Source organism: Haemaphysalis longicornis, unplaced genomic scaffold (assembly GCF_048455015.1).
Source record: "Haemaphysalis longicornis isolate Haplotype H1 unplaced genomic scaffold, Haemaphysalis longicornis Haplotype H1 scaffold_13, whole genome shotgun sequence".
Taxonomy (NCBI): domain Eukaryota; kingdom Metazoa; phylum Arthropoda; class Arachnida; order Ixodida; family Ixodidae; genus Haemaphysalis; species Haemaphysalis longicornis.
Window position 1 is genome coordinate 9,045,707 of NW_027526233.1, and position 72,089 is coordinate 9,117,795.

Consider the following 72,089-nt stretch of genomic DNA (forward strand, 5'->3'; position numbering starts at 1 on the left):
CTCTTTTCACAGGAATAGATGCATGGTTAAGAGTAATATCAGGGTTCGCATTTTTCCCGCGCTTGAGGCAGAACACAACACAGGTATTTTTGCCAGGGTTTAGTTTAAAATTGTTAAGGTCCTTCCTGCCAGCGAGTTTCTTAACACCGAGCTGTACGTGAAGTGCACAAATTGACAGGTTTAAAACATTTAAAACATATTTGCACATCGTCTGCCTAAGCGGAACAGAAATTTGTTCAAGGCAATGCCTTTCGGGGGGAGTTCATATTAAATAAAAAAATGTGTAGCTTAGAACTCCACCTTGCGGCATACCATTTTCCTGCACATATAATTTGGAAAGTGCACTGCCAACCCTCACTAGAAGGGTCCTTTTGGATAAATAACTACATAGAGTGTTCATCATGTTGCCTGAGACACCAAATAACTTAAGGTCCCTGAGGATGCCAGGCGCCCGGCTGTATCATAAGCTTTTCTCATATGAGAAAAATACAGTATGGCAGAACTGGTTATGGACAAGATAATCTTTTATGTAATATTCCAGTGCAACAAGTTGATCATTGGTAGATCGCCCCACCCTGATGCCTGCATGGCAGCCCTCGAGGAGAATTTTGTATTCCAGAAAGTACACGAGCCTACGGTTTATCATCTTCTCGAGGAGCTTACACAGGCAGCTTGTCAGGGCAATGGGTCCATAGCTGGCGGGAGAGGAAGGGTCTTTCCCCTCCTTCAGATAGGCCACAACTATGCCCTCCCTCCAACACCTTCGAAGATGCCCGAAATCCATATGTGGTTGCATAGGTGTAGGAGTGTCTCAAGACTGTCTGCGTAGGGTGTTGTATCATGCTGTATGTAAGGCTGTCTCCCCTGCAGCTGAAGGCTAACAAGTTGCAAAAGAAACCTTTAGCTCATGAAGTGTGAATTCAGAGTTGTAAGCAGAATTCGACGTTTTTTTGTCTCGTAAGGGCTTCTTTTCTGTAGGTGTTTTGTTTTGCATGAAAGTGTTAGTCTAGTGTGCTGAGCTGGACACGTATTTTAAGTGATGTGCGATGAGTTAGCCTGGTCTTCCAGTGTGTCCCCTGTACTAGGGCCAGGCGGTGTCCCTAACTAGGGGCAGGCGGTGTGTCTGTTGTTCTTTTAGTTTTCGTATTCGTGCCTAGACTTTGTGTATGTGTGTGTGAATTGATGGAAGTGAGGAAGGTGCGCCAACTCTCCCTTTTCGCCTCACCTTTAAAAAGCATTTGCCTGTTTAAAAGCAATTAGATCATCTGACGTGGGGTGCCAGCGAAGGACACCCCACGCCTTATCCTGGGCCTCTCGCGCCCGCCTACAGTCCTCATTCCACCACGGCATTGTTTGGTTGCGCGGACACCGGAGGTGTGGGGAATGAACTTTTCGGAGGCATGAAGGTTGTGCGCAGTGATGAGTTGGGCTGCTTCCTCCGCGGGTAGGTGTTTTATGGTTGTGTGGTATAGTTTAGATGTTTGTGTGAATGTACTCCAGTTTTTTTTTATTCATTAAACCGGCTATAGGAAAATGAACTGAATGGCACTTTACCTATATATGTCATTGGCCCTACCATATGGGTCCGTGCCCACGCCCCCCTCTAGACAAGGAAAGAGAACTGTGGAACCACAAGTCAAGTCCAGGTATGAGATGTGTTGTGTCCTATGTTAAGGTATGTAGGCTGGTTCTTGTTGAAAAGGCATGCTCCAGATGTCGTTAAAACGTGTCTATCAGGCGACCTCGGGCATTCGTGCGAGAAGAGCCCCAAAGAGAATTGTGTGCATTAAGGTCGCCTGTCAGGAGCTGGTCAACCCGAGCCTCTAAGTCAGAACTGGAAAGTGCAAATCAGGAGGAATGTATATGGAGCCTACCGTTATCCACCTAATAAATTATATTATAATATGCGAATTGCTACAGACACAAGGGCAGTGTTCAAATTGACAGGGTCGCATGCTAATGATTCGCGGGTGATTATAGCCACACCACCTGAAGCGTGTGTGCAGCCATCTCTGTCCTTTCTGAATGCCATGTAAATATTCAAGAAATTTGTGTGATAGGATTTCAAATGTGTTTCCTGAAGACACATCACACTTGGCTGGCTCGAATGCAGTATTGACACATCCACTGGCGCAATGCGAGTCGCACCAGCCCGTGGCCCCCTAGTCTCGCAGCGGGATTGTGAGCACTCGGAGGCGAAGGGGGTGGCGTGAGCACGCGCTGAGATGTCTAGGAGAAAAAAAGAAGAGGAGGATCACGCGGGCGCAGTTGGGCAGTGCTTCGCAACGTGATCGCAACGTGATCGCAACGCTGAATCTTTTTGTCTTCTTTTGGGCACACGTTCGCCCCTAATAAACACCATTTGGTTAGTTGCATTTGTTTGTCCGTGGCAATTTGGGTGCAGGTACTGGGTAGACTCCTGTAAACCCTCTGCATGCACTGAGACGACAGTCCTACCCGACGACCGTATGCAGCCAACAAGTTGACGCCCGTCCATCAGCCGAGGAGACGCCGGCTTCGAGGTGCGACACTTGAGTTCGGGCTTCTACCCGCCGGAACAATTGAAGCTACAGCGCATACGCTCAGCTCGGCCACCATGACCACCGATAGAAGCTTGCCAGGTCACTTCGTACTTCATCAGCCATGAACGCCACAAGCTTTCCACGGCGATCTTTATGAAGACGCCGAAGACTGTTTGAGCCACTTCGAACGCGCAGCCCGCTTCAACCAGTGAAACGACACCACGAAGCTAACAAATGTCTATTTTAGTTTGGAGAACGGCGCTCGAAACACCGATCGAGAACACATACGGTAAGCTGAGCACGTGGCAGGGATTCTGCCATGAGTTCCTGTGAGCGTATGCCAGCATGGATCTTAGGAAAAGGGTCGAGAACCCGCTGTGAACTCGCGTGCAGCTACCGAACGAAAACGTCAGCTTCTACGTGGTGTAAATGACTTGCCTCCTCACGTGAGCGGACCCCAACATGGTAGAGAAAACAAAACTGCGCCACCTTATGCATGGCGTTAAAGAGCAATTCTTGGGCTGCCTCGTACGAAACCCCCCAGAGACCGTCCCCGAGTTCATCTCCGAGGCATCCGAGATATAAAATACCATGCGACAACTTTCCATCTTGTTCGAGCGTAAAGTTTAACTACAGCGTCGGCGAATTGTGTAGGTCACAATTATCTAGCAGTTCATCTGACGTCATCACTATCATGAGTGAAACATATTGAAACCATTCGTTGAGATGTTTCGCGCACATTAGTCTACTTACGATGTAACGTGCCATCAGCATCTCCGGGCATAAAGAAACGCGCATATGTGACATACGTGCGACCAAAACTCGAGTACGCAGCGTCCATCTCACATCCCTCACAAGCTTATCTCGCCGATGATTTGGAATCCGTTCAAAACCCCGCAGCTCGTTTCATTACGTAACAATATTCAAGACACATCAGCGTAACCGCACTAAAACAAACTTTGTCACTCGCATCGCTCGCTTCACGTCGCAGAACTTCTCGTGTCTGCCGCCTTCACACCTTTACTTCAGCAGATCAGGACACCCTCTACTCAACGCCCACTAAGAACGTCATCTCGTCTGTCCCTTAAAAAATGCCGGACGACGGCTTTGAGCAACTCATTTTCCCCCATGCCATAACACTTTGGAATGAACTACCAGATAATATTGTTTCTTGCACAGACCGCAAAATATTTCGCAAAAAACTAACCCGTTTTCACAATACAAAGGATACGTCCTAACACCACATTTCCCTCTTGCATTTATAGTTGTGTTCTTACTGTGCTCGCAACATTTACCGCCTGAAATGCATTTTCATGTTTTGTTATGCGTGTTGTATTTGATTTTTTTTTCTTTTTTAATTCTTGTATTCAGTGTGTACCTTCAAATTGTTACATTGCTAAGACACTTCCAACTTCGATGTACTGCCTTCTTCTGTACTCACTTATGTAGTGCCTTCGGGCCTTAAGGTTGAATAAATGAAATGAAATGAAATGACATGAATGGTCCTAACGCTGCCTTTGGTGATAGCGTGTGTCTTCGAGACGTGATGCGGTCCGTGGTCCGCGAGGAGCTACATAAAAATCTTGGAAAGGCATCATAGCCCACCACAGGGACCATCACGAGAATTGTACGCGAGGAGGTGCAGCAAGCCTTCAGAGCTTCGCCAGCTTTTGACGATGCCGCCTTCAGTGCTTCCCCGTCCTATAACGATGCGGCACCGGCGCCGCCCGAACCAGTGCAACTGGCGTACGCTCAGACTGGGAAGCGTCTACTTCCCTCCGCGGTGTTCCCGCAGCATCCTGTCCCGCGAGCTACACAGCTGGTTCGAGCGTCCCCCTACTTTCCTGAACGACGACACAAAACGGAAGTGTGGCGCACCCCAGACCTACGCCCGTTGTGTTACCACTGCGGCGAGGCCGGCCATGTCTATCGTCAGTGTCCGTACCGAGAGCTCGGTTTACGGGCTTCCGCAATCGACGGCCCACTCCTAGTCCTGCCCAACGACCGCGCGATATTTAGGACTACCTCAAACACCAGTGCGGACAACTACAGACATCCCGCCGTCCTTCCCGATCACCATCTCCACGTCGAAATGCAACGAACCATGCTGGTACTAACAGTGAACGATCACCAAGTCCCCGTCGGGAAAACTAGACGCAGCGACCTTTGGAGTTGGGGTCGCTGACGGCAGAGACGATCAAGAGCTTCCATCGCTATCAGTGTCGACGCATAGTGCGAAGACGACGACACGTGCCGACGGGAAAAACACGTCCTTAGATATTTATGTTGATATCGACGGTCGGGGCATGAACGCGTTAGTAGACACTGGCGCTCACTACTCCATTCTTATTGGTAATTTGGTGACGATTTTAAGCAAGGTGACGAGGCCATGGACAGGAGCGCAAATTCGCACAGCAGGAGGGCATATCGTCACACCGGTCGGCATGTGCACGGCCCGAATTAAGATTCATGGATCAACGTTCGTCGCTAGTTTTCTTGTTCTGCGGGAATGCTCTCAAGACCTAATTATGGGTATGGACTTCCTGCGGGAATAGGGTGCCATCATTGACTTCCGAAACGGCGGGTCGCTTTTACTAAGGAACTAGTGACAGGGGAGAACGACGGTGACCGCCGGCTAGTCCTTCGCATAACGGACAATGTCGTACCATACCCCCGCGGTCAAGCGTCTTTGTTGAGGTTTTGTGTGATGAAATGCCCGAAGGTGAAGCAGTCACTAAGGGCAATCTCTCGCTCCTCTTAACGCAGGGAGTGTGGATCGCAAAAGGTGTAGTGCAAGTGCAGCAAGGAAGAATCCGTGTGCTTCTGACGAATTTTAGCAACGAGCACCGCCATCTCTTTCGGGATACTGGCGTAGCCCACATTGAGAAAAAACATGGGTTGCCGAATGTTTCACGCTTTGAGAAATCGTGACGGTGAACAATGCAGAAAACCAAGACACGCATTTAACCGAAAATATCGACGTCAATCCTGACTTTTCGGAAGATCAGAAGAAACGACTAAGAGAACTGTTATGGGAGTTTCAAGACTGCTTCTCTCGCTCATACAAAGTTCGCCGAAGCAAAATGACAAAACACCGCGTAATTCCGCATCAAAACACGCAACCCATACGGGAGCACCCGTATCGCGTATCTAACAAAGAGCGAAAAGCTATTGCAAAGTGGAAACAATGCTTGTCGACGACGTTATTCAGTTATCGAACAGCCCATGGTCATCGCCAGTTGTCTTGTTAAAAAAAAAGCATAGGACTCTACGCTTTTGCGTCGACAATCGCAAGCTGAACCGTGTGATCCAAAAAGTCGTCTATACCCTACGACCCATAGATGACTCTTTAGAGAGACCTCGACGGGCCAAGTACTTTTCGTCCGATGACTTGAGAAGTGGCTACTCGCTGATCAATGCCGACGAAAGGGACCGGGAGAAAACCGCTTTCATCACGCCAGATGGACTCTAGGAGTTTAAGGTGCTCTGTTTCGGCCTCTGTTCTGTCCTAGCCACAGTTTAAAGAATGATGGACACTGTACTTACCGGTGTCAAGTGGCAGACATGCCTTGTGTATTTAGACGACTTCGTAGGTTTTTCCACCACGTTTGAGGACCACCTCTCCTGGCTGACACAAGTACTCGAGGCAGTTGTAGCGGCCTGCCTTTCCCTAAAACCCAAAAAATGCCACTTTGAATTTACAGAGCTTAAGTTCCTGGGACGTACTGTCAGCGCTGAAGGGATACGACCACACCCAGAAAAAAACAGCTGCCGCTGCCTCTTTTACCGCACCTAGAGATAAAAAGGCTGTCTGGCGTTTTCTTGGCCTCTGCACCTGGTACCGCCGGTTGATTAAAGGATGCTCTAAAGTTGCTGAGCCACTTACCCGGCTGACAAGAGACGACATTTCGTTTTGTTGGCGAGGTGAGCGGCTAGAAGCCTTCAACGAGTTGCGCCTACGCATGCAGCCATCTCCTCTGCCTGCTCATTTTGATGAAGACGCAGAGACTGAGCTTCACACAGACGCCAGCAACATCGGACTGGGTGCTGTGGTAGTGCATTAGCAGGAAGGAGCTGAAAGAGTAATAGCTTATGTGAGCCGTACCCTTTCGCGTGCGGAGTCAGACTACTTCACAACCGAAAATGAGCGCCTCGCAGTCGTGTGGGCAATTACAAAATTTCGCCCATATCTTTACGGCAAGCCAATAAAAGTGATCACAGACCATCATTCCCTTTGCTTGTTGAAAAATATCAGAGCTCCATCAGGCCGCCTTAGCCGTTGAGTTAACGACTGCAGGAGTTTGATTTGACAATCGTTTATAAATCTGTTCGCCAAAACCAAGACACTGACTGTCTGTCCCGGGCACCTTTCGAACAAGCCAGTGAGGACGCTGATCAAGACAGTGCTTCCAGGGTGCCATAAGCTCCTCCTAAATGGAAATGAGACAGCGAGTCGACACTGGGCTTCGCGCCGTTATCGACCACTTTGAAGGCAGACATGACACCTTACCGCGACACCTCCCGCGGGGAGCGCATTTGTTCTGCTTACAGAACGGCGTCTTTACAAGAAGAACACGAAAGACAGCGACATGCCCTATCTTGTTGTCGTGCCAAAAGACGTGCGCGATGAGGTCCGGTTTGCCTGCCACGATGAACCCACGTCGGATCATCTGGGAGTCACGAGAACTCTCGAGAGAGTCCGTCAGAAATATTATTGGCCAAAGTTTGCGGCCAGCATGAAGCGTTACCAGCAGACATGCCATCAACGTTAGCGCAGGAAAACTCCTCCCTAAAAACCTGCGGGTTTTTTGCATCCCATTACACCACCTGCCGCACTTTTCTATCACGTAGGCTTGGACCTACCAGGACCTTTCCCTCTGTCTTCATCGAAAAAAAAATGGATGGTTGTGGCAACAGACTATTTGAAACGTTACGCCGTGACAAAAGCTCTACCAAAAGATACTGCCAGCGATGTAGCGACTTTTTTTTTCTAGATAACGTTGGGCTACAATACGGCGCCCCATCATAGGTAATCACGGACAGGGGTACAGTCTTCATGGCGAAGCTGATGCAAGATGCCCTGTGAATAAATCACACGACCAACCGCAAAACCACAGCCTATCACGCCCAAACAAACGGGTTGATGGAAAGGCTAAACAACACTATTGCTAACATGATTTCAATGTATGTCGAGGTTCAGTATAAAACATGGGACGACGTTTTACCGTAGGGGATGTTCGCCTTTAATACTGCAACGCAGGAAACCACCCCTTCACTCCGTTTCGCCTAATTTACGGCCGCGAGGGTCGAACATTTGCTACAATAGATGCTACCGTGTGACAGTGATGTGGAAATAGATACGGAAGCTGAACTGTGCACCTAGCATTCAGAAGAAGAGGTAAACTATAGTCAGGTAATCACGTCTTGGTCTGGATTCAAATCCACCACCCAGACCTTTCAGGAAGGCTACTGCAGCGCTATTTTGGACCTTACAAGGTGCATCGACGCCTCAGCGATAAAACTACGAGGTTATTCCAGACGGGACTATGCGAACTAGGGCCAACTGCAAAGTGAAATAGTTCATGTGGTGCGAATGAAACCGTACTTTATGCGCTATTCCACCCGGCAGGCCGTGATGTGTACCTTACTACAGTGTGATTATTTTTCTGCTGAACAAGTCAATGCCAGTCGTTATTTCTTGGCGTAGGACGGCCACTTTTATGTTGTGTATGGTAATTGCTTCAAACTCGTTTAATTTCACTTTTCGGTCACGTTGTTCCCCCGCCGGTGTTTAGTAATGTGCTGTCACGTTAACGCCTTTTGTGAATTCGAGGCATCGAGCCGATGCCTCTTTTCTGAGAGGGGTGTATTGACAAATGCACTGGAGCAATGCGAGTCTCCCCAGACCGTGCTCTCCTAGTCTCGCAGCGGTATCGCGAGCTGTCTCGGGCGAAGGGGTTCGCTTGAGCACGCTCTGAGATGTCTAGGAGAGGAAAAAGAAGAGGAGGACCACGCTGGCGCAGTTGGGCAGCGCTTCGCAACGTGAACGCCACGCTGGTTCTTTTTGTTGTGATTTGGGCACAAGTTCGCCCCTAATAAACATCCTTTGGTTAATTGCATTCGTTTGTCCGTGCCAATATCTCATAGACATCATCGAGATTTGTAAGGAGGCTTCTACAGAACCCCTGAATAATATTTTCTCTTCCCATTATGAAAATTTAGAAGCTACTGGAGTCTGTGTGTATGTGTTCATGTGTCTTTCGGGGCTGTTGCTACAGGACTTGGCTTTTTGGGCCTTTCTAAAGGCTTGGACGTCAGAGGGCGCTGCTTGCGATGCGTTGCAGGCAGGAATGGCCCGTCATCAATTTCCGTGTCAGATGACAACGGGGTACCCGACAGACCGGGCCCCCGGACTTGGCTGTTTTCGGTGGCCCTTCGTTTGACCCCCCAACGCAGAGGGCGTTGGGGGCGCCAGGGAGGCACGGGCGCAGCGATGGCAGTGGGAGGCGCTGTGGGGCCTCCAGTGTCCATCCCCTCGGCACCCTCCAACGCACTGGAGGACGGGGAAGCAGGGACGGGTACGGCAACAGTCGCGACGGAAGTGGTTGCCACCACGACCGTTGCTGCCTCAGCAAGCGGTGTGGTGGCGTGTTGGGCTGCCTGAAGCAACCCAGCGGGAGGCGGCGGAGGGACAAGATCAGACTCGGTGAACTGGGTGCCTGTGGAAACAAGATGCCGCTTCCCCACCTCCCTGAGAGCTGCGTCAGCGCACTTCCCCAGAGGAAAAGAGGCGAACCTCTTTCGCGCATCTGTGAAGGAGATGTTCTCAGTTACCTTATTGTTTATTATCTTTTCCTCGATTTGAAATTTTTCCCATTTGCGGAAGTATGCTGCCCACGGACCCCCGCAGTTCACACAACTGAGGGTGTCGGTTGGGCAGTTGTCGCTCAGATGATCATGCGTCGCACATTTTGCGCAGGTCGATCAGCTACGGCGAGAGGTTGTACCGTGCCCGAACCGCTAGCACTTAAAACAGCGCAGCGGTTTCGGGATGCAGGGATGTATTGAGCAACCAGATGAAACCTGCATTTATATGTTGTGTGACAACTGTGCGGTCAAAGGTCAAGATGATGTGCTTGGTAGGAATCTCCTTGTCGTCTCACAGCAGCCCGCAAGGAGATCCGCATCCGTTTCGTTCAAACGATCTGTCTCGGATATCTGTCTCGGACCTCGATGTCGAGATCAGCCAGTCTAGTATAAGCTAGGAGCTTTGTGGACTGCTGCTTGTCATTTACCTCGATGAGGAGTTCACCAGTACTTTGTTTTTGGCCTTATATAATTTTCCTTTTAGGGCTTCAAGATATTTGGCGATCAAGACCACTAACTGCAATGCAACAGGGTGGGCTGGACTGAGTGACTCTATGAAAAGAAAGCGGGAGTAATTATCTGGTTCAGGAAATGTTAAGCATGGCAATGGGGGAAAAGATACTTCAGTGCGGCCCCTTTTCAGGGACCGCATGTTTGGGGGTAGGGGGTTTGAAAATACTATACGGCATAGTATAAAAGCAGGAAGACGGGGGTACATTCTTCGTCAGCCTTACACTGATAGCTGAAGAGGTCTCGGAGCTCTCTGCCTGGAGCCCATCCGCCAGAGCTTGACCTGGGCTTCGACCGCCACCATTTGAGGTTTCTACCCTAAAACTTAAAACACACCGTCACGGTGGATCACAACCTATTTACAGGGGCTCGGGGTCCGTGGAGTCGCCAATACCGTCACCAAGATTGCTCAAGGTGCCCCGTGCGAGTGTTCATTCGTTGTCGTTTTTGCCGTGTGCGTGTCGTCGCACAAGCTAATGTATCTTCCCAGTTATTTTGAGAATGCTGAGTTCAGCATCTCTCCATGCAAACAAGCTCAACAAACGTTCCGTTTGTTCCCAGCCCGCTGTCTTCTGGTTGCGTCCTCCTGTACGAAATGGCGGTTGTCGGGGAAGTTTTATTCGGAACATTTTGAGTACATATCATCTTTCAAGGTCCACCACCTAGACGTAAAACCCCAATCATTTAATCATATGCGACTCCGCAATTTATTAACAGCACAACTGTACTTAGAAGCTGGTGAAAGCACTAGGCAACCAGCCCGTATCGTTTCTCATCCATCATTGTCATCACCCACCCTCACGATTCGTCGCCAGCAGTGACCGTGACACAGAAGCTGAAGTGTATTCTGTCTGACGTAGCCCGGTCCACTCATTCCAGCATCTCTCTTCGCTACCAAGGAATGCACTTTCAATTGATGGAGTGTGCGGGTCCATCGGAAAACATGGAGCTATGCAACCAGCGGATGCCCACCACACTGTCCCACGAACCAGTCCAACAGCCTACTCCTGCCACCGGCGTCAGGCCCGGAAGTATGCGCCATCGTGATTCCGCTATGTTAGGTCGGACTAATGATCATGACGTGGAAGACTAGCTCTCTTCCTATGAGCGCATCAGTATGCACAAGTGTGGCGATGCCCTGAAAAAAACAACGTGGGCTTGTATTTCATGCAAGTGGCCGAACACTGGAACAACAACTATCGACGAGAAATGAATACAAGGGCTGCATCCAAGGAAAGGTTTATGAATGTTTTCGGCCGAACCACGGTGCACAAGCTCCGCGCAGAACAGCGCCTATGGGTAGGAACTCAGCAAAGTGGGGAATACTTTACGAGCTACATTGAAGATGTAGTAGACCTCTCCAAGCTCGTGTACTCCGGCATGTTGGAAACAGAAGGTAAAAAATCTCCCCAAGGGTATCCACGACGACGCATTTCAGAAACTACTTTCAAAGGATTCACTTTCAAGGCAGCCACGTCATCAGTCTTTGTCTAGGTTACGACGAGCTGCGTAAGAAAACAACATTGACTCGGCGTCCTCTCGTCCAGAATGAGCCGCTTGCGAGTTCAGCTTTTCATCTCTACAATCCACCTGCGTTTATCCGGATACAAAACATCGGCCGCGAAGTGACTGCTCCTCAACTTTGCCACGTCACTTCAAATACAACTCCGGAACCGGGCCCTGTGCCTCGGTCTACTCTTCTGCGTGTGGTTCAAAAACAGGTGTCTGCCGGTTCGGAATATATTCGCTGAAGTCGCGGGACGGCTTGCGCAGAGGAGAACCTCTTTCCGGAACCCGGATCCACCGAGACCACTTCCACAGGCTCGCGTTCAGACTGAATATACGAATTCCTGGCGTACTGCGTAGAACTGCCCGATTTGCTTTTTGTGTCACTACACAGGACATGTCGTACGTTATTGACGTCGATGCGTACTGTCTGGAACGGTCCTCCACCGGAATGCCGCTATCCTGACTACGGACCTACGTGCGCTTCCTTTCCGACGCTGCCCCAAACCGCTCCGGACCCGTCGTACGCAACCCAGTTTCACACCGCCAGCCTTTCACCGACAGTAGCTCCGAGTCGCCGCGCCGCCACTCGCAGTCGGCGATACGCCGTCGTTCCACCCCTGCCACAGAGAAAAACGGACAGCCGAAATTCGGGAGGTCAACAATTCCGCGCAATCCACTCTCTGCCGCAAATGTTATACACGTGTCCATCGAATAGTTCCTGACTCTTGTGCTAGTCGATACTGGAGCAGCAGTTTTCGTGATATTACCGATCTTTGCCGCAAAGTTTGTAAAGTCAAGACGCCTATCTCAGGTCCATCCTTACGAACCGCCAACTCCCAAACCAGTCTTACCTTGCCTGATTGTAGGTCTCGCGCTTGCATCCAGGGCGTAGTGCTTTCCAACTGCTCTGATGACATCGTTCTGGGATGGGAATGTTTGCTACGGCAAAACGCCTTGTTGGCTGTGAGCGTTCCGAAGTTGAATTTCCTGTCCTACTAGACGAGCCCACTGAGGATACCTCTGCTTCATCCCCCGCTAAACTGGTCACAGCCGCAGACACGAACATCCGCTGCAGTCCGCCGTTATTCTGCCCCTCTGTTGTACTTCTTTTGGGGATGCAGCTGCCGTTTTCATGCCATTCAAGGGCTTTTGCAGCCAGCGATGTACACCGCTGCCTTTCGCTGTGCTGAAGATTCATTCGGCCGCAACTGTCGTGAATTTTACCACCGCTCCGCAAACCCGTGCTCCTTGCTACGGGGATAATGCCTTTGCATTGTCGAGCCCATGGACTCTTGTCAGGTCATTGAAATCCCAGACAATACGCCTTATTGTGACATCGATGCTATTGCCCCTTCTACAACGACACAACTTTCCAACGACGTGTTTCCCGCTTCAATGAACGACGCTCTCCAGCTCGGGCAGAAATGTCAACTTCTGAAACTTCTGTGCCCTTTCGTTCACCATTTGACTGCGCACAACCCTCACTTCGCCGTACCTTTATCGTCACTCATTCCATCGACACGGGATCACATGCGCCGCTGCGGCAGCGACCATATATTGGGCCTCCGACCTAGGGTCTCCTAGACCATATAGGGGGTCTCCTGAGAACGCTTCGAAACCCCAGCGTCAAACAGCGGATTCCTCGCTTCGAGAACGAGAAGCCGCAAAACATTCCCCACTACTCAATAAAGAAGACATTTAATACTCTACTACACGTGTCTTTAACAACCAATTAACACGCTACTACTCCACGGATTTGCATCCCCTCAGGGTTCTTACGTGGGAAGATGGCGTAATGTTTTCTTTTGTATTTGCCTTCGATGTTTTTGCGTGCTGGCGTGCACGTTTCCCACTTGCGTCTGGGTCGTCGGCGTCGATCTAGTTCGGCTTTCTTGTGGTTGAACAGGCCATTCACTTTCACCAGCTTGTCCTTGCATGTTCCGAGATTTGCTACTGAGCCACTCGTTTGGAAGCAACGGCGCACGGATGAATGTCTTGCTCTCGTTGCACGCAGGATCACTTCTAGGTTGTTCCTCCATTGTCTTTATCGGTGTGTTACCCATGCGGGATGGCTTCTTGCGTTTGTCTGCGGGCGCATCCGAGTCTGAAGTGGTATTGTCATCGCTTCGGCGGAATGACACGATGCCGACTTCTTGATCGAACTCGGTCTTGCTGCTACATCCCACTGCCTGGTTCACCGTTGACGTTCCAAATTCAGGGGCTCTGTAATGCTCCGTCTTCTCTTCTACTGAAGGCGATGAAGCCACGGCTTCGAAGGCAGCCTTTATTGTGAATGGGAAGTCGGCAACGTCCTTTCTCTGAATGGGAGACCCCTGCTTGTGTAGAGATGGCGACAAAGTCCTCTTCGTGGTGAACGACGCCCTCAAAGTTGCTGAGAAATTCGCTCCTTTAGCGACACCTTCATTCGACTTGTCGTGTATGAGTATTCTTCGTCTTCTTCTAAGCGCTTTACGGAAATTTCGAGGTCCAGAAGGCACTGAATCTACCCGTTCAGCTTCCGAAGTTCCTCCTGACTTTGCTCTGCCATACGGCACAAATCAAAAAGCATACCTATATTGAATGGTGACGATAGCAAGACCCGAACAGTGGTGTTGGCTAGTTCCTTTATGTCTGTCCGGAGGATGACCCGCTAAATCATAAGCCGGTCCACGACCTGCCTTTCATCAAAACCAGGGAGCGCAGCGAAGCAAGGGTCGGGAGTGTCCGATGGGTGGGGCTCATCTCCGGGTTGTAGGCGGGGAATCTGCGTCCAGCACGCAGCCATGGCAGCCACCGTGCAAGAGTGAGGCCTCCGAATGTCAAGATGCGACGTACTCTTGGACCCGCACTAACTTGAAGGCACTGCGCCGTGATGTCCGCTGGTCCATCGTTCCCGGGTTTCGCAGCACCATAATATTATGAGACGGGACGCGGACCCGAGCCTACGGCTGTACAGAACGGAGGTTTATTCACTTGTTTCTCCTCTAGCCTCTAATGGCGATGATATTAGGTGGCCATCTTCCTCTTCTTTCGTAGTTAGGCAACATAAGCTTCACCGTGCACCAAGGCGTGGCAATGACTTCTTTTGTTTATGCGGCGATTACCTTTTGCGCACAATCTGCCCGACTTTATGCCTGCGGAAATAAAACATTACACCATAGAGAGATGCAACCTTTTTTAGGCCGTGAGTAAAGCCGTGTATAACGGACGCTACACCAATTTTCTTGCACTTTTTTTCAGCGGATGTGAGCTTGGTTCTAACACTTTCCTTAACGTTTTGAACTAACATTTCACATGCCACAGTGAGCATGCCCAGCGGGAGGACAGCGTCGTTTAGTTTCTGCTCCTGAGGGATGAAGCCAAGGCATCTCGTTGGACAGGAGGTCCGCCCTGCCGCATGCGCCTCTCTGTGGTGACGGCGTTGTTTTCCCTTTCCGCCACAGCATTGACCGTGGCGCTGATTATCGGAGAATTAGCGCTGCGGCGGCCGGATGCGGAACCTACTTCGAAGGGCTCTGATGTACCTGCTTTGACAAATGGCAGCCTTTGGTAACTTCGCAATTCTTTAAATTAGGCCATTGTTCCAGAGCGTCCCGGATTAATGAGCATTTTCAAATAAAAACCGCGCTGCATTTCTCATCCTCTTAGCACGACATTGAAAACCTCCCGAACTTGGGGGTTCACATCTGGAGTTTTCTGATCTAGGCGCGGGATGGTGTTATGTTTATGAGAGCCCCAACATACCGTTTTTGATGATATTTCACAAACAGCGGTATTACAAGAAAATAAACAACGAGAACCACAGACTTTTTATGTCATTTGTGGGATTCGAAAATAAAAAGAACTTAGATGCTGCGGAATATCGCCCACTACTTACTGAGTGGTTTAAAGCTGCGACTCGATTATTCCCTTTCTTCATTTATTCACGTTTTTTTAAATCCGCTAATGACCCCTTGGATTTGTTTTTGTAATATCTCAGTTGACTACCCGAGATTATTATGCAAGAAATTTATGAGAGTTAAATTGCTGCGAAAAATTACGGGCGAAAATTCGGCGACATTCAAGCAGACCTCGTGGTTGCTAAAACATTTACGTACAGTACGGACTCATCAAATGCATTCAGGAGGTTGTCGAACGGATTGTTTATAGCCTGGGGCATTGTATTTATGCCGGGCTCGCTTTGTGATCAGGTAGACCGCGATCGATTGAAAGTTTCTGTTTAGCCCGGGTAAAATTATTCTGACAGCCCAATAAACGTTCTTCGTTCTTTCGTTCTCTTCCCAAGAAGGTTGACCAGTTGGGGCTCACAATCAGAAACCTTTTCCACAGGGACGAGAAGGAGGGAAAGGGGGACGCGGAGGAAACTTTTATTCAACTGAAGAGTTGGTTATTGGGCGGGCTCGTAAGGAGGCTATTGCGACATCTTTAATATGTTCAACATAGATATGTTGGCATCAGCAGTCTCGTTTCCAATCAGGTTCGTAGCTTTGTTAAGCATACCTCACGTATTTCATGAATAGAGTGTGGGTTCCTCCCGTCGGACACTGCGAGGCGGGCAGAAACCGTATGACAAAAAGGCCCCAAACTTTTCTCTTGGAACTGGATATGCGGGGACATGAAAAAATTGTTCACAAATGTTCCTACCACTTTGTTCAGGTGGACAGCTAGCGAACGCGGCTAGCATAATCCGCTTTCGTGTAGGTAACATGAACTGACAAACCCCGCCTGTAGATGTAAGATTCCAACCGCACCGTGCATTTAGTGCAATAACTAACAAACTTCGATGGAAAAGTATGTTTCTCATCGCGATATTTTTGTTCTCAAACAGCCGCGGTGGCTCAGTGGCTAAGACGTTGTGCGGCTGAGCCCAAGGACGCGAGTTCTATTCCTGGCTGCAGTGGCCGCTTTTCTGATGGAGGCAAAAAGCTAAAATCCTAGTGTGTTCGACATTTCCCCACACGTTAAACATCCCCAGGTTGTCAAGATTCATCTGGAGCGCTCCACTAAGGTGCCTCTCATCCCCTATTTAGCATCAGCTTGTTAGTTCTTACATTCAATCAATGAATCAATCAATCAATTTGCTTCTAATTTGCATCCTCAATCACACTAATATGCTCAAATATGGAACTGCAGATCACATGCTTAGTTGTGAGTCGACTAAAAACGAAGCAGTAGCGCTCATTGCGACAAATACGAGACGTATTTATTGACATTCAGTTATGCATAGATCCCCCTGGCGAACACGTGGTCCATCTCACAACCAGGTTTGCCGAAAGCACTGCACGCCAAGCTTAGATATAATGTTTTAACAAACCCGGAACAATCTTGCGCCTTGCACAACTACTCCTGCGGAACACGCAAGTTTCCGCATTTAAATACTGCGAGCAGCTGAAAGCCAACATTAGCGGATCACGATTGAAAGTCTCCTGAACCTTAACCTTAATCTCAAAATTGGAAAATCAATTTTTATATACAGCAGGTAAGTCTTTTGGACTTCGAGAATTTTTCGAGTTTGCTTCTCAACTTGGTAATTGTTAATGTGAGGAGATAAAGTGTGTGTAAATTTCCATTTGCCAGAGTTTAAGAGTAAAGTACGTATATGCCAGCGACCGTCAATGTCATGATGTTGATTGTTTCTTTGGTCTTCTCGGTGGGAAACTCCACTCGAGCCCTGGTTATTGTGTTCTATGTATTAGTTTAACGTGAAAAAACCAAACCTGAAACCACGCAAGCGTCTCGTCGTCTATTGAAACAAAACACTGTCGCCGGTTTTGGGCTCAGCTATGTCATAAAGCACGTACCATCAGTTAAATTTCGCCTCTGCATCTTCTTGGCGAACTGATGAAGACGAAATAGTGATGTTCTTTTGATGCGCGAGACGAGAGGACGATGTCGAGTCGCTCTGATGACCGACAACCGATGCTTGGAGCGGGTGAGGGATGAGGACTGCCTTCCTTGCTGGATATTAGGTTTATTTACACTATTTAAATTACTCCAAGTTTACATCAGGTCAGAGTGACGGTTACATTGTCACTCTGACAGCAGCAGCCTGTTCGGCCGAGATTTTTACTGAACTAGATCCCCTCTCGACCAACCCTCGACAAAACCCAACACTCCGATTTTGATACTAAAACCCCGCCTCCAAAAAGAGGTCGTTCAAGAACGAGAGAAAAACATTCCAAAACAATTAATAAAAAGCATTGACTGCCCACAGGAACCAGCCAATCACACACCTGTCCCCACCTCCGGTCACGTGACCCAACCCTCTCTCTTATACACTCATAGTGCGCTTCCCACGCAGGCTATTACACCCGACAAGCAAATACAGGACGTCTGCGGCCTAAAGTGGACACACTATTACGTTCAGCGGGCGGTATCAAGCCGGCGGCTTGGAGCGGTCTTCGCGGGGCTAACATCCCCCGCGTCTGCTTTGCCCCCTCGTCTTCGCGCGCGTCGGGACAATGCGGGAGTCCCTGTTAATCCCCTCCCAGACTAAGGACGCTGCCGCCTGCCGTCTGTTCCCCGGGAAGAGGCGCTTCAGGCCCAAGCGATCGTCTCCGATGCGAACGACCCGTCAACGACCAGTGCCTCCGCCGGCGTCGCAGATTCTCCAAACTTGCACCGCGCGCCTTTTCGACACTAAGAGACCCGCCATCATTCAGCTTGCCGTCAGCTTGTCATGCCGAATGACCCAGCCAAGTTCGACGCGACAGAGGTACTCACGCTAATCACCCCCGTCTTTTGACAAACAAAAGGACGGCCACAAAACACACTCTCCGCAGCTCCGATCTTGGTGTCCGTGCGGCTGCATGAAAGGGACACGGGATAGCAGCTACCAGCGGAGGCGACGCCAATACATGAGCGACCGGCGGTTTTCATTAATTAAATGAGGAGCCGAACTTAACACCTCCGCACTGAGAATGTTGTCCGTACACTAGCTGTACGTACAACATTAAGTCTCACTGTACGTTATGTCTTACTACAGAGCAAGAACTAAACAAAACACACTCAAGCAGTTACAAGAGTCATACGCGAAACATCTCTGGTAATAATATTCTCTGCCGCCTTAGACATTACCACAATACTACGGCACACACCAACGCTACCAATACTAACAGCCGGCTAACTGCACCAACAACAGATACCACACGGCACACTTAGTGCCTTGGCCTAGCCGGGGCTTCCGCAACATCAAACGATAAACAAAAGTTCTCAACTACAGGACCCGTGAGAACAAACTCGTGGCACCCTCTACCATTAAAGGCAACCAACCCCACGAGGGGTGTAAATGTTCAAACTTGACAACAAAATGAATAACACCATCCACTCTTAAATGTTAAGCGCATGCAGGAACATTCTTTCACTCTAAGGAAAGAAACATACACCCAAACAAACCCAAACGCAAAAAAAATGAGGCTAGTCCTGTACCGATAACCAAACGTTTAAGAAAGTTCAGCGTCTCTTCACGCACTCGCGGACGCCGGTTCTTTCGGAATGCGACACAGATTGTACGTCCAGGTTGCGGTTCACTTGCTGTCCACAAGCGATGCACCGAAAATTCATTTTTCAGCACTTCAGACACTCGTTCGCACACGAGCGCCACAAGAGAGCCCTACTTGCACATTCCATGGGCCACCATGACCACATGCCAACGAGCGCAAATAAAGGAAGGCACTCGCCATTGTTCCCAGAGGTAAACTCCCTATCGTGCTGTAACATCGCCTCTACTCCTCAAGAAGACAGCGTTAAAACCGCCCACATTCGTTACTCGCAAATTACACGCCTTACGACGAGTTACAAATTACACGCCTTACAGGCACACACAACCAAAAAAAAACTAAATACAAGGGGGAGAATGACAATACAGGAAAAACTAACATAAAGTCTCATCTGAGTGATCCCTACACACCCAGAGAAAGACACACTAACAACAAAGTGCGTGCCAAAAAACACTGACCCCTTCTGTCTAGCACTGCACATTATTCAGCGCAAACACCCCTTTGCACGGCGGCACACACCGACCGCCGCCCGGAAGCTGATTCCGTTTCATGCGCCACCAGCTGATTCTACACAAATCCTGGTTTTGCTCGCGGTGTCCTGTGCTCCCGGGAGAAAAGGAACACCCTACCCAGTGGTTGCGCGTACGACGATGTCGCACCTGCGCCGCCCCATCTGCTCCCGCCTTCCGCGTTCTTGGGCCCGTCGGAATCGACCCACGCGGAAGACGCCGCGGACCACCTGCGCATTCATGCTTCGCACACGCAAGATCCACGATTAGGCGCGCCGTTCCGCTGCCCTTGCACGACCCCTGCGCTTCCTCTGCCTCATCTGAGATGACCATGCTTTCTGCAGCTTCGCTCGATCTCTGCATTAGCTCATCCACGAGGGGCTCCTCGCGGTCAGCCGCAGACTCTATGTCGGCGCATGGGGCGATGTTGTTCTGAATACTTCCTTGTGCTGCCTCGGTGACAGACATCTGTTCATTGTCCGCCTTCACAGAAAGAATTTCGGCAGCTAAGACAGCTGCCTCGTGAGATTCAACGATCTCATCTGTAGCAGTGGGAACGCTACCGTGTTGTTCAACAACTGGGGCGACTTCAGCCACCTCAACTGCATTCCCACTCTCCTTATCCCGTGCCGTCCGAAGCGCCCACGAGGGAACGAACACTGTGAAAACATTGGTGTCCTCTTCGAGTTTACCGATCCTGCGGAGCTTCGCTTTCTCGTAAGCGATCTGCGCTCTCCGCTGGGCTAATTGAGCGCTAAGCTCTTCAGCTGTCCATTCGGACCAGCTAAGCGAACCTCTGCTACCACCCAGCCTTGCTTTTTCGAAAGCGTGCTGCGCATTTTTGAGAGCTAATTCCGCTCTCAGCTCCTCAGTCTCGAGCACAATGACACTAACCTTCCGGCCGGTGCCGCAACATCCTGCTAGCATAGTGGCCATGGTGAACCCGGAGAAAACAAATCAGGGCCCACCTGTGCTCGCTCCGGGTTCGGCCGGGTCGCAGTGTCATTGGTGTGGCAGCTCGTGGACCCGATGCGCCCCTCTCGCCGCTAGGAAGGGGCCGTGCACGAGGCCTCCCACTGAGGTGTGGCCTTGAGCTGGAGGTCACGAGGCCTCCCGCTGAGGTGTCGCCCCGTTGCCGTTGAAGCGCGGCTTCCGCTGCACTGAGCCGGAGCTCATGAGGCCTCCCGCCGAGGTGTCGCCTCGTCAAACCGCGGGTTCCACCGCCCTGGGCCGGAGCCCACGAGGCCTCCCGCTGAGGTGTCGCCCCATTGCCATTGAATCGCGGCTGCGCCGCACTTAGCCGGAGCTCACAAGGCCTTCCGCTGAGATGCCGCCTCGTCGATTCTTGGAGTCTGGCTCGTAGTTGGTCGGAGCCAAACCTTGCGTTGCAGGAGTCCCTCTGGAATGCCCCACCAGCTTTAGCCCATGGTCGTGGTCATCCACGTACGTGAACACTTTTACTGTCAGGGGATGTAATACGGCTTATACTGTGAGATCAACTTTGCTACAGAAGAGGTCACTTAATATTTGGGCGACCCTAGACCCAATACAGATTGCAGTTTTTTGTGTACAAAAAGGAAATGAACAAAGGCGCTAGATAAAAGCCAACAACTCAACGAACGACTCAAATGGCAGACCACAGTGCTACGCAAGGCGAATTCCTCATTGCGCTTAGTAACGCAGTCTCTGGCAGCATAAATGAGGTGTTCATGCGGAAGCGAATACAAAAGATCTTCGACATCTACAGGATTTCCCACTCAATATAATCCAAACGCCAGTGAATATAATCCCAGCGCCAGTGACTATAATCCGGGTGCAAACCAATATAATCCAGGAGCCAACCAATATAATCCAGGACCCACGCAGTGCACAACACATAACAGCGCCTTGTAATTTAGTTGGCAACCAATAGCATCCGGGCGCAGTGTATTTTATCCAAGTTAGATGGACTTACGTGACCAGTTTAGATCAGCTTACGTGTCCAGTTTAACCAGACGACTTAAGCACTGCGCAATTAATCAGTCACGTAAATATCCAGAACTCTCGCCTTATTAATCCATCCATCGTAAGTAGCGCTTGAAACGGCACACAGAAGAAAAGACACACGGCGGCACTAACTCGCAACTGACTTTATTAGGCCTAAACATCAATATATACTCAGAAATAAAGAACACGTGCCCAGGTCAACCCCGAAAGTGCAGTCTGATAAACACAAAGGTCACAGGATTACGATTCGAAAAACACAAGGTTACACTGTACATAGTGAACAACCAACCCGCTAAACACCTTATTACTATTATCGCCTTATTACTATACTGTATTCGAGGATTGTGTCATGGGTGTGAATTATCGCCTTTAAATTGCATCGCTTACTCCAAATTTTAGGGGAAACTGCCACAATGACTAACTCTCGAAACCCAATACGGGCACGAACGTAGGACAGACAGGTGGCGCTGCTGGCGCCGTTCAACAGCGCCACCCGCGGAAGAAAATCGCAAAAATAGTCGGGACGTCCCCTGGAGAGTATGTGTGGAGAGCACGTGTTTTCATGTTGTTTAAACGGGAAACCTCTCGTTACCGTGATGATGTTAGTCATATGAAACTCACTTTTTTTGTCAGAAATTAGGTCCGGGCGACACGCGTTCGGTTTATTTGATTACCTCACATTGGTACCAAATTGATTATTCGTTAGTCATTGATTTGGATAAAAGTCAAATTGATGTAACCAGGGCTTGTGAGGTATCGAATTAATGGTCTCGATAAGAGGAATCACGTGAGAGAAATAAAAAAATTGATTCCCGGTTGTAGTCATGAGAGAGTCACGTGAGACCCATTATGGGGTGAAACTGAAATTGATTTAACAAGACTCTGGTGGGATTTAGTTGGTTCATGATCTAGAAACTCCAAGAGCGCGAACTGACAGGACGAAAGACGAGATACCCAAACGACGTAGACGGGCGCTGACTTCCAACTGTTTATTTCAGAGCGTCCAAGCATGCTTAACTCTCAAAAAAACACATACGAAACTTAAAACCACGAAGAAGTAAAAAAAAGTACATTTAATAGCGGAGGGAACTGGCTAAAGGACGCCTTGTAAAAATTTTATCTCTTTATCGAACAGTCACAATGACGGTGTGCTGATACATTTTTTTACCCGCTTTGTTTACGTAAAAGGCTTCGATAATCTCTGTTTTATCAGAGGCTCGTTTGAGGAACTTGATTTTATAATGAAGTGGCTCACACCTGTATCTTTTACTATAGTCGCTCATGTGACCACCTAGATTGCTACGTACAGCAAAAAAAAAAGTTGGTGCTCAGGTGCCCTATCATTACAGCATCGGCCTGTCTGTCCGATATATGAAATTGATGGCACTAGGGCTCGTGAGGTATGAAATCAAAGGTCCGATGAGGGGAATCATGGGGGACAAATGAAAAAAATTTTCCTAGTTAATGTCACGATAATAGTCACGTGAGTCGTAGATTGGGTTAAAAGTCAAAGATATGTCACTATGACTTACGAGGTATCAAATTAAAGAGCTCGATGAGCGTAATCACGTAGTACAAATTAAAAATTGCTTCTGGTTATAGTCATGAGATAGTTACGTGACTCACAAATTGAGTTAAAAGTCAATATGAAGGCACTAGGGCTTGTGCGGTACCAAATTAAGGTCTCAATGAGGGGAATCACGTGGGACACTTTAAAAATTTCTTCCTAGTTATAGCCATGATAATAGTGACGTAATTCACAAAATGCGTTAAAAGTCACGGTGATGCCACTAGGGCTTGTGAGGAATCGAATTAAAGGTCTTGATGAGGGGAATCACGTATTATAAATTATTAATCTCGTCCAGTTATAGTAATGAGATAGTCATGTCAGTCATAGATTACATTAAAAGTCAATGTGATGCTACTTGGGATTGTGTGGAATCAAATTAAAGGTCTCGGTGAGGGGAGTGACGCGGGACAAATTAAAAATTGCTTCCTTGGTTATAGTCATGAGATAGTCATGTGAGTCGTAGATTGGTTTAAAAGTCAACTTGATGCCGCTACGGCTTGTGAGGTATAAAATTAAAGGTCTCGATGAGGAGAATCACGTGGGAGAATTAAAAAATTCCTACCTGAATTTAGTCATGAGATGGTCACGTGAGTCATAGATTAAGTTAAATGTCAACGAGAGGCCTCTAGGGCTTGTGGGGTATCAAAATAAAGGTCTCGATGAGGGTAATCACGTGGCACAAATTAGAAATTCCTTCCTTGTTGTAGTTATGAGAAACTTACGCGAGTCATAAATTGGGGTAAATGTCAGTGTAACGACGCTAGGGCTTTTGAGGTATCAAATTAAAGGTCTCGTTGAAGGGAGTCACGTGGAACAAAAAAGATTGCTTCCTGGTTATAGTCATGAGATATACACGTGAGTCATATATTGGGTAAAAGGTCAACTTGATGCCGCTAGGGCTTATGAGGTATCAAATTAAAGGTCTCGATCAGGAGAATAGCCTGGGACAACTTAAAAATTCCTTCCTGGTTATAGTCATGAGATGGTCATATGAGTCATAAATTACGTTAAAAGTCAATATGTGGCCAATAGGGCTTGTGGGGTGTCAAAATAAAGGTCTCGATGAGGGGAGTCACGTGGGACAAAATGAAAATTGCTTCTTGGTTATAGTCATTATATAGTCGCGTGAGTCATAAATTACGTTAAAAGTCAATATGATGCCACTAGGGCTTGTGAGGTATCAAAATAAAGGTCTCGACGAAGAGAATCGCGCGGGGAAATTAAAAGAATGCTTCCTCGTTATAGACATCAGATAGTCGCGGGGTCATAAAATTTGTTAAAAGTCAATATGATGCCACTAGGGCTCGTGACATATCAAATTAAAGGTCTGGGTGAGGGGAATCACATGGGACAATTCAAAAATTGCTTCCTGGTTAAGTCATGAGATGGTCACGTGAGTCACAAATTGGGCTAAAAGTCAAAGTGAAGCCACTAGGGATTTTAGGTATCAAATCGAAAGTCATGGTGAGGGGAAAGACTTGGAACTCATTAAAAATTGCTTCCTGTTTATGGTCATGACACAGTTGGGAGAGTCATAAATTTGCTTAAATGTCAAAATGATGCCGCTAGGGCTTGCGAGGTATCAAATAAATGTCTCAATGAGAGAATTCCGTGGGACAAACTAAATATTGCTTCCTTTTTATGGGCATCAGATAGTATCGTGAGGTATAGATAGGGTTAAAGTAAAAGTGATGCCTTGGAGCTTCTTATCGCCGCCCAAATGTAAATAGAAAGTTACATATGCGAGAAAGAGGCTGATGGTGTGTTGAGAAATTGTTAATTGGATGTTTAATGATATCGCGTCAATCCTATGGATGATTACTCAGTCACGTACCTTACCATTACGTTTATTTCTCACGAGTAAGAGCATCATAGGTATCAACTGATCGCCATTCATTTGCTTGTTTGCAGTATGTGCAAATATTTATTTATTTATTTATTTATTTATTTATTTATTTATTTATTTATTTATTATACCCTTAGGGCCAGAGGCATTAGAGAGGGGAGTGGGTTAGAAAAACAAAGCAATAACACAGGAGAATACAGCAACTATGGTAACAAAACAAATTATCCTGGTTATACAATAATAACTAACGCATTGTGAAATAAACGGTTATAATTAATGGACACGACACTTGGGGGAAGGCGGTTCCAATCACGTGATGTTCTGAGGATGAACGATTCGGAAAAATGTCGCGTGCTGCTATGTTCGATGCCAACTTTGTGAGCGTGATCGATTCGGCGAGAAATGTATTGCGGCTGATTAATGAGTTGGTTGTGTAGGGTGGGATGATGGTATAGTTTGTGAAACAATGTAAGACGAAAAGTGGTCCGACGGGAAGCTAAAGATGGAAGCCCAATGATGGATTTCATGGACGAGATGCTTGCAGTACGGTTATAGTTGGAGTGAATGAAGCGAACAGAGTTATTTTGTACCATTTCAAGAGCAGTAATTAGATTATCGCGGCAGGGGTGCCAGACTGGCGTAGCATACTCGAGTTTTGACCTGATTAATGTTTTATAAAGCAAAAGTTTCAATGAGGATGGGGATTTTGAGAAGTTACGGCGCAGATAACCCAACATGTGGTTAGCTTTGCTAATGATATTTTCTATGTGGAGCGTCCAATTTAGGTTAGCTGAAATGTGAACACCTAGGTATTTATAAGAATTGACGGGCTCTAACGAAACGTTGTTCAAATAGTACACAGGGGGGCTGTTAGTACTCCGTGATATGCGCATGACATTACATTTAGAGACGATTAGTTTCATAAGCCATTCATTACACCAGTTAGTTACCTTGTCGAGATCGGACTGAAGTAGGTTAGTGTCCCTGTCAGTGTTAATTGTGCGAAAGATAACACAATCATCTGCAAATAAATGGGTGTTTGAAGATACGAGAGACGGAAGGTCGTTAATGTAAATAAGAAACAGGAGAGGACCTAAAACTTATTCCTGGGGAACACCAGAAGAAACGGGGCACAGAGAAGAATTGCAGTTGTTAGCAGCAACGAATGGTGATCGGTTAAGAAGGAAATACTCGATTTACTTAAGCACGGTAAGGTCAAGTTTAAGTCCGTTTAGCTTAAAAAGTAAACGTCGGTGACATACCTAATCAAATGCGTTGGAAAAATAAAAAAATGCAATCAGCTTCAGCAGATATATCTAAAATACGATGTAACTGGTGAGTAAACGATATAAGTTGAGTCTCACACAAAAAAGATTTTCGAAAGTCATGTTGCGCTGATGAAAAAAATAGGTTATTTTTAAGAAAATTTACAAGGTTGGTGAAAATGATGTGTTCAAGCAATTTACAACATGTACTTGTTAAAGAAATGGGGAGGTAATTCAATGGAGAAGATTTAGTTCCCGATTTGTGCAATGGAGCCACCTTCCCTATTTTCCATTGAGCAGGAAGAGTAGATCTATCTAATGATTGCTGAAAAATCTTGGTTAGTATAATTGAAATAAATGAAATGGTATTTTTTAGGAACTTTGCATCAATAAGATCGTGTCCAGGAGATGAATGGTATTTTGATTTATCAATCAATGAAGCGACACCCGGTGCTTCGACCACCACAGGAGTCCATGTAATGTAATCAAAGGAAGCTGCAGTGGGGAACACAATTTGAGAAGTTGTAGAGAAGTTTGTAAAAAATGAGGGATTCAACACAGATGCACATTGGTGGGGTGGAATGATATTGCCTGATGAATCTTCTAAGACTATGTTATCATCACGGGGCGGGTTAGATAATTTTCAGAATTTCCTCACGTTAGTGTCCAGTGTGGATGGGAGGGTTGTCGACAAAAAATAATGTTTGCCAGTTTTAAACGCTGACACGTAAACGTCGGAAGCGGTCTTATAGGCAGTCCAACGAGAATCACTAGGAGACCGCCATGCTGATCAAAAAAGGCGTTTTTTCTTATTAGACAGACGTTTCAAATGAGAGTTATACCATTGTGCTAACGGATTACCAGTGATGGTATGTTGCGGAATATATTTATCTGTTAGTTCATGCACTTTAAAGGCAAACAGATCTGAGTTTGTTTGAACAGAGATTTCGTCAAAACCTGCCAAGTAAAGGTCAACGAAGGATGATAGTTCTCGGTTAATTGCATCAAAATTCGCTTTTTTGTAGTGGCGTATGGTTTTTACTTTTTTTGTATTTTTCCGCAATGACATCCTACTTGAAAAGCTGGGATCACTAATTCCTGGCAAAAACGTGATAGGCGAAGCAAAATCGGGATGTGTCGTCAAAATTAAATCAAGAGTGTTAGCAGAACTAGATGATATTCTGGTTGCGTTAGTTACCAATTGTGAGAAGAAAAAGGTAGAACAAAAATTCAAAAATTCTTCAGCTTGTGCAGAAAAAGGGGACAGCGAGACCGGTTGAGGATTCCAAAGTATGTTGGGAAAATTGAAATCACCCAGCAAAAATAATGAATAGGAAGGAAAACGTGTGGCAACAGTGTTAACAGCGTCGTGTAGTTCAATTACAAATGAGGTGGATGAAGACGGTGGGCGATAGCATGCTCCTAAAACCAGTTTTTGGTGACCGAGGTTGATGGTAGCCCAAATTATTTCAAGAGCGCAGTTAATTTGAACACATGATGAAGGGATTTCTTTCGATTTGGCTAGCAGCACCCCCCTCCCCTCCGCGCAGTTCTGTCACACCGATATAAAGCATACCGATGGGTGTCTTGAAAATTTTCGAAATCGTGCACGTGTGCGTGAAGCCAAGTTTCAGTTAGGACAATAATATGGGCGGTACATGTGTATTGCGGATGACAAAGAGCCATGTTTGTTAAGTACGCTTCTGATGTTGGTGAAAATGACTGATACTTCTATAAATGATGGTCCTCTGGCCCTCACGTGTCCCTATTAAGTGTTTTGTGGCGGAACATCATTATTGATGGCCACTTTATGTGATCGTTCTACTTCTTCAACTCTGTCGGAGTGAGTGTTGTACATGTAGCATTTGTTATTCAAAAACAGCTTATTGTACCGGAGTTGGAAGCGTGGCGAGTCTGGCTGACTGTTTGCAAAATCGAAAAGTTTTTGCCGAAGCATGCGCGTAACGGGAGAAACGTCTTCGCTGATGACAACATCTTTAAGTTTGAATTCACTGTTCAAAGACAGAAGTTTATCTCTTATTTTCGAGTTCGTGAATTTGGCAATGATAGGTAGACATTTGTTTTGAGTGAAGAATCCTAATCTGTGCGCGCGATGGATGGAATCTGGCGTGAAGGTATTAAGAACAGAAGTAACAAAAGTGGTTAGTTTTGTTTCTGTTTGTTCCCATGTCTCTTTCAAGTCCGGAATGCCTCGAATGATAAGATTGTCTCTGCGGGATCTGTCCTCAAGTTCATCCACGCGGGACTGTAACGTGCTGTTTTGTGTAGTTAATTTCTCGATAGCTTCCTGAGTTTTTGTTAATTCGTTGTCATGTCTGTCTATGACCTTAGTTTTTTCTTCCAAATCATCTAGTCTTTTTAGGATGCCGGTGACCTTCGATACTATATTTTTTTGGCTATTTCTTATGGCCCTAATGTCGGCAGCTAGGTCAGAGTGATTTTTTGATGCTTTAAGTGAACGAGCATGAACGTCTTTTAGTAGATGAAACAAAACGGTCATTTGTTTAGCAGGGTTCTCTGGCAGTAAATCAAGTTCTAGCAAGGCCTCAGAAGCAGTTGTAGGCCCTGGATTCGACTCAATATCGCCAGCGCGTAACAAAAGAAGGGCAGTAGAAATACATTCACCAATACTTTCACACACTACCCGTGGGCACGGGAACAGCAGATGACACCGATCGCAAGAGCGCTTCGCATAGAGCGAAAACTTTGTACACACCTGCACAGGGAAAAGACGAAGATCAGGCGCCATGCCGTAACCGCTGCTCCCGTGCCCACTGAAGGTGTAGGCGGTCGGGCGACATCTTAAATCCGGGCTTGGGTAGGATGTCTCTGTCGATGGGTATGGTTGTTGACTGCAGCGCCCCGTAGGAACAGTCGCATTCGTGATGGGGGTGTTTTCCGGGTTGTCGCCGTAGAAGCTTGCTATCGGAAACAGCACGGGGTGGCAACAAGGGGATGAGGGCGATAGCCACGTGGCGACGAGCGCAAGCATAGCCTGCACAGGGAAAAGACGAAGATCAGGCGCCATGCCGTAACCGCTGCTCCCGTGCCCACTCTATGTGGGCACGGGAGCAGCGGTGTGTTTCCAAACATTATTCCAAAAGATGTTGCATGATTTCCATTCGTCTTGATTTAGTCACGTGACTCACCATGAGGTTAATTACATCACGAGTATTTGCATCAGTGCTATGAAATAAACACTGTTGAAATGCTTGTTTGCGTAATGCGCAAAAACTTCTTGTCATAGTGAAGATGTCTCCTTTTGTGGCGCATGACTCCTATAAATCATGAATTCGTCACGTGACTTACGAGGCGGTTTAATGTACGACGAGTATTGGCATCATGGGTGTCAAATAAACACTCTTCATTTCCTTGTATTTGAGATATGTACGACAATGTTGTCATGCGGAATATGATTCCTTATGATGACACGTGGCTCCAATGGATCATGAATTAGTCACATCACTTACTATGAGGTGTATTACATCACCAGTGCTGGCATAATCGATGTAAAAAAAACGCTGTTTAATTGCTTGCTTTCGTGATGAGCAGAAAAAGCCTGTTATTGTAAACACGTTACCTTAAAACTCGTATCACACCTATTGATCATGAAATATTTATGCGAGTTGTAAGGTTTATTATACCACGAGTAATCGCATCATAGGTATGAAATAAATGCAGTTGAATTGCTGCTTACGTGACGTAAAATATTTTTTGTTGTGGTGCAACTGATTCCGAATTATATGGCATGGTTTCTAATTATCATAAATATGTAATGTGACATACCATGAGGCTTATGAAGTCACGCGTACTACACCGTATATATCCTAGAAAACGCCACTGAATCGTTTGTTCACGTGATTTGTGAATACACGCTTTTTTTGCTATAGTGCGTGAGTGCAGGCACATCAATTTGAAAGCAAAAAGAAGGGCCTGGTTTCGCGAATGCTGAAAACATTTTGGTTTAGTACTTACTCTTCATGACAAACTGTCATGAAGAGTGTTTATATACTCTCGATGTGTTTATATACTCTCTCTCTCTCTCTCTCTCTCTCTCTCTATATATATATATATATATATATATATATATATATATATGGGGAGTAGTAGAACTTTGAAGATGGTAGAGAACACAAGAGAAGAAAAACTTCGAACAAGGTAAAAGCACGATTGTGGCCACAATCGTTCTTTTACCTTGTTCGAAGTTTTTCTTCTCTTGTATATATATATATATATATATATATATATATATATATATATATATATATATATATATATATATATATATATATATATATATATATATCGCGAATCAGAAAACCGGAAATGAGGGGCTCCGTGAAATAAGACCGAAAATATGGGTTGGCAGTGAAGAAAACCTCAGAAAGCAAAGGGTAGGTTGTGGTGGGTCATAGAAAGAGATGAAGAATTTTTTGAGTCGAAAAGAACGTGGTTAAAAAATGGCCGCCGGGTGGGATCCGAACCCACGGCCTCCAGAAAACCAGTCTGGTGCGATAACCACTACGCTACCGGCGGGGCTGTTTCCCCAGCACCTTCTCGGGTATTTATGTTAACGTATTTTTGCCTCCTGCACTTGGGGGTGGTAGCCAGCGCCACTCGGACTACTCGGGGTGAAGGGAACATTCTTTTTAACCCCCCCGCCGTGACTCGAGGGTATACGACATGTCGAGAGTGGTCGACCAGCATTGAACCCTCTTAAGCTCCCTTTGGCACCAAGACTGGCGGTCGTGGGTTCGGATCCCACCCGGCGGGCATTTTTTCCCCACTTTCTTTTCATATAAAAAAATTCTTCATCTCTTTCTATGACCCACCACAACCTCCCCTTTGCTTCCTGAGGTTTTTTTTGACTGCCAACCCTTATTTTGTGTGTGTGTATATGGATAAATATATATAAATATATATAGCGAACCAGAATGGCGAATGGGGGGCTCGTTGAAAATAGACAGAAATAAGAGTTGGCAGTGAAGAAAACCTCAGAAAGCAAAGGGGAGGATGTGGTAGGTCACTGAATCAGGTAAAGAATTAGGAAGCAAGGAAAGTGGAGAAAAAATGCCCGCCAGGTGAGATCGAACCCACGAGGTTCGGATCCAACCTGGCGGGCATGTTTTCTACAACTTCGTTCTTTCTTTCCAAATTTTTTGCCTGTTTCAATGACCGACCACATCCTCCCCTTTGCTTTCCGAGGTATTGTTGACTACACACTCTTATTTCTGTCTATTTTCAACGAGCCCCTCATTCCCCATTCTGATTCGCTACATGCATTGCGGGGACCTCTGTTCTGGCAGTGCTGGTGCCATAGGAAGCTTAAGAGGGTTCAACGCTGGTCGACCACTCTTGACATTTCGTAGACACTCGAGTCAGGGCCCGGGGGTTAAAAAGAAGGTCCCCTTCACCCCGACTAGTTCGAGTGGCGCTGGCTACTGCCCCAAGCACAGGAAACAAATATACCTAAAACATAAATACCCCAGAAAGTCGAGGGGGAAATCACCCCGCCGGTTGCGTAGTGGTTATCGCACCAGACGAGTATTCTGGAAGTCGCGGGTTCGGATCCCACCTGACGGGCATTTTTTGTCCACTTTCTTTCTTTCTTTCCAAAGTCTTTACCCGTTTCAATGACCCATTACGACCTCCTCTTTGCTTTCAGAGATTTGCTTGACTGCCAACTCTTATTTCTGTATATATATATATATATATATATATATATATATATATATATATATATATATATATATATATATATATATATATATATATATATATATATATATATATATATATATATATATATATATATATATATATATATATATATATATATATATATAAAACACAAATAACAGTTGGCAGTAAAGAAAACAACTTGTTTTCAGAATGCGCGAAACCAGGCCCTTTTTTGTGCTTTGAAATTGATGTGCCTGCAATCACGCACTATAGCAAAAAAGCGTGTGTTCACTAATCACGTGGAGAAACAATTCAATGGCGTTTTCTTGGATATGTACGGTGACAGTACGCGTGACATCATAAGCCTCATGGTATTTCACATTACATATTTATGATAATTAGAAACCATGCCATATCATCCGTAATCAGTTGCACACCAAAAAAAATTTGTGACATCACGTAGGCAGCAATTCAACCGCATTTATTTTTTACCTATGATGCAATTACTCGTGGTATAATAAACCTTACACTTCGCATAAATATTTCATGATCAATAGGTGTGATGCGATTTCTAAAATCGAACGGAAATCAGCCGTCTCCTGTGGGAGAGTTCCCGGGCCACCACATCGACAGTTCGTTCAGCGTATGCGGCCTGTATTGCCTCTACGTCTCGGCGTAGTTGGCGATAGCGCACGTGCATCACCTTCGTCGCTGGGTGCATCTGCACTCGGCCTGTTCCTGGAACTCTGTGTGGTGGCGCTCTGCTCGCCTTCGGGTGCCCCTCCCCCCTACTGCTTGGCATAAAAAGCCCTCCGCCGTCGTCTTCATCGGGATTTGCGGCCAAACCAACTGCTCGGCTACATGCTGTCTGTTCTCACTTTTTAGGTTGTGCAAAGTGGCTACATCGATACTGCGCCTGTCCTGGTTCAGCTAGCTGCTATCGAACGGAAATCAGCCGTCTCCTGTGGGAGAGTTCCCGGGCCACCACATCGACAGTTCGTTCAGCGTATGCGGCCTGTATTGCCTCTACGTCTCGGCGTAGTTGGCGATAGCGCACGTGCATCACCTTCGTCGCTGGGTGCATCTGCACTCGGCCTGTTCCTGGAACTCTGTGTGGTGGCGCTCTGCTCGCCTTCGGGTGCCCCTCCCCCCTACTGCTTGGCATAAAAAGCCCTCCGCCGTCGTCTTCATCGGGATTTGCGGCCAAACCAACTGCTCGGCTACATGCTGTCTGTTCTCACTTTTTAGGTGAGTGTTTTTCTGAACCATTGTAAAGAGATTTACTCGAGCCAGTGTTCTTGTTTGGTCGCAGATCCCCCATTCTTTTTGAGTGCACATGGGAAATGACTTGTCGGCGTATCGCGCCCGAATCGGTAGCTTCTCTCCTCGCACCAAGTTGAAGTCAAAGTCGCGATTGTGTTGTGGCTATGTGCTCCCGCGTTGCTGCTATCCTCGAGCGTCACTTATTCTGGCTGTCGTTGCGACAAGTCTACTGCTATGTTCGGGCGATGTAGAACTGAATCCCGGGCCCGACAAACTCGATGACATTCTCGCCAAACTGGACGCCTTGGGTTCACAGAACACGAAGTTTCAGAGTGAAACCAGAGAGCAGCTGAGCGATATAGCGCACAAAATAGATGGCCTAACGGAACGCGTGGCAATCCTAGAGGCTGCTGCCAAAGGATATGATGAGATAAAGTCAAGCGTTCAGGAATCTTCCACCAAAATTAACAGCCTGCAAGACGCGGTGGCCCTTCTTTCTGGCTCCCTAGATGAGCTTGAAAACAGATCCAGAAGAAATAACTTAATTATCAAAGGAATTGCAGAGGGAAACGAAAGGACCTGGAACGACACTGAAAAAACCGTTCGCGATTTTTTTCGAAGTGAACTCCGTATAGAAGTAGGCGAAATTGAAAGAACCCATCGTCTAGGGCGCCAGAGAGAAGGCTTTGACAGGCCTATCATAGTTCGCTTCCTGAATTTCAAAAGCAAACAACAAATCTTTTCAAACGCGTCGAAGTTAAAGGAGCGAAATAGCGAAACAAAAGTGTGGTTCGAAGATGATTACTCTACGAGGATGCGCGGTATCAGGAAGCGCTTGTGGGAGTTTGGCAAAGTGCACCATCAACAAGGTAAAAAAGTTCGTCTAAACTATGACAAGCTTTCAGTTGATAAACAGACCTACATCTATGATCCAGCTTCTGATACCGTAGTATTGCATGAAGCCGTCCCTTCTGATACCGCGCAAGCGTCCTCTCCTAAATGACGTCAGTGCAATAGCTATCCAAATTCTATTTCTAACAAACCCGCGCCCGTGTCATTACTGTTGGGAAATTTCCGCAGTATATTGTCGAAACAGGACGATCTCATTGCCGCCCTCATCACGTGCAGTACAGACATAATAATAGGGACTGAAACATGGCTTTCCGACGACACGCCGGACAGCCATTTGTCATTTCATCCGGAATACAATATCTTCAGGAAGGACAGAAAGACTTCACGTGGCGGTGGCGTGTTAATCGCTGTCCGAAAGTCGTTCCACTCTGTTCACGTCCCTGTTCCACCCTCTTCAATCGAGACATGTTGGGCTCTTGTTCGCTCTGCTGCTTCGCAATCTTCATGCGTTCTGATTGGTGCATGCTATCGGCCCCCTAACTCAAACACAGAATTCTTAACAACTCTTCAAGCCGAACTTGAATATATTCATTGTTCATATCCACGCGTTCCTACAATTATGGCCGGCGACTTTAATTTTCCCGGTATTGATTGGCTTAACAATCAAGTAGACAGCTCGTCCTCAATCAAAAACGAATGCAACAACTTCCTGCACTTACTAGGTACATTCTCATTGCAACAAATGGTTAAGGAACCCACTCGCGGCGAAGCTATCCTCGATATCGTGTGTACTACTCACCCCGACAGCATTACAGTGAACGTCCTTGACGAAATCAGCGACCACAAACTCGTACAGTTTAATTTTGACTTTATATCTACTTTTAGTAAGAATTCTAGGCAACACAAATTTATTTTCGATTATTCCAAGGCAAACATGTCTGCAATTAACGAGTTCCTGAATGAGTCGCTTGCACGGGATGAACACAATTTCAGGTCTAGAACTGTAGAACAAAATTGGATTATATTCAAGGAAGCTTTGTTGTATGTCAGGAACCACTTTGTGCCAAAACTACGTATCTACCCCTCAATCCTGAGCCCCTGGTTTACACGGAATGTAAAACGAATTATTGGGAAGAAGAAACGCGCCTTCAAAGCTGCCCAACGTTCAAATCACTCCGATGCGTGGCAAAAATACAAACAAGCATCGCGAATCTGCAAAGTCGAAATTAAAAAAGCAAAGGCGGGGTTTTTCAACAAAACCCTTCCAACCTTGCTAAAAGACAACCCCAAGCAATTCTGGAACACCATTAATCCTAATAAACGTAATGACAGCAAAAACCATGCTTCAACAAACCGACCTTCGCTGTTGGAAATAGCCGAATCGCATAACACAGCATTCTCCTCTGTTTTCACCACAGAAAGCTCTCTGCCGCCTCCGCATGTCACCTCTCACCCCGAGTGTGCCGTAATGCCCGATATCTTGATAACATTAGAAGGTGTGGTGAGAGCCATACAGCGTCTCCCAAACAGATGTAGTCCCGGTCCTGACCAAATATCATCTAAATTGCTAAAATTAACGGTAACCCAATCTTCCTCTTTTCTTTGTAAGTTATTTCAGCAATCCATCGACGAGAATTTACTACCTGGCGATTGGAAGCTCGCTTTCGTTGTTCCCATTTTTAAAGCAGGGGACCACACTGACTTTTCCAATTATAGGCCCATATCTCTGACCTCTATACCTTGCAAAATCTTGGAACACATCTTGTACACGCAAATTATGCAACACCTCTCTTCCAATAATCTACTTTTCCCGAATCAGCACGGTTTTCAACGCGGGAAATCCTGCGAATCTCAATTGTTTGAATTTATTACCGACCTACACACTAGTATACACTCGGGTAACCAAACCGATGCAGTCTTCGTTGATTTTTCCAAGGCTTTTGATTTAGTTCCTCACCAGCGCCTAGTATCAAAACTACACAGTTTTTACCTTAACAACAGCACGATCCTGTGGATACAAAATTTCTTATTGAATAGGTCACAGTGTGTCACAATTCATGATATCGTCTCTTCATCTGTTCCTGTCACGTCTGGAGTGCCGCAGGGTTCCGTTTTGGGTCCGCTTTTGTTTCTGATGTACGTGAACGATATTCCAGATTTCATTTCATCCAAAATCCGATTCTATGCTGATGACTGTGTGTTGTACCGCGAAATTAAAGACTGCAACGATTCTATACTGCTTCAAAACGACCTAAACTCTGTATCATCATGGTGCTCCAAGTGGCTGATGCGTGTAAACACTGAAAAAACAAAGGTGATGACGTTTACTAGTGTCCGCTCTCCTCTCTCCTGCGATTATTATATTTCCGGTTCCAACATTGGACGTACAGACCATTACAAATACCTAGGGGTAATTCTGACATCTAATCTATCATGGAACGCCCATATTGACCACATCACAAACAAAGCAAGTAAGACTTTGGGACTTCTACGTAAATCCCTTTATATGGCAACGTGGGAGACAAAACTCATGGCATACAATTCATTTGTACGTCCACAGCTCGAATATGCGGCTATCATCTGGAACCCTCATCAGATGTACCTTAAAAAATCTCTCGATGCAGTCCAAAATCGCGCTATCCGCTTCATTCTACGTAATTACACACATCAAAGCATTACACTACTCCGAAACAACTTGAAATTACCCACTTTAGAACAGCGTCGCGAAAATTTCCTGTTGCAGCATTTTTTCAAGTTATACCATGGCGCATCAACCTTTCGTTATTTGCATATCAAACCGGCAAACCACATCTCCCCCCGTACCGATCACCCCTTGAAAGTATTTCTACCGTTTGCACGTACCAACATGTATAAATATTCACCACTTGTACTGGCAATAAAACTGTGGAATAACCTGCCTTGTAACACTGCTGTAATAAGTGACTACGACGCGTTTTGCAATGCCTTATCACAGCTGTAAACACACTTTCTTTCAATGCAGTCAGTATATCAGTAGTACTGTTTGTTTATGCTGTCTGGATATCTGTATACTTTTCACTTTGTGAACTTCACCTATGTGTAAATATTCATACCATTTTGCACTAAATATTCCCCATGTTCGCTTCATTTCTCGTGATCTGTATTCCCCCCCCCTTATGTAATACCCCTGTCGGGGCCTTTAAGGGTACTCTCAATAAAAAAAAAAAAAAAAAAAAAATAAAATAAATGTTCAAAATAACAGGCTTTTTTCCGCTCATCACGAAACTAAGCAATTCAACGGCGTTTATTTGACACCCATTACGCCAGTAGTGGTGATGTAATCACCTCATAGTAAGTCACGTGACTAATTCATGATATATTGGAGTCATGTGTCATCATAAGGAATCATAATCACTATGTCAAGATTGTTGTACACATCTCGAGTACAAGGAATTAAACAGCGTTTATTTGACGCTCATTATGCCAATACTCGTCGTGTAATGAGCCTCATAGTAAGTCATATGATCAATTCATCATTTATAGGAGTCATGCGCTATCAAAAGGAGACATGTTCACAATGACAAGAAGTTTTTCCGCATCACGTAAACAAGCAATTCAACAGGGTTCTTTTCATACCCATGATGCCAATACTCGTTATGTAATTAACCTCATGGTGACTCACGTGACTAAATCATGACGCATGAAAATCATGCGACATGTTTGCAAATAATGTTTGTAAAGACAATTTTTTTTGCACATACCAAAAACAAGCAAACGAATGGCGATAATTTGATACCTATACTGCTTTTACTCGTGAAAAATAAACGTCATGGTAACTCACCTGACTGATTAATCATCTGTACGAGCCACGCGACATCATTAGAAATCCAATTAACAATTTTTCGACACACCATCAGCCTCTTTCTCGCATATGTAACTTCCCTTTTACATTCGGGATGGCGATAACAGGCTCTAAGGTATCGCTTTGACATTTAAGCCAATCAATAACTCACGAGACTATCTGATGCCTGTAAACAGGAAGCAATATTTAGTTTGTTCCACGCAATTCTCTCATCGAGGCATTTTATTTTATACCTCACAAGCCGTAGCGGCATCATTTTGACATTTAACCCATTTTATGACTCGCGTGACCATCTCACAATCATAACCTCGCAGGAATTTTTAATGTGTTCTAAGTATTTCCCCTTATCGCGACCATCAATTTGATACTTAAAAAGCCCTAGTTGCATAACTTTGACTTTAAACCAATTTGTGACTCACGTGACCATGTGATGAAGATGACCAGGAAGCAATTTTTAAATTATCCCACGTGATTACCCTCATCGAAACCTTTAATTTGATACGTCACAAGCCCTAGTGGCATCACATTGACTTTTAACATAATCTATGACCCACGCGACTATCTCAAGAATCTAACCTGGAAGCAATTTTTATTTTGTCCCAGGTGACTCTCCTCATCGAGACCTTCATTGTGATACCCCACAAGCCCAAGTGGACACCTATTCACTTATAACGTAATTTATGACTCACGTGACCATCTCATCACTAACGAGGAAGCAATTTTTAAATTGACCCACGCGATTCTCCTCATGGAGACCTTTAATTTCATACCTCACAAGCGCTAGCGACATCAAGTTTACTTTTAACCCAATCTGATTCACGTGGCTTCCATAACAAGGAAGCAATTTTAATTTTCCCACGTGACTCCTCTCACCGAGACCTTTAAATTGATACATCACAAGTACTAGCGGTGTCACATTGACATTTAAGACAATTTATGACTCACGTAACTACCTCATGACTTCAACTAGGAAGCAATTTCTAATTTGTTCCACGTGATTACCCTCATCGAGACCTTTATTTTGATACCCCACCAGCCCTAGTGGCCTCACCTTGACTTTTAACATAATCTATGACTCACGTGACAATCTCATGAGTTAATCAGGATGCAATTTTTAAATTTTCCCGCGAGACTCTCCTCATCGAGACCTTTATTTTATACCTCCCAAGCCCTAGTGACATCACATTGACTTTTAACCCTATTTGTTAGTCACGTAACTATCTCATTACTATAACCAGGAAGCAATTTTTAATTTGTACTTCGTGATTCCGCTCGTCGCGCCCTTTAATTGTATACTTCATAAGCCATACTGACATATCTTTGACTTTTAACCCAATCTATGACACACGTGACTATTATCGTGACTTTGACTAGGAAGGAATTTTTAATTTTCTCACGGGATTCCCGTTATAGAGACCTTTCATTTGATACCTCACAAGCCCTAGTGCCCTCACTATGACTTTTAACCCAATTTAGGGCTCACGTGACTCTTTCATGACTACAAGAGGGAAGCTATTTTTTATTTGTCCCACGTTAAACCACTTATCGATACGTTTAATTTGATGCCTCATAAGCTCTTGTGCCATTACTCTGACATTTAACCTAATCTATGACTCGCGCGACTATCTCATGACTTAAGCACGAAGCAATTTTTTATTTCTCTCAAAACAGGTCTCTATACAGTAGTATGATGGCGGATCGTTCACCCTCTCTCTAGATGTACCCCCAAACACACCCCTTGTGGCTCCTGAACGGCTCCTTTTGGATACCCCAATCATGGTCGTAGTAGAGTGCCCTCGTCACAACTTCACCTGTGCATATCGTGCTAAGTGAACGCTCACAGTGCAGTGCAGACTTTATATGAACAATCTTCCCCTCCCCTTTTCCCCGTGCTCCACACCAGGGCCTATTGGCCTCCTCCTGTAATAAAGTCATCCATTCCATTTCTCCCACGTGATTCCCCTTATCGAGACCATTAATTTGGTACCTCACAAGCCCTGGTTGCATCAATTTGACTTTTATCCAAATGAATGACTCACGAATAATCAAATAAGTCCCATGTTAGGTAAATAATTAAACCCAACGCGTGCCGCCCTGACCTTATTTCTGACAAAAAAAGTGAGTTTTGTATGACTAACAACATCAGCGTAACGAGAGGTTGCCCTTTAAACATCACGAAAATACGTGTTATCCACACCTACTCTCCTGGGGATGTCCCCACCATTTTTGCGATTTTCTTCCGCATGTGGGGCTGTTGAACGGCGCCAGCAGTGCCACCTGTCTGTCCTACGTTCGTGCCCGTATTGGGTTTGGAAAGTTAGGCATTGTGGCTGTTTCCCCTAAAATTTCGAGTAAGCGAGCAATTTAAATGCGATAATTCATACCCATGACACCATATTGGGACTGAGTATAGTAATTAGGCGAGAGTGCTGGATAGTCACGTGATTATTTTGTTGCGCAGTTCTTTCGTCGTCCGGTTAAACTGGTCACGTAACCTAGTTCATCTAACTTGGATAAAATACACTGCCTCCGGATGGTAGTGGTTGCCAAATGAATTACAAAGCGCTGTCACGTGTTGGGCACTGCGTGGGTCCTGGATTATATTCACTGGCGATGGGATTATATTCACTGGCGGTGGATTATATTGAGCGGTAAAATCCTGTACACTAACGGCCCCACAATTAGGATGGTTATCGTGGCGCAGAAACTCGAGAACCAAATCAGAATTTGGTATAAGAGGCGGGTCAACAATGCGCGAAAATGAGAAGCGCTTGTGCAAGTAGTCAGACACAGTGTTACCAGGAATGATGCTCAATGACAATGACACGCAAGGAAACATCTGGCTTGTGCGTTTTTGCCATATAAAAGATCTCTAGCTGCAAACTGCTCGCGTTCTTAACCGACGGCACAAGTTTAGACAAATGGAACTCATGCAGCAGCGCAACAGCAACCGTTTTCTTGCCCGCCGGCTTATCAATAGTTACCCTAAAATTATTATGTACTCCTCCTAAATCCTTCTCACAGAACATACCTTCCGGTAAAACAACGAATGTGCCATCTTTATCCTAAACAAGCAATCACAATTTATTTTTCCCAAGGAAATGTACCATACCGTTCTGGCTGAAGCTTTTCCTGGCCCAGCTGCAGACCTTTCTGCAGTATCCATGCACTCCCCGATTTGACTCTGCTTGTGACCCTCCAGAAAAAGATGGGTGATGTGACGCACTAGGCTAACCTTTTCCAATTTCGACCAGCGGGGCTCAAAGGTGCTTGTCTGGGTCTCCTTATTTTTGGTGGTTTCGTGCAGTTTTCGCGCTGGTAGCCGTCATAGGTTATTACTGGTGTGGCGTGTACTACTAGGAAAGTACGGGAAATCATGCCTAATGCAAAGTACTTCTTTCGCAAGTACGTACAGTCCTGTGCCACATGCCAGCGCCGCAAGTCTTTACCCGCTACTTAAGTCGGTCTCTTACAATCACTACCGTGTCCAGCGAAGCCCGTCAACCGTGTTGGCATTGACCTTTATGGACTTCTGCCATGCACGCCCGCTGGGAACAGGTGCCTTATCGCAGCTATCGGCCACCGGACGCGCAATGTCGAGACTGCTGCATTGCCATCGGCTGGCGCAGTAGACGTCGTTTTTTCATTCTCAGTCACTTCATTGTGCGACATGGAGCACCTCGCGAAATCCTTAATGATCGCGGACGTGTCGTCTTGTCCCAAGTTGTTGAAGGACAGCTAAGGGAATGCCACGTAGTGTATCTCACAACTAGTTCCTACCAATCACAAATAAACGGCATTGCAGAACGCTTCAATCACAGAGTAGGGGAAATGCTCGCCATGTACATTGCCGAAGATCAGCAGAACAGGGACCTCGTACCACCCTATGTCACGCAGCCGTTCAACACCTTCACTTATGCTACGACGGGATGTTCTCCGTATTTTCATCTCTATAGACGTGAGCCCTTGCGCACTCTGGACACCGTCCTGCTCTCCAGACCAGATCTTCTAGATTGTGCGCTCATTTCTGATACCACAGAGCGCGCGGAAGACTGCCTACAATTTGCCCGACGTTTCACTGCTGAAGAACAGTGGAGACAAAAATCTCCACCTCATGACGTTTCGGGAGCGCCACCTATGTTCCTTGCTCCCTTGTGTGGCGTTGGGTACACTCAATGACAACAGGAGTATCCAGCAAGCTCCCCTAGAAATATCACGAACCCTACCATGTTTTCCCAATCAACTATGCTGTAGAGCTCACGACACCTTCCGCAGATCTCCCAAGCCGTCGTCGTGAAACTCTGCACGTCCAACGTTTAAAGCCTTATCACGAACTGATCCTTTCTTCGACGCCATGACCTAATAGCCAGGATTGACCTGTATTCTCTGGGGAGCAACTGTAATGAGAAATTGGTAAAACCACTTGCCAACCAGCCCGTATGGCCGCTCATTCATCATTGTCATCATCCACCCTCACGAATCATCGCCAGCTGTAGCTGCAAGACAAGAAGCTGAAGACTAGTCTGTCTGACATAGCCTGGTACAGTCATTCCGGTGTGTTCGCTTAGCTACCAATAAACCGCCTTGCACAACTAAATTTGCATACCATCACTGTGCTGGTTACAAACGTAAGGTGCTGCCATGAAATGCCTGTAGAAGCTCAGCTATGGTTTTATTTGAGGCAACGTTCATTACGTGAGTGGCTTCCTCATCGGGCCGTTGTTCCTGCGACGCTTGGCTTCCATTACGAGAGTAAGGGGTGACACTACGAGGCTACCTCGCGTCACTCAGCGCCAAGCTGCAATTTCCACAGCGCTGCCACGATAATTTTGCCCTCACCTATGTTTTCCTCAGCTTGGCCTCTTCCTAACGAGGTGATGATGATGATGATGATGGTGATGATGTCCTCAAATATTTTGGCACGTACCCACAAGGGGGGATTGGCCAGGGCTAAACCGGTTAAAAACGTGGGGACTTCAAAATACTTATTTCCGGAAAGAGGCTGTAAAAGGAAACGTAGTTGTGATTGAAACCCGAATTACCCATTAATCAGCACCGTTAAGCGATTCAAACGACCTGAGGCAGAAAGAAAATTTTGAATGCAATTTATATATCCCTTCTCTCAAACCCCAGCTTCGATGCGCCAATAGTGTTATCGATAAAGTAAACTCCAACCGCTCAATCGGCTCCTTCAAAAACACTTATTTAGCTGTTGAGAAACGGCTACAGTCGAGAAAAAATGTTCGATTGTTTCGGGGACCTGGCACCGCACACATAGTTCTGTAGGTGAAAGTTCTGATCTGAACAGATAGAAATTAAGCCGTGGAATCCTGCACCGCAGCTCTGTGAAGGTCACCTCGCATTGCCGAGAGCCTCAAAAATGAACATTCCACCCGAACTTTAAATGTTGGAAGTCTTCAAATGATAAAAGTGAATCGGAACGGGTGGCGTCAAAATGCCAATATCGTCTTAGTCTCGCAGATGCAAATAGAGCCAGATTAGGAATTCCGAATTGAATGGGAGCTGTGACGGCGAGATTAGCTAAATGGTCCGCTTGCTCGTTGCCCCTGATGTCCGTATGGCCAGGGACCCAAGACAAGCGTACCTTATTCACGTGCCTGGGAACAAAAAATAATAGTGTGTGGTACAATGGAGAGTCCGAAGAGGAAGTTAACGCCTATATAACTGCCATCGAATCAGATGATATGATGATTTTTGGTACATGCTGCGGTACTTTGCATAGAGCGAGAGCTATTGCGAAAAATTCGGCCATAAAAATGGGTGTGTAATCCGCGATTCGCAGCGAATAACTCAAGTCTAAAGATTGTGAAAAAATAGCAATTCCAGCTTTCTCGCCATTTTGAGATGCATCAGTATAAATCACAGAAGAAGCAGGATACTTGGATAAATATTAATTTAAAATAGCGGCTAATAGCGTGCGTGGTTGAAGTTTTGGAGCGAAGGGAAGGGGTTTTGAAAGTAAAACTCAGTTTCTCGCTCGATTGTGGATACCGGAATGACCTCATATAACTTAACAGAAATATAATTCAGGCAGATTGAATGAATAGCACTGTAAAAAATGCCTGGAAAGACTTGCGAATGGCGTCGCTTCTTTTTTCTCCCTCTCCCGCAGTGATTCCAGGGGTGCTATGCCACTGCTAGGGAAGGAGGCGGTGGCAACCGGCCATTGGCTGCGTCTTATTGGTCGGTCGCGTGAGATCGTGTCGTCCACCAAAACAAAAAGTGGATTTTTCGCCGCCTTGTGCCATCTGTTTCCCAACGTTTTTTTTTTATTTTGCTGTGATGTTAGCGCTCCCGGCACAGGCGCAGCAGTGAGACGGTGCAGCACAGGAAAAAAGCGTCCTATTGACGCCTTGCTATTTTATTTTTTTTTAATTCTATCATGACGTCCCGTACCGTACTAGCTTGAAAGGACTGCTTCGTTTTGCAATTGTTGGGCACTCTTGTTGCATTGGGTTGGCGGAAGGGGCCGCGCGGAGTTGCTGCAATCTACATGAGCTCCTTGATTTTGAACCATCTGTGGGGATATTCTTGATGTTATAGAAAAAACGAAAAACCTGTTTCGTGTGTCCGAAGGTGAGCGCTACCCGCGGAAGTCAGTTTTGTGAAGATTGGACGAACGGCCATTGAGTTACAGCGAGATCTGCAACGAACGCGAGCCGAGACCCGCCCCGAGCTGACGATGGCGCCGACGCTTCTCGGAGCTCCCCATGCGCTCCGACAGAAAAACGCAGGCCCTCGAGGTTGAAGGTGAGACAATAATAACGGAAAAAATCGATGACGACCCACCGCCAGCGGGGCGCAAATGCCCTGAATTATCTAAGCCCAACGCGAAAGCGGAACAACCACAAGGATGGCGCCGGCTCTGGTGTTGTGCAAGGAAGTCTAGTAGGGGAATTCAGGGACCGCAAGAAGGTGCGGGTGCTGCGGCAGCCGAGTCTTGAAGATATCAATATAGTGTTGCGGCCGAGGGACGTACACAGCGTCTCCAGAATCAGCCAAGCACTCCTGAAAATCCGGGTTAGGCTGGCTGCAGCATTGAAAGCCGAAGAGATGATGGAAGATGCTTTTCGCACCAACTACTTTAAAAACATCACGGTCATGAGCATCTCCCGCATGGAACGCGCAGCGAAGTATAATACTATCACAGAACTGTCCATTGGCAGAAACGCACGAGATCACTGCCAAAGTAAAGCCGCCTAAGAACTGCACCAAAGGTGTAATACACAATATATAGCGGAAGACTGTGATGATCACCTCACCTACAGCCTAGTTAACAGAAAGAACCCGAAGATCCGGCAAACAAGACGGATGGGGAAAACAAATTCAGCCGTAATATTTTTTGACCAGGAAGTCTCTACTTCGTCTATCACACAGAAGCAGAATATCCCTATTCTTCATGAAAAACTCTATGAAATATGCCCAACGAGCGAAAGAATTGCGCACCGAACTGATGTCTGTCCTACACCTAAAATCAAAGTCTGCAAAGTTTCTGCCACCAAGAATCTGCAAAAAGATAACAGATGTGGTCCCAAGTGTGCCCTCTGTGGTACAGATAGGAGACGCCAATTGTCGTCAGTGATAGCAGGTGCCTTATCGCCTGAAGAAACGTCCATGGGAAAGTAAATGAGCACAGGAACGTCAAACACACGGCAACAGCTAACAGAACCAAGTCAAGGGCAACACAACAGTGAAAACACAGGCATTCTCAGACTAGAAAGAGACAGATCAGAACCCTTCCACCACCTACCTCTACTGGAAGACAAAAAGCAACAAAACAAAGGCAGAACGAAGAGCAACGAGCAACCGCGTCCGGGACACCACATCATACGGCAAAGGATCCTCAAGACCGACATCACGTCTCCGAGATTATTACAGGTCTAGATGCAGGTCCAGGTGCAAAGGTCGGAACAGAACCAACGTAGCATCACACGGCCACGACCACAGGGATAAAGACAACCACTGATACAAAATGAGGTTGGCAAGTGAAGTCGCCCACAGCTTCACACAATACCACAATTAGAACACAACACACCTGAAAATGAGAGCCAAACAGAGTTAGCGAAGAATAAAAAATTCTGGAAGTAATGATGGGACAAAAGAACTCTGGCAGCGGAAATCGCATGACTAAAACTAAGCGGGTCGACTAATATGCACCTCACAGCCATGAAAGAGGAAGTGACACAGCAGTCAGACATTCTCGGGTCGAGGCACACCACAAGAGCTAGCCAAAAAGGGGCACCAACCAAGAACACTGAAATAGTAGGCAAAAAGAAGCCATCACAGTGAAATATGTAGATGATGAAGTTATAGACATGCACCTACAGGTAATGAAAGAGGAGATAGACCGCAAATTTAAAGCCCTCCGTGCATTCATTAGTGATCAGCTAGATCACACGCTGGAAACATTTTTTGCAACAGGAATGGAGGGATTGCCGCTCTAGAAATGGCATGACTCACTGAATGATTGGGAGAACAAATACGCTAGATCAAAACAACCAAACCTTATGGAAGGCTACATGGCAGAAGCAACCCGTGCCCACCACAAAAATACCTAGTCAACTAAATATGGCCAAAAACACCAATATATCGTCTTGCAGTGGAACTGCACGGGATTCGTTCGCAAGAGCGGAAACCTTACCAAGTACATACAAACCAAAGAAGATGCAAGCAAGCCAGATTCCAGATGCTTACAAGAAACAGGTGGCATTGAAAATTACCCAATTAGAAAGTATTTTGACCCGTAAACAATACCAATTGCGAGGACAACAAGAAATATAGGGTGACCGTCTAAATAAAAGGAACACGACTGTCATACAGCACGCCACAGCAATTATACAACTGATCGTATTGTCGCGAAGCGATAGAAGACGGGGTTGACTTCAAGAAAACAAGTTTCTTGGAGGAAACTTGTGCTCCCCTAACCACTCAAAGAATACACAGGTGGCGAAGCAGCCGTCTACAAAGTGACGTGGCGTTGCCCGGTCGATACTGCGGCATCTGGTCCGCAGTCTTTTATCCTTCTGCGCGAGTGTTTCTCAAACCGCAAAATATTAGACGTGCAGAATATTGGACATTCAACCGTAACATAGTGGACATGCAGAATATTGGACATCCAAGAACATCCAGGACTGGGGAGGTTAGTTTGATACATTTGTAGCCAGGCCATCATCATCTTCACCAGCGACACAATCGTTATGAGCACTATCAGTTAGCTCGCGCCTAGAACAGATTCGGCACATCTCGGGAACGGCACCCTGGTTCTACGCGCCTCGTCCTCTCCATGGCACAGCCAACGCACCCGGAATAAACGTGGGCTAGACCTCACCGCCTCGTCGGCCGCCTACAGTTTGGTTACCCGGACAAGCGTCTTCGCCTTGCCATCGCACCGCTGTTTCCCCAGCCACAATACGGACAACGGCACGCGACGAACGTCCATCGCCCTCCCAGAGATACCCGGTCTGATTCCGTTTGGATCAATTCGTCGCCACCACACCATGGGGTATATGATCTTGAAGAGTCATTTCCATGTCAACGACATCCAGTCCCAGAAAATCAGGTACTTCGTCACTTTAGAGAAGTTACGTGCTTACCTCACTCAGCGCATCCAGCTTCCGGCCCAAGGCCCAAGTGCATACGATGATCTTAAGGCCGCTGTCCTAAACCACTACGGTATAGGAACGACTTTGTCTACACCACCACGCCTTCGAATAGCCTCCGTAGATTACACGTCGGCGGCAGTTCCACCCTCGTTTGACCAACAGACGCGAGCCCCGACTACCACTTGCGGCCCTTCCGAGTTGGAGTTTCACTTAGTCAACTCGACGCCACACCATGGCGCAGTCCCACATGTTGTTGCATCTGCTACACAAAACCACCCAAGTGTCGACTGTTTTGCCGCTAATAACTGGAAAACTTCACCGCCTTTCCCACTCGGCACGGGTGAGAAGGATCTTTCAGACCCTTTTCCTCCCCGCACATGTGAGCACTCTCCCCCGTCACCGGTGGAACAGCTTCCAGCCGTCAACAACAGCTCGAGATCCTCGGAAGCGCAACTTACGCTCGAAGGTTATCACACTGCCCTTGGCAGTCCTGACACCTGGCTACAGTGGAAACACAAGAGAAACGATTGCGGGACAAATCTCCCAACAAACGTCCCTGAAATAAGACTATCTTGTCCCTGTGAAATCAGACGCGCCACAAACTGGTCACCCCCCCCCCCCCGAACAATTCCCTGCTACAGGAGAGTACTTCTAATACGGTGTCACAGGCGCTCTGCTCACCGACCCCGGATGAAACCAGTGCAAGTGCAATGCATGACAGGAACCCGAAACTCCGGTAGTTCGAAAGACGCTTGTCGTTGGCGCCCTGCGCTGCTCCATCTCTCACGGAGCGTCCGCAAGTTGCCCAGTCAGCGACGCATCCCCAGAACTCGCACCATAGCGAAGCCAAGCCCGCACTTTGGCAGTCAGTGTTAAACATAACGCTTCATCTCATGGCTGCCGTTCCAGTTACCCCTGCGGTTCGCTGCGCCATCTATTGTAGCCGTCCCACCCCATCCCGCAATGCGTCCGCGGCCGCACTCCCAACCTAGTCCACCAGAGGTTTCCCCACATCCCGTACGCTACCTCGCCGACGACCCGGACCATGCTGACGTCAACCCTTGCCAATTGACCACTGACTTCCCACGGACTCTTCCTGACTACGGACATATTGTACATAGCTGTCGATATTACTTATGGCGATCAGCACAGCCCTCTCCGCAGTTGCATGCCGCTGTGTACATTCTGAATTTCCATACCCTACCAACCTGTCGCGCTCCTTTGCAGCGCCGGCTAAAATCTGCTCCGGTTTCTTTTCACCGCACCACGTGTTGGGGGGAGCCCTGTAGTTACGCCATCATCATCTTCACCAGCGTCACAATCATAATCAGCGCTACCAGCCAGCTCACGCCTAGAACATATTTGGTACATTTCGGGAATGGCACCCTGGTTCTACGCGCTTTGTCCTGTCCATGGCTCAGCCAACGCAACTGCAATAAACGTGGGCTCGGCCTCACCACATCGGCCGCCTACACACTCTGCCTATTAGTGGAGATAACACGTATGGTATAAAGAAGGAAACGTGCGCTTCATTTGGCCTATGGATAACAAAGATAACACAGCCCAGCGCACCATGTCGCCGATAGCATAAACAAACCAAACGAATGCATGGTTTGCGGCATTACCCCGTCTATAAGAGTACATTGACCCGAAGCTAAAACAAAAGACAGTCTGAAGAAACAACAAAAAAGTTTGTTATCTTGCGTAGTAACGTTTCAGAGTGAACCACGTGGACGACTTCAGGCCGCGTGCATCGTTATGGTCTTCCGGAATCACCATTGGGGATCACATCGTTGGTAAGTTGGCCAACACTTTGTAGAATCCGGCAGAGTCTGAAATACCGTCGCAGAAGCTTGTCACTGAGTCCACGTCCTAGGGTGGGATACCAAACACACATAGAATCCCCTAGAGGGTACTCTTCATCTCGGCGTCCGAGGTTGTAGCGTCCGGCATCCACCAAGTGCTGGTCGTTTTTGCGAACTCGAGCGAGCTGTTCAGCCCCCTCCGCACGCTGAAAGTATCCTTTCACGTCGGTGTTAAGGTCATCGTCTTCTACGTGCGGAAGCTTCGTAGTCGGCCGTCTTCCTCAGCCAAGATCGAACGGTGTCATCTTCGTAGTTTCCTGGATACCCATGTTGTACGCAAACGTGACACAGGGAAGACTTCGTCCCAAGTCAACGTCCCAAGTTCGACGTCGACATAGATAGACTGAGTAATCAGCTCCCGTCTCTATGAGCATGACTCCGTCAATGCCTTCGATGGACAGCTGAACAGCGGAAGCCGCACTATTAGAGTTTCAGGTGCGTCGTGGCGTCGTATCTTGCCTTGTACGTGCTGACGCTCGGGCACTATGCGTCGCCGTCTTCGTCGTATTATCAGCGGCAGGCTCGGTCATGTCGGGTACGCGTCACGCCATTTCCTTGTCGTCGTGTTCGGGATTCACGCCAGAGTTAGATCGGGTTGTCCCGCATAGGGCATAAGGGTAATCATTGTATTCAGCGAGTCGCTACCTCATTGGAGGGTTTTTATTTTTCCGCCGTTGTGCAAGTTTACCTCCTGAAGTTGCTGCTTTTTGTATCCCCTGCATGAGCTAGGGTGCTTCGACGTGCGAAGTCACATTGCTACGGTGGATTCACGACTGATATCGGTAGGGCGACGGCGAACCGTTGAAACGGGCTGGGCCACGGCTGGTTTGAGGTAGATACCTGTCGATTTCCCGTGGTCATTGAGAAGGAGAGGGCGAGGTGCGTCGAAGGAGAAAATACGCAGTCCGGTTCTTTGTGTGGCAGTGGCGATAGATGTGGTCGGCCTCTCCGCAGTGGTAGCACAACGGACGATTATCGGGGGTCCGCCATGCTTACGTCTACCTCAACGTCTGGTTTTGAGCTGCAGGGGGCCGGGGGCATTAGTGGACGGCGGCACGGCGGGGCCTCTTGGTGATGTGTTGAAACAGGGCGGGATCTACGAACGACCGTGGAGTGCGTCATCGTTTGGGGCTCGCCCTGTACTTCGGATGGCGCAGACCTTTCCAATGCTTGTTGCACTTCTTTCCTAATCACGTCGGAAAAGGAAGCGACTTACGACTGCTGTGGCGTGGGAAGAAGTTTCCTCAGCTCCTCTCTCGCTACTGCACGGATGGTTTCGCCAACAAAGTTGCGGTCATACTGCTTAGCACGCATTTTGAGGGCCTCCGCAATTGTGCTGGCTTCGATCACAACTTCGGAGGCTGTTTTGGGCGGGTTGCGGACAAGTCACGCAAAGAGTTTCTCCCTCACTCCGCCGATTAGGAAGTTTAACTTCTTCTCTTGCATAATTTCGGGTTCTTTGGACCGAAATATTTGCTTCATCTCCTCAACAAAGATCACGACCCTTCATTGGAATGCTGCGTGTGCGTTTCCGGCTGTAGCGGAAGCCGCTCAGCACCCGCGCGCATTCCTTTCTCCACGGTCTGCGGCTGGCTCGGCGACAATGCGCCTTTGTAGAAGACGCGTACTGGCGATGCCATCGCGGCAGGCAATAGTCCTAGCGCATTTGTGGTCTGCTCGGCGGGGGGGCCTTTTTCCTCTCTCTTTTATAAGGACGTGGGTGTTCCCCTTCTTTGCCTCGTCTGCGAAAGCTCTCGGCCCACGAATGTTCGGAAAACAAACAGTCTTGTCTCTAAACTGCAAATTACTTACACGTCTGCTGTCTCGCGTCCTTCAGCAGCCGACATTCCGGGCTGCTACAGACATTGGTGACCCGAACAACGCTTCAACGAACACGCCGCGTTGAGCTGCGACGCCAGCGCTGCTGCCTGAACGCCTGAAGTCTTCGCCACAGAACTCAAGCTACGAAATTTGTGGCCAAAAAATCCAGGAGTTTGGTTCAGCCAAGTGGAACCCGTTTTTAGCTCCGGCACATCACCTCGCAGTCGACGAAGAACTTTCACGTCGTCACAGCCCTGCCCCCAGAAACCGCCGACGCTTTCGACGACATTTTGGTTTCACCCCCACACAAGGGGAATACGACACCCTCAAAAGGACGGTGCTCTCCCGCCTCGAGGTGCCTGAAGAGAGCAGATGTCAGCAGCTCTTATGTAGGAAAGAGTTTCGCGACAAACGACCTTCCCAACTGCTCCACCGGATGCGGCTACTGCTCGGTGTGCACGAGCGTCAGGACAGTCAGCTCTCACTTCTTCCTGAACGTTTTTGCAATGGTGGCCCCAGTCGGTGCACGTGGTTCTCGCGGGTTCAGATGAGATGTCACTGGATCGACTCGCGCAACTTACCGATCGCCTCACGGAATAATCTTCTCCAAACTTCGCGCCTACAGCTGCTGCAAGAACACACGAATAACCAGATCGACTGCCGCACCGCAAGGATACGGTGCAACAACTTACCGACACCATGCACCAACTCTTGGTGTCACGCGCTCCCCAACAGGACGAGCAACCACGCAACCGATCCCCTTCAAGACAGCCAAGCTCTTCCCAGAGAATCTAGTCACGAGATACCATCGTACCACCGTCGTTTCGGCACGGGTGATAGCCGCTGCACTAAGCCTTGCTCGTTTCCGGGAAACTCTCCGGCCAGTCATCAGCGGCGGCTTACAATATCGGCCCTCCATCCCGCCGCCTGTTCTTCGTAGTCGACCGCGTAAGCAACTCGCGCCTGCTAGTCGACACAGGAGCCGAACTCTCTATAGTCGCGGCAACCCCGTAGAATGGCCGACTTAGCAAAAACATCGTCGCTGCAGGCTGTGAACAACACTGCCATCGCTACGTACGGCTTCCGCTCGCTGACAATAGACGTTTACTCAAGCGCCAGTTTCGCTGTGTTTGCATGGTAGCGGACGTTCATTTCGCAATACTCGGAGCAGACTGTCTCAGCCACTTCAACCTGGATATGAGCGTACGTGACCGTTACCTCAAGGATAACAAGACATCTGTCAAAGTACATGGTTTGGAGTCAAACATCTGCTCAAGTGGTCTCTATGCTTTGCAGCCAAAATCTGCCTAACACCATATCCTGGCGAATTCCCTTCTATCCCCAAGCCCCGCAACACGAAACAGCCGGTGAAACATAACGTGACTCACCACATCGTCACCACCGGCCGCCAGTCACCACCCGGTCACGACGGCTGTCCAGCAACAGGCGTCAAGCTGCACGCAGTGAGTTGGAACGTATGCTGTAGTGGGAATTATTTGCCCTTCGTCTAGCAACCATTCATCGCCGCTGCAGTAGGTGCCTAAATACGGCGGGGACGACTGACGCCCGTGCGGTGAATGCAGAGCCTTGAACGCATCGAAAACGCCGGAACAGTATCCTCTGCCACACATTCATGATTTTTGTGCGCGGCTGGCCGGTACAAAAATATACAGCAAGATCGACCTCGTAACGGCATACTACCAAATCCCTGTCGAACCGGAGGACATACCGAAAACAGCCATAACAACTCCATTCGGACTGTTTGAGTTTGTCCGTATGCCCTACGGCATGAAAAATGCAGCACAGACCTCTCAAAGGTTCATTGATGAAGTCATCGGGGGTCTTCCTTACGTCTTTTTCTACCTGGATGACATTGTGGTGGCCAGCAGAACTCCTAGCGAGCACGAAAAGCACCTCCGCCATCTCTTTCAGCACGATTTGGTGTTGACACCTCAAAAGTGCGGGTTTGGTGTCAAAGCTCTCAACTTCCTTGGCCACCACATCACTGCTGAAGGCATTATGCCATTGGAAGGGAGGGTTGAAGCCGTCAAAAAGTTTTCAATTCCAACATCTTTCTGCAAACCGAGAGAGTTCCTCGGGCTGTTAAACTTCCACTGGGGGTTCATTCCGTCCTGTACCCGAGCCCTTGACCGACCTTTAGCGCCGAGACGACCAAATGGCACCAGAATTTTGCAGGTCGGACGAACAACAAAATGCTCTCCGGAAAGCTATGAATGAGCTAGCCGCGGCTACCCTTCTCATTCATGTACTGCCTGACGCTCCTACACGCCTCATGGTGGACGCCTCCTCCACATCGGTGGGAGCAGTGCTGCAGCAACAGGAGGGTGCACAGTGGAAGCCACTGGGCCTCTTTTCGAAACGCCTGAAGCCTGCATAAGTACGATACAGAACTTTTGGAAGGGACATGCTAGCAATTTATTGTTCTATTAAGCATTTCCGCTACTTCCTCGAAGTTCGTGAGTTCTACATTTCGACAGACCACAAGCCCCTCACTTACGTATTCAACAACAACAGTTCCTCCTACTCATCAAGAAAAATTCGTCAGCTCTAATTCATGTCTGAGTTTTCTACAGACATCCGCCACGTTCCCGGGGTCGAAAACGGAGCAGCCGACGCATTGTCTCGTGTCAACGCTTCCGATACAAAATTCCGGGACTTCGAGGGGATGGCCGCGGCTCAGCGAAAGGACACTGAGCTGACGAGACTGAAAGGTGGGGGAGCTTCACTCGTGCTTTCCGAGGTGGCACTTCTCTACGTCCAGGGCACGATAACCTGCGATACCTCCCGGGCAACCCCACGACCTTTCGTTCCAATAAATGTTCGCCGAGAGGTATCCAACACTGTCCCCTCCGTTAGACACCTAGTTGTCCGTACCACCCGGCGGCTGATAAAAAAACATTTTCTTTTGGCCCGGTGTCAACGCGGACGTGCGACGTTTGGCTCGGACATGTGAAACGTGTCAGCAAGTGAAGGTGACTCGCCACACTCGGCTGAACTACAGGAATTTCGGACTCCTCAGTCGCGGTTTGACCACGTTCACCTGTACCGGGTGGGACCGCTAGCGCCCGGCTAGGGTTTGAGGTACCTGCTCGCATGCATCGATAGATACAGCCGATGGCCCGAAGCAATACCAGCTGCGGACATATCAGGTGAGACCGTCGCGCAGGCCCTTATTCAGAAAAATTGTGTCCCGCTTTGGCTGCTCCTGACCTCAGGAACACTACTTACCGCCATGGCAGAGATCGGAGAAGAGGCAACCTTATTCTTGGCCATCGCCTCGACCCAGGCTTAGTTCACATTTAGCGACTCTAAGACGGCTATCCGTAATTTCGCCAAATGGCACATTTCGAACATCGCACAAAGAATACTCAGCAGCAACGGCACTACCAACATTAGGCACATTCAAGTAGTTTGGGCTGCAAGACACTCTGCCCTACTCAGAAATGAGAACACTCACCAGCTAGCCCGAGGACTCGCAGACCAGACTAGCACTAATGAAACCACCGAGCCACTCACTCTCCGAATTGCCGACCGGGATCGCATGGTAACCTATAGAGAAATACTTGTTCATTACAGGAAAGGCAGATTTTACTACCCAGAATAGCATAAAACTAGGAACAAGCAACAGACCGCAGATTGGAGACAGATTCAAACTGGGACATCGCTATTGCTACCCAGCCATACTTTACGAAAAAATGCAAACACTGCAAGCAGAGAGCGCATTTAAAACACATCATTTGCTGGTGCTCCAAACTACATAAAACTGATCATAAACAACTCACCATAAACTCACCCGGGCGATGGGAGACAGCCTTGCTCAGTTCGGAAGTTGACATCCAGCTGCAAGTATTCCGGATTGCCGAAGCCACCGCCAGGTACCAAGGTATCGTGGCTGATGGCTGAGGGGGAATGGGCTGAGACTCCCACCTCTACTACTCACAACCCCTTTCCGGGCAACAATAAAAGTTTTCGCTCTCTCTCTTCTTGGCATATAAATAATGCACTGTCGACACCTGTAGCGTGACAATGCGCACGGTAGCGTCACAACACGCATGATGCGTCTGTTCCATCACTCCCGTTTCTTCGCCTTAGCCGCGAATAACGCCAGAAAGCAGACTAGAAGACGCCGCAGCATCTCTATAATCAGCATTTTGCACGACCGGTGTGCCCTTGCAGCCTGCTGACATGCCATCGCGTTCGGGTGTCACGCAGACGTGCAGAAAAGGGACCCAAGAGCCAGCATCACCTGACTATTTAGCAAAGCCTGCTCCGCGCATGAGTGCACCGTTCATGAAGCGTTCCGCAAAGGGAAATGTTTTAGCCACCACTTAGCGGAATTATTTTTTTTAGCCCACGCAGTCGTGTAATTATTACGTGAGAAGTTGATATAGCTAGAGGAGACAATTCTGTAGCACCACACATTAAGTACATCGGCCGCATAAGCTCCCGCAGCAGGATACAAAAGAATTTGTAGCCATTTACAACAGTAAGCCAGCGGAAAGAGGGGGGATCTTCATAAATATATGGCACCCATCATCGCACACCTTCCACCCGAGACCAAATCCCAACCCTTCTTTGCGGCACTAAGGAGTGAAGACGCACTGTATATGTAGGCCGTGTGTCGAACAGTCACGTCAATGATAATACATGATAACACAACGTTAAGTTGAAGTTGAAGTTGAAGTTGAAGAAAGTTTACAGGCAAACGCGTTGCATTGTAATCATAAAGCCAAACATGATAACTCAATATTGCAGTGTAGCTGGGAGGAAATAGGGGACGACACGTTTCAAAAAATCCAAGTTGGTAAGACATCAATCGATCGGTGTAATCTATTGGCACCATGGTTGTTCTGAATTGCGGTTATTGACGAATGGCTCCATTTCCCAATTCTGATGCCAATTATACCTACATTTTTGACAACTTGAGAACCTCTGAACTTTGCTTAGCACAATTTTGATGGGCTAAGTAAATGGACATTGTTGGCACAGTTCTCTGAAGTTAACCTGCATATTCGTCGAACATTCCAAATAAAATGTTGTGTTCAGTGCCCCTCATACAGGCGGATTTAGAGCTATTTAGTATATTAGTAGAAAGGGGAGGCAACTGCCGTATTACACGCTAGTCCGGCATCATTCGGCATCATCTTGTCCTTTATAGAGTATCAATATCAACGCGTGAAACAATGAGTGCCGCTGTTTAGTTGACCTAACGCTGTTTCGTTAACCGAACGCGATTGAAATGGCAAAATGACACTTCAATGAAATGAAAGGAGTTCTTTAATGGCAACAGGCAGGCGATTCATCAGCACAAAAATTCACTTCGAATCTGTTCATCTAAATCATATCGACAGGCGATAGTCTTCTGTATCCCCTGCCGGGTAACCGTTTTGACGAGGCACACGTGATCGTGCGTCTCGTAAAGAACGCCCGGCATCACCCAGGCTTACGCGTTGGCTCGCGCCCCGTGAGCACCTCCTAAAGAATGCGAAGAAAGAAAATGAGTGCACGTGAGCGTGTGCCTCGACAGGAGCGCCTGATGTCCGCCAAATCGACCTTCAGGAAAACTCTGGCTAGCGTTCGTGGCGTCATCTCTCGCGTGCTGTTCTCCTTGCCAGTTCATGTGCGTTCGTGTCTGAAGTGGAGGGAATCGACGCCGAGTACGCGCTGCAGATGCAGAGTTCGCGAAGCCTGTTGGCGCGAATGCTACTGCCTCACTTCGGAAGAGGTGTGTATGGCTGGAGACAAAACAGTCCGGGCCTGCCATTATGGAGGACTTTCTGTGGCAAGTTTTGAAATCCATGTGAGCTACAACTGCCGGGCCTCCGGCGAAGGTAGAGGGGATGCCAACTCTGAGGTTTCTCCAAGCTGTGCCAGTTCTTTGTTTTTGCTTGAAATATGTTGTCATGAAGTGGCCTGAGAGCGGGAATAACAAGAAGCAACGGCGGGGAAAACGCGCAGCAAGCGTGCGAGTGGCAAAGTGAAGAGGAAGAAGCGAAGATCAAAAAGGTGCTCGAGACAAGGGAGAAAGAGGAGGAACGAGGCTCGGGGGTTCCAGAAGGATCGAGAAGCGATCCAGGGCAACCAGCGGAGCGTCTACCCCGTGGTAGCCTGGCGGACCAGCGGCAGTCGACCGGACTGCGGGTACGCCGATCCTGAAAAGATCCTGCGCTCCAGCGGCAGTCGCCCGGACTGCGGGAGTGCTACCCCAAGCACTGCTCGTGTTCCCGCCGACCAGCTTCTCGGGCAGACCAACGGTAATGTCGTCATGGCGCGGTGACTGTGCTCGGGTGCCGGTGCCACGCCGCGTCAACCACAACAACCGCCAGCGGTAGCCGCCTTGACCGGAGCTTCTACTCGCTGCCGCTCCCGCCGCCGCCAAAAACTGTGAGGCCCTTGAGCGATTTCGCGTGGCTTGGACTCGGACCCTTCTGACAGCGACAGCGTATTCGCGTGCCACGCCGGACTCGCGGCATTTTTATTAACTTTTTTTCCTCCTCCCTTTTTCTGCCTTTTATTTTTTTAAATAAATATTTCGGTTGTTCCAATTTGGTCACCTGCCTCGTCACTTGAGAGCCGCTCCCACTACGGCCCTGAACCTGCCATAACATCACAATGTGTTTTCACGCGTACTTTTTTGCGATCGCAAAAACGTCACGCGCGCCTAGTCCTCCTTAAAGAACAGTCTCAATATCATTTTCACTTTTATGTGTTGGTTCAAATATCTCTAATGTTTTCTATTTGCTGGATAACGTTCACACAAATAAACTATGGTACCTCATTTAGTAGCTATATATTTTGCTGATATGAAGCTCTGTTTGAAGAATTCTTTTACCTCTTGGCGGACCGAATAGCGGGACAGAGTTCAGTTGAAGAGAGCGCACGTTAGGTACACAAATCGACTTGGCGGAAACCCGTGTAGCTCCCCTTAACCGCGGGAGATGATATAAAGTTGCAGTAATAAATTGCTTCTATGAGAGACAGACAGATAGACAGGCCAAACTTTCCGTGCTTAAGTAGCCAATGAAAAAATATCGTCAATAAAATTATTGACCAAGAGCCACTGCCGCCACTCTTCTGCATGCTGCGAGCATTGCGGAACCGTCTCCCTCACCACCGCCGCCCGCTCCGAAAATAAGAGAAATACGCAAATACAAGAACAGGCGAGCGGGCAAGAACCCAAAGGGGCTGTCGCCGTCGAGAGGAAGGGACAAAACAGCGGGTAAGCTGTTGTTATGTTTACTTCTGTTAAGAGCCAGCGAAAAACACATATTCGTCTAATTTTAAACACTCATTTTCGTATGCATGTGCGTTTGTGTGGAGGGGGAGGCGGAGCGGCTATCGCTTACAGTCGACAGCTACAGTGCACCCACTGGCTACAGGTGACTGTCTGCTGGGGGACTGGGTCATTCCAGCTGAGTAACCAATGTTGGAACGTTGCCTTGCTCCTTTCGGTATCGACACCGACCAGAGGAGCGCGACAAAGATGTGGAGCCGACAAGGAGTTGAAGCAGCATTTACATACAATATGTACAAGGATAACAAGCGCGTTAAATGGCTTGCACAAAGGCGACACCGCGTCTCAAATCGGCGCGCCGAAAAAGGCTGCTGCTCGCCGCTGCTTTCTTCTGCTTGTATACACCCGGGGATTGGTTGCAGCCATTAGCAGTTCGAATCCCTCCAATCAGGACTCGCTCTGCCTGCGTTTTGAACCCGACTGACGGAGGCGAAGGGACTGTGTCAGCCCATCGGCCGTGATCGGAAAGGGATGGCGACTCAGCGGCACCGGTTCCTGGAGTGTCGCTGCGTGCCCGCCGCGAGCCGTTCGTCCCAGGCAAGATTCAGCACAGCCGTTGCTAAGGGGAAAGGATGGTCACTCCGCGAGGCTGAATCCTGTTAATTTGGGGCACGTTTGCTGCGGGCGAGTTGACGCAGGTGCGAATCGGCCCCGCCATCGGCGTGTCGCAGGTGCAACTAATTTCGACTGGCCCTCATGCCCTCTCGCACAACACTGCCCTTACAGCACTGCACAACTGCTCTATAGCGCTTTCTTTACTCAACAAAAAAGTTCCCAGGCACATTTTTCATAGGCGTGACAGCTTTCCCTCACGTTACTTTAGTACGGTGACAGCTTGCCCTGACGTAGCTATTGGTGCGTTGGTTGCACGCTGGAAATCTTCAGCTCTTACCTCGAGCAGCGCTGATGACGCTGAGAGTGATCGATAGAAAAGTGCGGTGGTGTCGTTATGTGCAAGGCCCATATTTTACCAGACGTCTCAAAACTCGAGCTTAAGTAAAAAAACCCGGTTTCTGACGTTCGCGTTCATGATATAAAACCAAACACCTTCACGAGGCTTTCCACAGTGCGAGCTTAAAGGAGTACTCACACCATATTTCGACGCCTCAAAATGATATAATTGGCTTCAGTAGTTCGTACAGATTAAATTTTTGCAGCGATCTGAGGCCAGAATCACATCTAAAATTGATTTTGATTATCCAGGCCCCGAGCTTCCACAAATCGGCAGCACTAGCGAAACCGCTTGCGGCGTGACGAAACATCGGCCTGCGTGTCTGGCCGGTTCAGGGTGACGTAATATAGTCGTTTTCGGAAGCGGAAACGATATCCTGCGCTGCTGTTGTCGGTGGTATTCGTTTGGGCAGGAGACGTGGGCGTAGCTGTGTGAGCAATGCTAGTAAACGTTGCGAGTTCGACGTCTTTGCTCTACAGTTCGTGGCCGGCGCATGGTGTTCCCTTGCACTGGTGCCGAAAACTGCGCGGTGCCGGCACCGCGCGGTGCGCGATGTCGACGGGCACCGTGGCGGCGGCGCGCGTCCCCGAGGTCGCCCAAGTTGTGCTATGGCAAGCTCGCGGTATGAGATGTACGGCTCGTGGAAGCCTGTCCGAGCAAATCGACGACGACGCCAAGATGCATTATTTTCCACGCGACGACATGCAGCGCTAAACGTGGACTGAGTTCGTGCGCGGCGGTGGCCGCAAGAACTGTCGCCCATGCCAGCGTGCTCGGGGTTGCACGGGTCACATTGGGTGTTGGGAACCTTAGGCTTAGTATCGTGGCGACTATTTGATCGCTAGTATCTGTACAACTGCAAATGACCATCCCTTACACAACTTTTCACCACACCATCATCCCGTTTTTCGCATATGGAGCGTTATTTTGCAATAGTTTCCGTTTCAGCGATCGGTGACCAGGACGTCTGCCGCGGCCTGTTTTGATTCTAGCGCGCAGGTAGCGCCATCTTTCGGCCACTCGCGGCACCGCGGTTCCGGCACTGCTGGGTCGGAGCGCCGAACCTCCGCTGCCTCTCAGCGTAGGCTTACCATCGCGGCAAATATCTGAACGGCATTTTTAAATTCACCGCTGATAACAACCCCTAGCACAATTTTTCAACACAATAACACCTACTTTCTCGCAAGTGGAACTTCTTTTTCGCGATCAGATTGATTAGAAGAGTGGCGACAAGCTTTTGCTATCACGTTAAGCGCCGGTTCGAGCAGCAGTGATATATAAAAAAACGGACGACGGCGAAGACATCGCCGGCCTAATCGCTTGGCCAAATAAAGTTGTTCTGTCTGTCGGGTGGCAGCGACTCATCCGAGGTTTACGATTCAGACGACATGTCGACTGCGCGGGCGAGTGCGGACCGTGTGCCATCGTAGCAGACGATGCGGCGAACGCATGGAGGAAAGAAAAACGTCCCTGACGTCACGGGCGAGACCGTGACGTAAGGCTGGCCCGCTTGCAGGCTGGCCTTCGAACGGCCATTTTCCCGCGCGGCGACGAAATTTGAAATTGGTTGCAATAAATGTGCTATAATTATTTCTGTGTTGGCGGCTGACGGCTTTCACTTCGATTTTCGTGCTTACTGGGGCAATAGGTATTCTTTAAAGCATAAAAACTGAAAGCGAGAAATTTCGTGTCAGTACTCCTTTAAACTTGGCAATAGTTCCTACCGAGGGTGGTCGCAGAGCCAGTGTACCGCAGATGAACGAAGGGGAAGAACAACGAGCAAAATTCACCATCGTCGTCAGCTTTTTCATTACACAGTGGCATAAATTAGCAACGGTGCATAGCGTACGGGTCAAATCAAAGCTTTTAAAAAGCAAAGCGCTCTTCCAGCGCCTGGGTGCCAGAGCTCTTCGACATTGTGAGGCAATAGAAGGCGCCGCACGCGTTTAGCTGGCATTATGCTGTCCGATCCACAACCCACAAACGTGCTTAAGTATGCACTCACGGGTTTAATTTTCATTGGAGAAGAAACTTCTGCATGGAGGCGCTCTATGTTCACTTTTAATGGGACACTAAAGTGATTTGTGAACAATGCGGCATTACTAGCGCAAATTGTAGTCCGGAGTCTATCAGGCCGTTTCGACCATTCTGAGTGCATTCTCGCGAATTTATTTCGTAGAAAAATCAATGAAAAAATGAGGCCCATCTGTCTGCATCCTCGCCCATTTTCAGTAGATTTTCGTGTGACGTCAGGAGTAGGTGACTTGGCTTGACTGCGCTAGTGCACTGACCTTCCCACAGAGATAGTCGGCCCAGCGTTTAGTCCGCCTGCGGCCGACGGTCGTCGCAATTCCTTCGCTCAACAAAGTGTACTGTTGGGCGAGTTGGTTGTTCATTGTAAAAGGAGCTACAGCGCGAAATAAAACACGGACACTGAAAGACGACGGGACGAGCGCTGCCCTCCAACTAAATTTAATACCATGAACCTTGCACCTTTTCTACACATCCTTAATGTTAACATATCTACAAAAAATTCTAATCTCTTGGTTGTATGGATTGTGCCAAGTGCATTGAACGCGTGCTGATATGGTTGTGTAATACTAGAGATTAGTATTCTTAAGGTATATACCTTATATTTCACACACCGACTGCGCTGGCCCGTTGCCGAGTGGTTTGGAGCGCTAGGTATGTTATTTTAAAAGTCGCAAGTTCGAATCACCGAACATGTAATCTTTTTTGTAAGTTGATATTTCTCTTTTCGCCCGATGTTTTCTATACTGAGTGCACCATTCCTGGGCCGCCACGTTCAATGCTCCACGAGTGAGTTCGCACAACACGCCCAGACTCACACTAATGCGCTAGCGTGTTGTCGTTGGCGTGCTCCTGCCATAAGGTCCGAATGCTTGCGGGTAAAGGGCAGAGGCCAGAATCAGCAAACCCTTGGCCGGTTGCGAACACGCGTTCTACGATACAAGCATGAGTGAGGCAACCTCCATATATGCGGGAAACACGCATGGAATTTGAGCGTCTGGGGTGACGTGGAGGTCGTTCATTCACAGCGTAGGCCCCGGATGGTGATTGCTAAGATTCAAAGCCGTCGTGGGAGGCGTATCTTGGGAATTTCACCGCTGACAACAAGGCACAAGCGCGGTATGACGATTATTGCTATATCTACAATGCCCATCAAACGATGCCGTCGGATGTGAAGCATGTTGTTTTAGAGAACGAAACCGAAGCTTGTTTGAATGCTATACTTGGGCATCGTGCAAGCGCTGTCACGTGCTCCCCGTCGTCACACCCTTTAGCTGGTGCGGCCGCCGCAGACACCGCATGGTAGTTTTAACGCAAAGCCTTTTACCTATGCCCCCCAAGGGTTCTTTCGCGACCATTGGTGTTACCAGAAAACTCCAGCGAAAAAATAAAAGAATTCACTGGCACCACCGGGAATAGAACCTGGAACTAAAAGAATACCAAAGCGAGAGCCCGTTGTCTTACCTATTCAGCTCTGAGCACACCGGAAGACGGGCAAGACAGGTGGTGCACTCACCAAGCACATCTACGGGTTTACCCCTGCGTTCTCGCTGAAGGCCACGTGAAAGCGTCACGTGACCACTCACGCCCGTCTAGCGCCCGTGTGCGCAGCTTGCTCATGTGCCAACAGTTAAAAAATTAAAGGAAGCTCACACCAATGCATGGCATCTCACTTCTAGTACGCCAATGTGCTAAAGCCTGTGGCCTCCAGTGTTCACGTAAAAAATGATGATGATGTTTGGAGTTTAATGGCGCAAGGCCGACAAAGGGCAAAGAGCGCCAAACAATAGTGATTACATGAAAGTGGCATGGAAGTAAAAGTAGAACATTTCAGTAAAAATAAACAAAGTAAAACACAACGTAATGAAGATGACTAGTGTAAAGGGCCAGGTTGTCAACATGCATGATAAGAAATGACATGTAAAAATTTTACGTCGGTAAGAAACTCGAAAACGCGTTTGATTGAAAACAGGGCTTCATCTCCTAAGAAGTATGACGGGTGTGGTGGAATATATCGTGTGTGTAGTTGTGGGAAGTATTTTCGTCGTGTAATGTCGAGTGCCTTACATTGTATGAGGATGTGGATCACGGATAGGGCCTCTCCGCACCTGCTGCACAGAGGTCTTGGAGACACCGTGAGAAGGCGCGAGTGCGTTGCATGAGTGTGCCCTATCCGTAATCTAGCCAAGGCGACTTCAGTGTATCTATTACGTGTGTCGGTGCTGTATGGTCCCAAGTGTGGTTTTATTACGTGTAACTTGTCTGTTTGTTCACTCCAGTGTGTTTGCCATGTTTTGCGAAGTTGTTGTCTGATGTGTGGTTTCACGTCGGTGTAGGGTAATGTGCTTATGTCTACTGTATTCGAGAATGTAGCAGCAGCAGCCATTCGGTAAGCTGCTTCGTTCCCGGCTATACCACTGTGGCCAGGGACCCAGCAAAGAACCAGTTCAAATTTGCGTACATACACCGACATAATACCCTTGACTATTAGATTTACAACATGATTTTTTGAAGACTTTGTTGACGACAACGCCCGCACGACACTGAGGGAGTCTGTATATATAATGGATTGTGGGATGTGACTTTGAAGGATATGATTAACAACAAGAAGTACACCATAAGCCTCTGCCGTAAAGATACTGGTATTACTGTTAAGAGTTCTAGTGACATTAAGGCCGGGCCGATGCGCCACGCAGGACACAGAGGTGGCAGTTTTAGAGGCGTCCGTATAAAATTCAGAAAATTGATACTTCTGCTGCAAATACAAGAAGTGCTGCAGAATTGCACATGTGGGAGCTCGGTTTTTATCTACATGTGTGAAGGATGTGTCGCATGGTAAAGGACGGAGATGCCATGGTGCTATAAAATCTGTTTGAGAACTTGGTATGGTGTCTAAAAAGGAGACAGAAAGCTCTGACGCTTCCTCTCTAACTCTGTAAGAGAAGGGCGCAGAGAACGATGGTCGGTTTAGGAGTAGTGCAGTCTGAGACGTATCCTAAAAAGCCGATTTAAAAGGATGGTGTTGGATAGATGAAATTTTAAAAGCAAAAAGAAGATCTCTGTATGCTCGCTGACGTTGTAGGTTCCACTTATTACACTCCACATAGAGGCTTTCGACCGGGCTAGTCCGGAAGGCGCCACACGCCAACCGGAGCCCCAGATGAAGCACTGGGTCCAGCATTTTGAGGGATGTCTTACTTGCTGACCCATAAACAACGCTTCCATAGTCCAATCGTGAACCTATCAGGCTGGTAAAAACACGTAAAAGAAGTTGTTTGTCAGCCCCATATAAAGAGTGGGAGAGAACCTTGAGTATATTCATGGCCTTTAAGCATTTATGTTTAAGTTGTTTTATGTGTGGAATGAAGGAGAGCTTTTCGTCAAGGACTACACCTAAAAACTTGTGTTCATTTCTGACTGGAATTGAGACACCATTGAGTTTGATGTCTGGATCCGGCCGAATGCCGCGCCTTTTCGGAAACAAAACACAAGTACACTTCACTGGATTAAATTTAAAACCGTTGCTATCTGCCCAGCCAGCTAGCTTGTTAACACCAAGCTGGACTTGGCGCTCGCAGATAGACAGGTTACAAGATTTAAAGGATAATTGCACGTCGTCTACATAGATTGAGCAGGAAATGGTTGGTGGCAGAGCCTTCCGAAGAGAGTTCATTTTTACAATAAACAACGTGCAACTCAAAACTCCACCCTGCGGAACAACGTTTTCCTGCACATGAACTCTAGAGAGTGCAATTCCAACTCGCACGCGAAACGTTCTTTCAGAGAGGTAACTGGCAAGCGTGTTCCACATGTTACCCGACATACCAAAGGACTTCAAATCGCTGAGGATGCCGTACCGCCAAGCAGTGTCGTACGCCTTTTCAAGATCAAAGAATACTGTCATACAGTACTGCTTATGGAGGTAAGCATCTTTAATATATATGACTCTAACGCAACGAGTTGATCGTTCGTACATCGCCCCGCCCTAAAGCCTGCCTAACAGCTCTCGAGAAGACCATTGTACTCTAAGAAGTACACGAGTCTCCTGTTTATCATCTTCTCGAAGAGCTTACACAGGCAGCTTGTCAGGGCAATGGGGCGATAACTGGCGGGAGAGGAAGGGTCCTTCCCTTCCTTTAGGAAAGCCACTACTATGGCCTCCCTCCAAGAGCGTGGGAAGTGCCCCGAAAGAAATATTTTATTGTAGAGGTGAAGAAGTGTTTCAAGTGTGTCTGCATGTAAGTGTTGTATCATTGTGTATAAAATCCTGTCTGCACCTGGAGCTGAAGGTTTACAAGTACCGAGTGCGACCTTCAGCTCATGAAGTGAAAAGGGGGTGTTATAGGATGAGTTCGACTTATTAGTGTCTCGCAAGGACTTCTTCTCACATGATGCTTTGTGTTTAATGAAAGTGCTGGTGTAGTGTGCTCAACTGGACACGTGTTCGAAGTGTTGTGGAAGTGTGTTAGCCTGGTCTTCCAGTGTGTCCCCTGTTGTACTAACCAGGGGCAGGCTGTGTGTCTGTTGTCCTTTTAGTTTCCGTATTCGTGTCCAGACTTTGTGTGTGTCAGTGTATGAGTTGATGGAAGTGAGGAAGGTGCGCCAACTCTCCCTTTTCGCCTCACGACGCACTCGCTTCCCAAAAGCCTTTGCCCGTTTAAAAGAAATGAGGTTAAGTGACGTGGGGTACCGGCGAAGGACACCCCACGCCTTGTTCTGGGCCTCTCGCGCCCGCCTGCAGTCCTCGTTCCACCAAGGCCTCCTTGGGGTGCGGGACCCACTGGAGGCCTGGGGAATGGACTTTTCGGCAGCGTCGAGGATGTGCGCCGTGACGAGTTGGGCGGCTTCCTCCACGTGTAGGTGTTTTATGGATGTGTGGTGTAGTTGAGATGTTTGTGTGAATGTGCTCCAGTTTGCTTTTGATTCATTAAACCTTTTATGGGAAGATGGACTGCTCGAGCCTACACCTATATACATTAATGAAGTAGGGAAATGATCACTACCATATGGGTCTGTGCCCACACCCCACTCAAGACATGGAAAGAGAACTGCGGAACCCATAGCCAAGTCAAGATGCGAGTATGTATTGTGTCCTAGGTTATGGTATGTAGGCTGTTTTTTGTTGAAAAGGCATGCTCCGGAGGATGTAAGGAACTTCTCTATCAGGCGACCTCGGGCATCCGTTCTGGTGGAGCCCCAAAGAGAGTTGTGCGCATTAAGGTCGCCTGTTAGTATGTATGGTTCGGGCAGCTGGTCAACCAGTGCCTCGAGATCAGAACTCAGAAGTGCAAAATCAGGAGAGATGTAAATGGAGCATACCGTTATTAACCTATTACATATTATGGTATGGATCGCTACAGCCTCGAGGACAGTGTTTAAAGTGACAGGGTGGCATGCTAATGATTTCCGGGCGATAATGGCCACACCTCCTGAAGAGTGGGTGCAGCCAACCCTGTCCTTTCTGAATACCATGTACCTATTTAAGAAATTTGTTTGTTTAGAGTTGAGGTGGGTTTCCTGGAGACACATAATACTTGGCTGACTGGCATGCAGAATCTCATACACATCGTCAAGATTTTTAAGGAGGCCTCTGCAGTTTCATTGGATGATGTTTTCTGTTCCCATTATTTAAATTTAAGAATGACTGGAATGTGTATGTTCGTGTGTGTTCATGTGTCGTCTTTCGGGGCTGTTACTCTCGGATTCGGCTTTTTGGGCCTTTCTGTAGGCTTGGAAGTCGGTGGCCGCTCCTTGCGCTGCGTTGCAGGCAGGAACGGCCCAACATCCATCTCGTCGTCGGATGTCCGAGGGGTGCCCGACGGACCGGGCCCCCCGGACTTGGCCCCCCTTCGGGAGCCCTTCGTTTGAGCCGCCACCGTCGGGGGCGCCAGAGGTGGCACAGGCGGTGCGGTGGCGATGGGAGCCGGTGCGGGGCCCGTGGTGTCCATCACCTCGGTACCCTCCAACGCACTGGAGGACGGGGAGACAGAGGCGGGAGGGGCACCGGTCCCGACAGGAGTGGTTTGCGCCACAACCGCTGCTGCCTCAGCAAGCGGCGTGGTGTCGGGTTGGGCTGCTTGAGGCAACCCAGCGGGGGGCGGGGGCGGGACCAGGTCAGACTCGCTGAACTGGGTCCCTGTGGACACCAGACGCCGCTCCGCCCCCCGGCGAGCCGCGTCAGCGTACCTCCCCAGAGGGAAAGAGGCGAACCTCTTTCTGGCCTCCGGGAAGGTGATGTTCTCGGTTACCTTGATGTTGATTATCTTTTTTTCGAATTGGAACTTTTCGCACTTCCGGGAGTACGCTGCATGCGGTCCCCCGCAGTTTACACAAGTGAGGGTATCCGATTGGCAGTTGTCACTAGGATGATCGTGCGCCGCGCATTTCGAACACGTCGTTGGACCACGGCAAGAGTTCGTACCGTGCCCGAACCGCTGGCACTTAAAACAGCGCCGCGGGTTCGGGATGTACGGACGTATTGAGCACCGGATAAAACCTGCATATATATGTTGTGGGAGAACTGCGTGGTCAAAGGTCAAGATGATGTGCTTGGTGGGAATCTCCTTGTCGTCTCTACGGATAGTGATGCGTCTCACGGCAGTGACGCCCTGATCCTTCAAGCCGGCAAGGAGATCCGCATCGGTTTCGTTCAGGAGGTCTGTCTCGGATATCACACCCTGCGAGTTGTTGAGGCTCCGATGGGGTGTGACCCGGATGTCAAGATCAGCCAGTCTAGTCTGAGCTAGAAGCTTTGCAGACTGCTGCTTGTCATTGATTTCAATTAAGAGTTCACCAGACCTTTGTTTTTTGCATTTATACGATTTTCCTACTATGGCTTCAAGATACTTGGCAATGAAGAAGACTGACTGAGATGCAAGAGGGTGGGTTGGATTGAGCGATTCCATCACAAGAAATCGAGAAAAATTATCTGGTTCAGGAAATGTCAAAGATGGCAATGGGGGAAACGATACTTCGGTGCGGCCCCTTTTAGGGGGCCGATCACGGTTGGAGGGGGTTTTAGACAATACCATAAAGCATAGTATAAAAGCAGGGAGACGGGGGTACTTTCTCCTTTGACCTTACCCTTGTAGTCAAAGAGGTCCCGGAGCTCCCTGCCTGGTAGACAGGCATGGAGCCCATCGGCCGAAGCTTGACCAAGGCTCCGACGGCCACCGTTTATGGCTTCTACCCTTCACGTTTAAACACGTCGCCACGGTTGGACACGGCTTATGTTGGGAGCTCGGGGTCCGCGGTGTCGCTGCTCACCGTCACCATGAATACTCAAGGTGCCCCGTGCGGGGTTCACGTAAAAAATCACAGCTCCTTGTCATCCGCCCTCACGCCAAGTCAAGCAATACATTGAAATACTCCTTGATGGCTCGGCCATCATTCCAAGCACCAGCATCAAGATCCTGGGCCTACATCTCGAGGCTAACACCAAGAGTGATGTCTCCTTGCAGCGCCTCAAAAACAGAATTAATGAAATCATACACATTATCAGGCGAGTTGCCACCAAGAAGCGAGGCCTAAAGGAATCCGGTACCTTTCGATTAATTGAAGCTTTTTTCCTCTCACGTCAACCACCTGTTTTCTTCTCAACAAGTAAGACATGGGGATGCTTTATATAATGATTAGAAAGGCGGTCCAGCAAGCCGTTGGTCTTCTCTTGAGTGCATCCACACAGAGGCTGCTTAGCACGGGGCTCCAAAACACGGTGGGAGAGCCGATAGAAGGCCATCTTTCTAACCAGAAGGCCGACTCAGAACTGTGGTGGGTAACCGCATGCTTCACCCGATTGGCTGGGCAGCCCAGAGTGTTCCCGCGCATGACGTACTCCCAGACTCTTGGCGACTAAAACTAAAGATGCTCCCTTTGCTTAGAAATATGAACCCCTCGCATGACGAGGGTCATCGAAAAGCACGGGCTCAAGTGCTAAACACCACCCTCGGTGGAGATCATGCAGTTATCTACACAGGCGCCTCCACACATCGAGGGCAGCAATACGCCATCATCGTGGCTACCTCCAGAACCAACCTCCTTGCGTGTACATCGCTTAGGACCCAAGAAATGACGGCAGCAGAAGAGGCAGCCATCACCCTGGCTCTCACTCGACCAGGGTTTGGAGGATAGTCACCGATTCCCAGCAAGCCTACTGGAATTACCAGTCGGGTTGGGCATCCTGACCTGCACTTCGCGTGCTAAAAAAACACTCCCCAAACAGTTCCATTCAGCTGATCTGGACATGCCCTCACGCTTCAATGTAGGGCAACAAATACGCCCACCCAACAAGCCTGCGCTTTTACCACTCGTGCTATGGAGCTGCACGAGGACAGTCACCCGCTTGTCACGTTCAGGGACATATCCCGGCATTATCGCATTCTGAGACCGACCATACCTTCGCCTTACCCTGACCTTTCCAGAGAACAATAAACTACCCTACGGCTCACACAATCCGGGCTCCTTCCCACAGCCTACGCGTCTTCACGTAATACATCCGAATCGCTACGACGCTGAATGTAAATTTCGCTCAGAAGTAGGAACACCCTGCCCCGTAATCGGGGTGTGCGACTTTAGCCCTGAGCACCCTCCTCTTTTTCCGTCAACTACCCAACAAGCGCAATGGGAGATGCTGCTGTCCAGGCCCTCTCTACCTACCCAGCTTCAGCGGGTGGATACAACACAGGCCGCGCGGACTACATATGGGCCCCATAGAAGAAGGAAAAAACTCCCCAGGGCTGCACTGTCTGCCGTTCAGAAATCTGAACAGAAGTATTTCTTCCTCCTCCTTCTCCTTCTCTGCTGCAAATTTCGTCGCCTCCGTCCGCGGCGCAGAGACGGAGAAGTCAGATCGTCTAACACCAGGTTGGAGCTTTATTTTATAAAAATGATTCCACTCTGGTGCTGCACCAATACAACTCAACCAAACACCGTTCATGCATTGATTTCACCTTGCCAAGAATATCTTTTTGAAGTAATAAATGGTGTGGTTAAGTGCATTTCACTTTTCTCTTGTTTTACTATTTGTAGAGCGATGTGAGTGAATTTAAGGGATGTCGCACGGGCAATCGTTATGGGTGCCGTTTACAGCTTTGCTTTCCAAGCACATTCACGGGGTAGATTGGCGCAATTTTTTTCTTCTTTTGAGCCTTATAAAATCATTACCAACTTATGAACCAGAGAAATGATGAAAAGTGTGTTAATTTCAGCCAGTCTATGCAGTGGAAGCAAAAATGGGACCTCGACCAATTCACTTCAGTGTCCCTTTAAATGGCACTGCACGCGATCATAGTCATGGGGAATTTAAGTAAGATGTTTGAATACGCCAGCGTAATAAATCCAGATGGGCGCACGTACATCAGCAAAATTATCATCGGTTAAATCCGCACAGGGGAATGGTGCCGACAATTTCGTTGGCAGAAACAACGCAGCCAATTCGAAGGGAGTAACGTAACTTAATCGCGACTATTTTAATGAGCGGTATCCCTCACGAAACTACAACACAGCGCGACCTGTGTCTACGGAAACTTCCCGGAGCACCTTTGACGACCATTCCAGGCGGACTGAGGCAGACAGCGAGAGCAACCTGTGTTACAAGAAGGGGTGAGCAGATTGTGCGTCCCGCGGTGTCGCGCCGCAGCCCCTTGATGGTATCAAATACTATGACAGTGTGGGAATTTGATGTTACTTGATGAGTTAATGGTAAATGTGTAGGCATTTCATCGTATCAAATACTATTGCGGCCGGGCGGGCTTTCAGCTACCCAGAGAAGTTTTCTGCCCTGTTAAGAGGGTGCCCGCTTGGCCGTAAACTACCACTGCCTCTCTGCCAGCCATAAGATTCCGTCGAGGATGCATGATTAGAGACGAGTTTCGGCCCGTCACCAGTCACCTGATGGGGGGAGAGGGCACAATGCGGCATTACGGCGTGACACAAGGCGGTTCCGCGGCTGTTCCGTAGAATCATGTTCTTGAGCGCTGCTCTAAAGCGCCCGCTGCTCTCGTTTTGAGTGGTTCCTCAGGGTTGGCCTCGTTTTGCCCGAGACATGGAAGCGACCAGCGAACATAGAGCAAACAGGAAAGTGGCGGACGAAAGAATAGCAAAAGTGCGAGTGGGTGGTCAGTGCGCAGAAGCCGCGCGAGATAAGTTCCCTGGCGATCCGTGCTACGGAATAACGCCAGAGTACAGCGCTAGCAGCGGTGCGTTCGCTAATGTCGCGATCTCTTCCTGGGACGAAGAAGCTATACGCTGTCGTCGAGAAGAGGGCAGTTCGTGCTTCGCTCAACTTTCAAATTAGGGCATACCCTAATCTTCAATGAATTTCTTTTATTTATGAAACTGCGGGTATATAGCTGAAGAATAAAATCAAATTGAAGTATATAAAAGGCCTAACCTTGACTATAAATTAACTTCCGGAAATAAGGAATAACTCTTTCACATTCATACACACACGCCGCCTTGTGTATCCCTGTGAGCCTTTTTATATCGCTTCAGGTAATGTTGTGATCGTTTACTTCCTATGAAAAACATTTTGCAATGGATTGTGCAGGCAAAGGAACTCAGCGAAACTTCCGATAATCGCTTTCACTCCTTCGCGTCTGCAATCGCTGCGAAATCTCTAGCTATCGCAGCACGGATGGGCACTGCGTGCCTTGCACGGCGCGGCTGAAGGGCTTTGCGTTTCCGCATTGCTTTTTTGGATTTCTTTTAGCAGCGGACCTCTTTAGGCTTCAGTTCTTCCGG